At 35.2% G+C, this 72,089-nt stretch overlaps 2 protein-coding genes and 1 pseudogene across 2 annotated transcripts; 1 reads left to right on the top strand and 2 right to left on the bottom strand.

Moving 5' to 3' along the window:
• Positions 1–12,812: 12,812 nt before the first annotated feature.
• LOC120178416 lies at positions 12,813–15,452 on the top strand (annotated as a pseudogene).
• Positions 15,453–37,904: 22,452 nt separating this feature from the next.
• LOC120178435 (plant intracellular Ras-group-related LRR protein 7-like) lies at positions 37,905–68,538 on the bottom strand. Its single transcript, XM_039184279.1, is given in 14 exon segments — positions 37,905–38,064; positions 38,731–38,863; positions 38,998–39,084; positions 39,900–39,949; positions 39,952–39,984; positions 40,461–40,551; positions 40,849–40,934; positions 41,081–41,189; positions 41,529–41,575; positions 41,681–41,750; positions 42,534–42,644; positions 49,302–49,303; positions 55,560–55,567; positions 68,526–68,538. Coding segments are annotated over 10 exon segments (783 nt in total). The 5' UTR covers positions 42,633–42,644; positions 49,302–49,303; positions 55,560–55,567; positions 68,526–68,538; the 3' UTR covers positions 37,905–38,064; positions 38,731–38,752.
• Positions 47,662–54,503, bottom strand: LOC120178436 (the record flags this gene model as incomplete). Its single annotated transcript, XM_039184280.1, is given in 10 exon segments — positions 47,662–48,047; positions 48,567–48,662; positions 48,786–49,033; positions 49,130–49,178; positions 49,353–50,053; positions 50,056–51,106; positions 51,372–51,484; positions 51,616–52,128; positions 52,130–54,219; positions 54,350–54,503. Coding segments are annotated over 10 exon segments (5,247 nt in total), but the record flags the coding sequence as incomplete, so codon positions are not given.
• Positions 68,539–72,089: the final 3,551 nt, after the last annotated feature.

The raw sequence follows: 72,089 nt of genomic DNA, 5'->3' as shown, positions 1-72,089 counted from the left end.
TTGAACTCTAAAATGACTATTATAACCTCAAGTATTGAAATGACATAAATATCCTTATGTTCTAGAAATAAGTGGATGTCATTGGATAAATTCTAGAAACACTGACAAACCTAAGTATTGTACTGCCCCTTAAGGTTTGGAGCATGACGCAGACATGTATGTCATTCTAGATATTGTTACAATATATAAATAAATTAAACACCATCGAAATACATGTTTGTGTTCTAAAGATCTGTTCAATGTTGATTATAAAGAAGTTACGTTCAACTAGTGCAGTCTGTATAAGAACTGCATATATGTAAAGTATTTATATTAGAATGATTGATAAGTATTACAGTGTTGGAATCTGATTAGTTTGACTTGACTCAAAGTCTGATAATTCGATATAAATCTTGAATACTGCAAACCATCACTTGACCCTTATTGGGTTACATTACTAAGAATTCTTCAAGAATCAAAATGTCTAAAATGCCCCGATGACCTGAGTGATGGAATTACACCTGTTACATTTTGTATCTTAAATAACTCTGACGTAAAGATTTCTAAATACCTTCCTCATACACTTGAATCCTAAATGGTCTTGAAGCATCAATTTCTAAACGTTTAATTTGATATGTTAGTAATCAACCCCTACTAATATGGATCCTATTTTTGAAATACGATTAATTTACAAAAGTTTCGTGTTTTCCCTTCCTGATAACTACCAAGTACCATTGAAAAATGATGAAATCCTATAGTGTGTGTCGTGTGCTATATAATTATTTTATCTGCACTGAAATATAAGTTGTTATCTGATTTGATTTATGAACATTTTATCTAATCAATATTCTGATTTCCTGATCTACCCTTTATAAACTATGTTTGTTTGATACATGCTCTTTGATGACTATTTTATTGAGAAATATAAATGTGTCAGATTTACAAAATCTTGATACTGTTGTTTACTATATAAACTGTGTTTGGGTATGATTCTGGAGTACAGAGGTTCAACTCTGATCAAGATAGTAATTCCTTACGGACCTAACCCTTGGGTAGGCCCATAGGCTCCAAGATACTCCCTCAGGTTGGATCTTATACCCAATGGGTATAAGGTAAGTCATTGTGAATACAGTTCTAGGGGACTGCATTTCAATGTACGGGTGGAGGGTAGTTATGTGATTTAAATAAATAATATTGTAATTTCACGATATCTTACTGGCCCAAGATTATGATATTATTGTTTATCACTCAATCTGATTTATATTGAGGTTTTTTTAAGGTAGTATGGAGATCCGCATGTTCAGTTAAGATCAAGCTGGTAACTCCTTATAGACCTAAGGTGACCCTTGGGTAAGCCCATAGGCCTCAAGGTACTCCTTTAGGTTGGCTCCTACGCCTAATAGGCCTAGGGTAACTCCTTATGGATGCAATTCTAGGGAACTACATATCGGTGTTCAGTTTGAGGGTATGACTGTGATTTTAAAATCTTTTTTCCTAAAATAAACCATTACCACTATGTTTAACTATATGTACACTTATTTTTGGTTTTATCATAACACATTAGACACCCTATTTCAATCTCCTAAATTCGTTTTTTAGAATGTTTCCTCTAAATTGTAAGTTTCCTACTATTACATTAAGAATTAATTAAATAAATTTCAACTCATCGTAAGAACCCATATATGCTTGGATCATTAAGAAAATGTTATGCCTTACCAGCATCATCTGATAGTTCTATATTAACGAGCTTTCCTAAAGCTTACTTTGTTACTTACCATTTCAGGTTAAAAGAATTGATCTTGTTCCATTGTTGATATCAGTAATGGGAGTTCATTCGACATTGCTTGCAGAGTACGAAACAGGTGTATTTAGTGGACATGTAGGTCACATTTGTTTTTATATTGAGTCTATATTTTATTTTGACATGTGACATTAATGGATTATGTCTTAATATATGAATGAGTTTTCTAAATTTTTGTTTTATTTATAAATTGTTTTTACGGTTTGAAATGGTTTAACAAAAACTTCAATTTTTCCTGGATTTTTATGGTGGGTCACTCTGGTGGCCTTAATGTGACACCTCAGATCAGAACATGTCACCCATATTGGTATGAGGGGTTACATGAAAATAATAAATTAGCCAATCATAATTAAGAGAATACTTGTAAAGTTATATAATTAATTTTATTTAGGGTAAATTACAAATTCCATCCTTCAATTTTATTTCTACTCTTAATTTAACATGTAATATTCACATTTTCCATATAACTTGATAGAGTATAGATTTTGTTATATTTCAGTTATAACTAATCTTTAGTTGGGTTGCTTGTTATAGTCTATCCCAATATAAAGACTATTGGGCTTGACCTTTAAATTCAGATAGAATTAAAGAAATCAGACTTATTCATTTTACTTTCTCTCTCTTCGTGCTTTTCCTTTCTGTTTCATTCTTGATATGGTTTAGATTCTCGTTTTGTAATCTCCGATCACCGGATTTCTACATGGTACCAGAGCGTGGTTTTCGATCAGATATGCTCCGATTGACAGTCAATCATTGTTTCTTGATAAAGAGGATTGTTTAACATGCGATTGACTAGATCTTGGTGGTTTCTCGTTATGTTGTCTCGTGATATTATGTTCTCCTCTAACATTAAAGCTGAGTGATGCGTTCTTGATCGTCAATTGCCTTGTTTCTATGGTGATATCTCTCATATTTCTCCTTTTTTGTTTGTTCATTCTCTAGTTTGATTTCTCTGTTCTGGTTGTTTGGCTGTGTGATTGTGATTTCTTTGTGTTCCTCTATTTTTTATCTGTTGTGTTGTTCTTGCTTCTTTTTGCTAGGGCAAATACAACTTCTGATCAAAGTCAATTGGATATAGGTACTTCTAATGTCTCTAGTAGGTTATTTTTTACTAAGAAAATCAATGTCACGTTAGATGATCAAAATTATTTGTTATGACATCAAGTATATCTCACAAATAAAACTCATCGTTTGCTTAAGTATATCGATAACACTGTTACTCCCCTATTGCTCATGTGATTCATGAGGGTCAAGTTATTATAAATCCTGAATTTGAGGTTTTTGAGGAGCAATATGGTGTTCTAGCCTCCTGGTTATTTTCTACTGTGAATGAGTCAATTTTACCTCATTTGATTGGTCTTAATACATCATCTGAAATATGGCATACTCTACACATATTGTATAGTGGTAAGACAACATCCAGATTAATGTCCTTTATGCATTGAGGACAATGCCCCCTTCAAGTTTGGGGGAGGTAATGTTCGTAGGTAGACATTTGCATTTGATAGTTGCTAGTAGAACATTTGTTATGGCATTAGTTAACTATTAAGTTGTTTTTTTGGAATGAATTAATGATACCTGATGATGAGAATTTCTTTTTCATGGCTATGATTAACTGAATGTACATGACTGTTGAGCTTAAAAGAACCAACTTTAGGTTTTGATTCTTTGCGAATTATTTGGACACGAGTGTATGCTTTCTATGCTTAAGAAACTTAGAAAGTTTTTAAGAAAGAACTATTGTATGTGACAACATATTCAGATAATTAATAAATTGAATTGTTGAAATTCCCTTATGTTATAAGTTGTGTTGAATTGTGAATAAATGCTTCGACATAACTGTAAAGGGATACTCCTCTATGCTACAACATTGTCTGGATATTGCATTTCAATAAATGGAAGTTGGATGCATATGAGTGAATGAAAGTAGTCACGGGATAACTCTGCCTGATTAACTCGTGGATGGAATGTTTTCTCCAATTCATCTAGAGTGTGGGATGGTAATTGTGATAGGCTAACTCCCCTCGTAGCAGTACCTTAAAAAAGATAAAGAAATTAATTAGATGGTGTTTAAATTTAATGAAATGGGAGTAATGGTGCATTTAATGAGTAAAGAATTGTTGAAGTAGAACAGAGGACTAGCTTAGAATTTTTCTAATTTTGTTAATCATAGATTGGATACACTCACGCACACACATATGCAAAGGATTTTGATCTAAGGAATTGTTCTTGATATCTTGACATGTCTAGCTTGTTGAAGCCAATATAATTCTGAGGGCTGAAGTTTGAATCACACAAACTAACTTTGCTCGAACTTCTGCCATAGCATTTTTTGTTCTATTGATCACTATCCATTGCTTGAGGACAAGAAATAGCTTAAGTTTTGGGGTGTGATAAACCCGTAAAAAGACTATGTTTCGTGCCTTTTTACTTAGGTTATTGGTTGTTTAAAAGTTCATTTTATTGCATATAGTTTCACATAATACATTCATTTTCATTTGGTGGTTTTTCGTTGCCTTAACTTTTATTTTTCTTAAATTGGTGCTGCTTGTGAAAGGTTTGTTTTGTTGTGGTGATGTGCATGTAGCTTAAGGAAAACTAGTGGAGAGGATGATTATACTGCAGTATAAGGGACATCATTTCTGGGCGTACTAGAAGACAAAGGAAGATATTTCATTTTGATAACCCACATGTGACACCTACCAGCTGACCACCACACTTGAAAGGTATATTCCCTTAGGGAAGCAGTAAGAATGAGGGCACAAAACCATAGGAGCCCCCACTATATAAAGCAAAAGGACACCAAATTTAAGAGGAGAGTGCATGAGATAAGATAGAGAGAGAGAAAAGACGCGACCACTCTTCAATCTTCTCTTCTCCATCGAGGTGACCTCTATTATTGAAGCTCCAAGGGGATAAAGCTTGTTGGACTTTAAGAGAAGCAACAATGCTTAGAGTGGTTCACAGTGTCCACTGCAGCTCTCGGCTTGGGTGCCTTCTTCATTCCTTTTGTTGCACTATTTTCTCCACTTGTTTTGAAATAGGTTGTATTAAACGAAGGATTATGGATGCTTGTTACCTAGCCATGAACTAACTTAAGTTGGCTTGGGTTTATTTTGGATGAATATGTTTTTCTTTTGATGAATGTCATAGCATTTTTCAGTTTATCTCTGTTCTTTGTTCACTGTTTTATTGCTTGGATATGTTAGAGCTTTCGATAGATAGCCTTTATCTTTGTTTGATGCTTGGCATCAAGAGAGTTAAGCCTAGATCTACGTGAAGAATGGTGTGGAACTATTAAGTAAAACCCTAACTTTCCTTAGAGATCTATGTCATATGCTTTGTTGTTTTCTGCTAAACCCTTAATAATTCTTTAAAAGATTGTAATATTTCTTTTGTTCATAATAAAGAAAGCTATATTTGTGTTGCATGTCAATTAGCCAAGTCTCACAAATTACCTTTTTATAATTCAGTTACAGTTTATACTAAACCCTTGGAACTTGTGGTTGCTGATGTTTGGGGTGTTGCACATGTTTCTTCAAATGGTTTTAGATACTATTTTTACATATGCTTATTCTCGATATACTTGGATTTATTTTTTGAAACAAAAGTCTGAGATTAAAAAAGTGTTTGTTCAATTTCATAGGCAAGCTGAAAGACAATTAGGAGTGCAATTGAAGAGTTTGCAAACTGATGGTGAAGGAGAGTTTCCTACTCTGCCTCTTTATCTTAAGAGTTAGGGTATTAGTCACAGACTCTCTTTTCCACATACATCTGAGCAGAATGATCTGGTCGAAAGGAAGAATAGGCATATTATAGAAGTAGGCTTGGCTATGTTGGCTCAGGCTTCAATGCCTCTCGCTTTCTAGAATGATACCTTTGTAAATGCAATCTTTCTCATTAATCGACTGCCCACTTTAGTGCTAGGAGGTAAATGTCCCTACACTAAGTTGTTTGGAAAATTCCTGAATTGAGTATGGTAAGAGTCTTTGATTGTTTATGTTTTCCTTTTTCTATACCTTTTGAGCAACATAAATTTCAGTTTAGGTCTTCTCCATGTTTGTGTTTGGGTTTTTCTCCTAGACATAAAGGTTGTAAATGTTTAGATACTACTAGTAGGATATATGTTTCTAGGCATGTTCAGTTTGATAAGTTTATTTTTCCATGTGCTTCTAATAGTTAATCAATTGTTTGGGCGGGGAATTAGTCACCCTTGAGTTTTCAACTTTTTGCTAGTCATCTTCCCAGGAGTAATGTTATTGGCCAAACCAAGCTTGCTCGTTTTCCCTTTTCTTTCAATGTTCGATAACACAAGGCAACTGGTTCTTTTGAACATGATAATGTTTCTTTTACCTCTGCTGCCAATACTCACTCTAGTTTATCTCATAGTCTAGTCAATCACAACTTATAGTTTCACATATTCCTTGTTAACAAAATTCATCATCATCACAAGGTTCTGGCACAAAATTCTACTTTTGTCTTCATTCCTATTCAGCCTCAACCAGTACCACTCCCACTGCAATCACCTCCATTTTTATCTCCACCCACCTCAATTCCATTTTCATCATTACAATTATCTACTTCATCATCTTCACGACATCCATCTCCATCTCTATCAACATCCACCTCCGTTCCATCTACACCATTAGAACTATCTACTTCATCATCTTCACAGCATCCATCTCCATATCTACCAACATCCACCTCCATTCCATCAAATCATGTGGTTACAAATGCTCATCCCATGATTAGCTGTGGCAAATATAGAATTGTTAATCCTAAGGTGTTTAACACTGAAGTCAGAGATGAGGAACCTACATATATCTTTGAGGCTTTACAACATTCATACTGGAAGATTGTTGTGGAAGAAGAATATACTTCTCTTCTTCGGAATGACACTTGGTCTCTTCAACTTCTTCATGCTGGTCATAAGCCAATTGGATGCAAATGGCTTTTTAAGACCAAGAGGAAGCCATATTGCACTATTGACAGACTGAAAGCCCGTTTGATTGCAAAAGAGTACTCCCAGAAGGTGGAACTGATTTCAAAAAAAATATTTAGTCATGTGGTTCGAGCTACTACCATGAGGACTATTCTTACTGTAGTTGTTATGAATAAGTGGGTTATTCGATAGATTCACATCAACAATGATTTTTTGAATGAAGAGCTTACTGAATAGATCTTCATGACACAACCCCTTGGCTTTAAGCAGAATAGTTTATCTGGTGAGAGACTGGTGTGTAGACTTAAAAAGGTATTGTATGGGCTTAAGCAGGCTCCTCGTGCCTGGTTTGATACTTTAAAGGCTTTTTTGGTTGCTCAACTAGGTTTTGTTACCTTTCGAGAAGATTCCTCATTGTTTATAAGGAATACTCCCACTTCAAAGCTACTTCTTATGGTATATGTGGATGATATTATCATCACTAGGAGTAATCAAGCTAATTCTGAATTAGTTTGGGTGGAAAAACTGCTTCTGGAAATTGGAATTTCTCTGATGAGCAAGCCTATTGTTTGGTGTGATAATATGTCCACAGTGTCCACGGCTGCTAATCCAACACATCATACCAAGATAAAGCATGTGGAGATTGATTTTCATTTTGTCCGAGAGAAGGTTCTTGCAGGGAAATTGCTTGTTAATTATGTCCTCTCTGCTTTGCTGAGGAAGTTGCTGATGTGCTCACGAAACCTATTGCTCCCACTTTATTTGAAGTTATGCAAAGAAGGCTTGGTGTTTTTTTCGAAGAATGAAATTAGTCAACAAGAATAACCAGGAGAATGAAATATCACGAGGAGCTTAACTCAACACTGTACCAGAGAATCAAGAGTGGAAACGAAAGTGCTGAAACTCGTAAAATCAAGAGTGAAAACGAAAGTGCTGAAACTCGTAAAATCAAGAGTGAAAACGAAAGTGCTGAAACTCGTAAAATCAAGAGTGGAAACGAAAGTGCTGAAACTCTTACGAGTTGTTTCCTTGTATTTGCTACGAATTTGTCTTTTCTTCCTGTTCTTTGCCTTTTTGCATTAAAATATAAAGGTCAAAATATGTGACTGGTTCGATACGTTTTTCTTGCATTATACATGCTTTATATCATTTTATCAAATAGTTGTATTTTGATGTAATTGAAAAATAAATGTTTATATTAAACATTTTCTTAGTTTAGATATCTAATAATTTCTTATTGGAGTTAATTGCATCACATGTCCCCCAAACTATAACCCTCATCTTAAATTGATCCTTAAACTTTTGAATATTCTAATTTTATTCCCAAACTATATCTCTCATTTTAAATTAATCTGTCCCCCAAACTATAACCCTCATCTTAAATTGGTCCTTAAACTTTTGAATATTCTAATTTTATTCCCAAACTATGTCTCTCATTCTAAATTAATCCTTAAACTTTTGAACATTCCAATTTTATCCCTAAACTATGATTCTCTTTCTAAATTGGTCCTCAAACTTTTGAATACTCTAATTTCAACCCCAAATTCATCCAAACATGTAATTAGTTTCAACCATAATTTAACCTAAATTTTGTTTTTTTCAAACATATAATAATATAACTTGACCTAATGATTTTATTAAAAAGGGACGTGATTAGTATATACGTATAGTTTGGGATGAAATTGAAACTTTGAAAAAGTTTGAGGATTGATTTAGAATGGAGTCATAATTGGGGGATGAAATTGAAACGTAAAAAGTCTGAAGACTAATTTAGAATGATAATCATAGTTTAGGGATGGAATTGAAACATTTAAAAGTTTGAGGACCAATTTAAAATGAGGAACATAGTTTAAGGATATGTGATACAATTAACTCTTTCTTATTGTCTTGGAAGTTTGCCCAACCTTTGAAAAGGTATACTCACCTTAACGATTGAACACCTTTTCTTCTAATAAGATAAATAACAAAGGAAAATCAACTCACTTACTAATTATTCTATGGGTTGGTTCAACTGGTAAGCAGTTTGATACTGCTTAAGCAAGGTCTCACGGTTAAGTCTTTATGTATGCATACTATCCCCGCTGAGAAACTTACCCTCCAAAGTCAGGTGTACGACTCGGGCCGGTCCAAATTAGTTGGGGCCAAACTTTGGAACTGAAGGGCAACCAAAATAAAAAAAAAAATCATCACATTGTTAACACTTAAATTTTAAATGAAAGATTGTTTCCAAAAAAAATTTAAATAAAAGAATTAGTGAATTTATCAAGTGAGTTTAGTTATTAGAGAAAATTATTTTTTTTCAAAGATTCATGATTTGAGCATCTACATCTACATATGTGTATTATCAATAACTAAGAAATATTCTAAATAGATACTTTCTTACAATCATTCATACTATTAAAAAATAAATATATAAATAAAAGATTTACTACTATATGTAGGGATGGGCACGAGTCGGGTTTCGGTTAGCAGACCCAAAAATCTTACAGCCTCTACCCGATCCGACCCGAACCTACCTGAAAATTTTACATCCTCCACCCGAACTGAACCCAATTTGACTTTTTGAGATAAAATCCAAATCTGATATGACCCTACCTAAAATAATATATTTATTAAAAATATTTTTTTATTCAATAAAATAGGGATTTAATTGAAAAATAACATATAGAGGGTATTATTGTAATTATCCCTAAATATATGGTAAAATTATATTTTTTCTTGATCGGGTCTGGTATTTTTCACCCTAAACCCGAACATGATCCGACCCGAACACAACCTCTAAAAAATCATACTCAAACCCAGTTTTTTTTTTAAAAAATGCAACCTGATCGGGTCACCCGTCAAGTTTGGGTCTCATGCCCATCCCTAACTATATGAGATCTCATTGGGGAATAGGTCTAACTTTGCATCTAGTTCTTGTAGTCTTTGGATTTTTGAAATTTAGTCTCTTTGTTTTAAATTTGAAGAATTACACTAAAATATCAGAAATTTAATAATTCATTTATAGTGTTATTAATTGGATTTTAATTTTAGTTTTGATAAAAAAAAAAAGGGGAAAGGGGTTGTTGAGAGATCTAACCTAAGACTGATGTCAACTGAATACTTGATATCAAATCCATTATCACTCTACCCATGATTTGGTGAATTTTGATTTTAGATCACATAATTAGAGAAACTAAATACCCAAACTAAGAGTAGAGGACTAAATTTCAAAAATTCAAATAGTACAAGGACTGAAGGCATAATTAAACCCTAAAGGCAAAATGTTCAACCAAGCTACTACCTCACTTGAAAAAAAAATCAATTCCTTGGTCGCCCGGATCAACCAGATAAGTTCTTCCATTACGCTAACTTCGTCGTCGCTTTAGGGAGCAATGACTTCATTAACAATTACTTGATGCCGGTTTATAGTGATTCCAGAAAATATAATGATCAAACTTTTGTTCAGTACTTGATGGAAACACTTCAAAAACAACTGATTGCTGATCGAACATCGTTTTTCTTCCGTTCATTTTCGACTATAACACTTATCGAATCTCGGCATTTCGGTTTTTCTTTTCCCCAAGGTGTCTCATAGCTTAGGAGAGCGGAAGTTAATGGTGTTCGGACTCGGACCGATGGGCTGCATACCACTGCAGAGGGTGTTAAGTACATCAGGACAATGCAAGGGCAGAGAAAACAAGTTGGCTCTCAGTTTCAACAAAGCTGCAACCCAATTATTAAGCAACATGCAAAGTAGACTTGCCGATGCCAACTTCAAGTTCGGCGATGCTTACCACGTCGTGGATGACGTGATTCGGAATCCGGACAAATACGTTGAGTCCATATCCCCAAAAAACTAACAATTTTAGCATTCATGACTAAGGTAAACATGCATATTTTGATTAGCCTCCTATAGAGAATTCATTGTGATCGAGTTTCGGACATCGACGTTTTGCAGGGTTTAGTGACACCGATTCGCCGTGCTGTTAGTTGGGAAGAATTCGACTGGCTCTCACATGCTTACCGCCATTGTCGTTGTGTTCGGATCGAAGTAAGTACGTGTTTTGGGGCGAGTATCATCCGTCGGATAGTGCTTATCAGCTCATCGCTAATGAACTAATAAAAAATTCGGGTTCCTTGGTGGTCATTCAATGCTCCTGCGGCTGCACCCGCACCAGAATCTGCCGTTGCTCCATCTCCAGATGAAGAATAATAACACATACATACATATGTATGTATGCATGCATGCATGTATGCAAGTATGTATGTATATGCAAATATGCAATGCCCTCACCACGACTGTTTTGTTAACAGACCAGTTTGCTTCAACTTCCTTGATGAGTTGGTGTAACGTAATAATTATTTAAATTGTTTCACAATTTTAACATATTCTAGAATGAATTGCCCCTTTTAGATTGTAATTTATAAATTTTAAAGCATTTTAATTTTAACTTTGAATTTATGTTTTAATTTTAATATAAATATTAAAGTCTTAAGTTGTTAATAGTCGGATGACATGATAATTTGATAACAATGTTGGGTTCATATAAAAATAAAAAATTTAATTTTTTTTATTTCTTTTCAGTATTTTCTTCATTAAAATCATGATTTAAACAAACATTCTTTAATAATCTTTTACGATCACCCTAAATATTGATGCACTTGTTTCATCGTTCTCTATCACTTTGTCAATTTAGGTTTTTGAAAACCTTTTTAAAATTCAATAAATGTACACAAAAAAATCTATAATTTTTTAAAGTTTGAAATTTTTCTCGAACTTGAGAGATTTGGAGTGACATACGACAATTGACCGGTAATGACGGTGCTAAAAATTAACACTTGTCTATTGGGATCAAATGATACATAAATTAAAGTTTAATGTCTAAAAATAAAGTGTCCTAAAGCTTAGTCACAAAAATTGATATACAAATTCAAGTTCATAGGGAAGAAAATAGCCATATCATTATACAATTAATGATTTAACAGTTTAATGCTTGTGTTAAAGTTAAATTAAAATTTAGTGCTATAATTGAATGTTTTAAAATTTAGAAGTGCAACCAATGTAAAATCTAAATGTTAGTAACATTTGGAATAATTTACCCTAAAATTGAAAGCGCAAATAAACGAATTTGAAATCCAGCCTAACAAAACAAACAAGATTTAAAAGAAAAATGGTAATAATTAAGAAGAAACAAGCAAGATTTGGTTTTTTATCGGGTAAACTATGCATTTAGTATCGGGTAAACTATGCATTTAGTATCTAAACTATCAAGTTTAGTCCGTTTTAGTATCTAAACTTTCGATTATTTTAAAATTATATCTAATGTTTAGTTATCATTTTACTTTAGCAACCTATAGTTAAAAACTTAACGTTAAACTAACAATTTTGGCCCATTTTAGTACATAAACTTTCAATTTTTTCAAAACTTGACGTTAAATTTTAAACAATGAACTAAAACAAAACAAAAAATAAAGTTTTTAAAGGTAGGGTACTAAAATGATAAAAAAATTAAACTTTAGATATGATTTTGAAAATATTAAAAGTTTAGGTAATAAAACGGACCAAAATTAATAGTTTAATTAATAAACTTGTAATTTAGCTGTTATCTTTCTGTCGAAAACAGACACTTCATTGTTGTTGCATTGTCAACTGTCAAGAGCTGTTAAGCCTGTCTTTCCGTGCTGTTAAGCCTGTCTTTCCGTGCTGCTAAGCTTTCCAGCCAAAACTAAAAGCTTACTTTGAATGTGAAGTTCTGAACACGAATGACGAATCTTACACAAGAACTTTTAGGCAAAACCCACAGTTTTGCGGAATTGAAATAGAAATTCGTTATTGGAATAGCAGTCGTTATATAGCAATTTTAATACTATCTGAAACTCTTATTATATTATAGTGATTACCACAATAACATGAGTTTTACGATAAACATAACACGACCGAAAACGTAACCGCAACTAAAATTTAAATTCGTTGGTCTCTCCGCATTTCACCGAACACCTTTTTCCTTGTCACGTTCGCGTGACAAGGAGCCTAAGATAATGATTTGACAGCCTGCTTCTTTCTAGAGAAGCTTCCTTGCATTTCCCTGTTTAGGTTATTTCCCCTAAATGGCTGGTTTCAAGCCTTTTCCTTGCATTTCCCTCTTAGAGTGGAACTATACCATAATTCTTGTTTTTTTGTCAAATTGAGGTTAGTTTTCTTCTTCAATGGGTTGCTACTAGTTTTGTCAAATTTTGATACTTTGATTGGTTTATTATAATGTTTACATATTAACTCAAAATTTAATTAGAAAATAAGGATTATGTCAATTAAGTATTCAGCTCTATAAATAAAGAGAATATACTTATCTTTAAAATTATGTGAGAGAATTACTATATAATCCTTATGTAAATTCTGGGATTTATATTGTATAAATTAGTTTTATAGCGATATTAGGGGAATGATTTGGTATAAATATCAGATTTTATGATACATAATATAGTTGTGCCCATCATTATATGATTAGATTATTATTCTTCTCTTATTGAGGTAGGTAATGTTGAATCACATTAAATCTCGTCTCTATTATATCTTTGGTTGTTTTCCGCTTACAAATTACTTACAATAATTGTAGCCAATACTAATCCATATGATATGCATACATACATATATTTAGCTCAATTCCTCTTCATTGTTGGTGTCTCAATGAAGCTATTGACATGCCATTTCCATGACTAATATCTTCTTCAGAAAGGAGGTATCTTCTTCTGAAATTCACTTAGAAAAATGCTGAATTTGTTCATTGTCAAATGCCACAAGAGAGATTTGGTTTCTGATAGAATTTTATATCTTTGTTCACAGTTAATTCAAGGGAATTTGGCCTTATTCTGGCCTTATCTGTGACTTCAATCACTGCAATTTTGGCTGAAGATATTAGTTATGGAACAATTGTTGTTGATGGGACTACTAGTATTGCTTGAACCGACGATAACTTCGTCTGTGCTACACTCGATTGGTGGCCTCCTGATAAGTGTGATTATAACCAGTGTCCATGGCACTATGCATCTGTAATAAATTTGGTAAGGATTCTTAGTAAGATTAGTTTTCTTTGAATGTGTTTTGTTAAGCTATGATACTTGGACTTGAGTGCGACTGTCGGATAATCTCGATTTTGCTAGTTCTTTTTTTCCATGTATTTGGAGAATCATATCATCATACTGAAGCAGTTTAGTAACAGATCAATCTGCTTTTCTGTTTTTGTAACAGAACTTGTCTCATCCTTTGCTTGCCAAAGCTGTCCAAGGTTGGTGTTTATACTATCCGACGATGAGCCTCGTATTCGTGTTCGAAAACATGTTGGACATAGATGTTGGACCGAAAGTACTTGTAGAAAAATATGTCATGTTGTTGAGTTTGAAACCTGACCCTTATATATTTTCTTTGACGTTTAGCTTTCGACCGTTTGAGAATATGAATCGGAGTGTCTTTGCAATATCAAGTATTGTATGATGTCGGAAACTTGCAGTCTCCTTGCTATCCATTCGTAAAGACGAAACATGGGCTGTTTGGATTTTCAAAGGGATGTTTGCAGATGAACAGATGGGATGAACTGAACCGCTTCTTCAATGCTATCAGGTAAGGTTCTAACATTTGCATAGGGCACTTCAGGCCGAACTAAGTTTCAGGTTATTGTATTACCGATAACTATGTTGCTTCGACTCTTCTTTTCGAGAATCGAAGCAGGTTGGATTAAGCTTATGCTGCTAATATGAGTATCAATTACAGGCAAACACTAATTGGTGGTAACTATGGTCCTCTCAATGCCACAACATATGTTCCAAGCCCTGATTATTACAGGCAAGTGAGAGATATTTCGAGTCATTCACTTCGTTTTCGTCTCGGTTTTATATTGTTTCGACTCTTCATTTTGTTTTAACGGTGCTCAACAGTGCACTTCTATGGCATCGTTTAATGGGGAAAGTGATTTTAGCTGTCAATAGGATGCCTCGCCGTTTCTGCAATCTTATGCACATTGTTCTAAGGGAAGGGTATGTCCGATTCTTATGTTCATCACTCCTACATATTGTTAAAAGAAAGATATAGGTTGTCTCGATTTTTCAATTGTCTTCGAAGCATAGTGTGTCGAATACGTATTACAGATTCTTATGTTCCTCATTTTCTGCTTGTTGTCATGTTGTCTCGATTTTTCATTCGTCTTCGAAGCACATTCGTTTTTCGAGTACGTATTCTTTGATTATGATAATGTCATCCTGCAGGCTGAAGTGACTTTACTAGTGATCAACTTGAGCAGTACGACGACATTCGTAATCGATGTTCGAAGCAGCATCAACAACATCAAGCTGGCCACGGAAAAACACAACACCGGCAGGAAGAGTATCTCAAGTAGTCTTAAGAATGCAGTTTCCAGAGTCGGAATCGAAGCTTCTTCCGACGAAGATTTATACAGGGAAGAGTATCATTTAAGTCCGAAAAAACAGGTACCTTCAATCCCAAACAATGGTTCTTAATGGCATTCCTTTGGAAGTAACAGATACCGGAAACATCCCGGGGCTGGACCCTGTTCGTGTTAACAGCAAGTTTCCAATATCCATCGCTCCATTATCGATCGCCTTCATCGTATTCCCTGACTTTGTTGCTCCGGCTTGCGGATGATCTTCTGATTTCCTTTAAGGAATCATGCAATAACGAGGTGTTCCCTATGATGGGTTTATAATAGTAAAATCTGTAGTTTTAGGTGGATAGAGTTTCGATTAAGTAGGGTTGTATATCAATCGAACTTAAATGAAAAATGTTATATTCAATTTGTTTGTTTATTTTTAAAGATGTTCATATATGATTTACATAATAGTGTTTGTGTTTGTTTGTTTGGTTTTTAATGTGTTTGTGTTTAGTTCATTTAACATTCGCGAACATGTTTCTTCAACATTCATGAACACGTTCGTTTGCAAATGTATTCATTTAATATTCGATAATATGTTTATTTTTATGGTTTAGGGTTTCTCATCAACCTAACACTCACTTTTTATCAAGTCAAAGAAATTGGTAAAAGTACATTACTAGTCTTTAAACTTTACAATTTAAACTCTAAAATTCATCATATGTTTAATTTAGTCTCTACCTTTATAAAAATATTAAAAAAGAAGAATTGAATAAATTAGAAGATAAATTATCTTATAAACGAATTTTCAAACGAACTTATTTGTGAACATAAAAAATCAAACATACATATGTTGGAATTCTTTCATTTATTGAATGGAAAAAAAATCATACTCGTTATTTTATCTTAATAAATAAATTTAAACGAACGTTATACTTTATCAAATACTATGTTCATTTACACCCTATTAGTGAGTAGAGAAGATAGGTGGGCTTGAAAGTTTAAAAAAAATGAATTTTGCTCGATCATTATAAGGGATAGGTACGAGACTCGAACTAAATCCTATTGAGTCGTTTTTTTTTCAAATAATTGATTCAAATCGGATCGATTTTTTTAGAAGATATGTTCGGGACAGGTTTAAGTTTAGAATGAAAAATATCTTACCAACCCGAAAAAAATATATAATTATATCTTATATAAATAGGAATAATTACAATAATATTCTTCTCTATATTATTTTTTAAATTAGATCCTTATTTTTATTGAATAAAAATAATATTTTTATAAATAAATTTTGTTTAGATTGGATCGACTTGGCTTAGAGTTTTATCTCAAAAAGACGGATTAGATTCATATCGAGTTTCTAGTGAAAGGTGTATATTTTTCTAATTGAGTCGAATTGGACGAAAATTCGACCCATACTCATCTTCGTCATTACTAAGTTTAGTCAAACATGGATAATCTATGAGGATGATCAAACAACGTTAAATCCATCGCATTAAATACAAACAAAAAAACCTGAGCTCAAACTCTAGACATGGAGTTACCATTGACCCGAGAAAACGTATCACTGACTCGTATGTCACAATCCAAATTTGGGATTAATTAAAATCTTGTAAAAATTGAGGACCAAAATGAATTTTGTGGAGATCCTTAATTTTTTTCTAAACTTTGGGAGGTTTAGGGACTTTTTAGTGATTAGTTCATTCTTTAAACCCGGAATCTAGGTATAAATACCAACTTATAGTCAAAGTGGAAGGCTTTTTCAAAAATATTTCCCATTTCAAGTAGGGATGGCCACTCAACCCGAATCCGACGGGTTCCGATCCGACCCGATCGGGTCAGACTTTTTTTAAAAAAAAAATGGGGTTCAGGTCGGGTCAGGTTTTTTTAAGTGTTATTTTCGGGTCGGGTTTAGGGTGAAAAATATCCGACCCGACCCGAAAAATATATAATTTACCTTATATATTTAGGAATATTTAAAATAATACCCCTCAATATAATTTTTTTTTCAATTAAGTCACTATTTTTATTGAATCAAAATAATTTTTATTATTATTTCGGGTCGGGTCGGTTTCTAAGTCATATATTCATGTTGGGTCGGGCCGGGTCTCGGGTGGAGGTCCCTTGTTCTCGGGTCGGGTCGGGTGAACCAAAAACCCGACCCAACTTGACCTATGGTCATCCCTAATTTCAAGTAAAAGCATCGCAGATTATCACGTTATTAGCCGCCATTGTCGACACCATTGTCGTCCCTATCAAAACCAACTCAACCTCATCATCATTGTCTCGACGTTAGTAGGGGTGGAGAGAGAGAAGTTTAGAGTTTCTTAAATATCATATTTCGTCGCTCACCGTCTTGAACCAACTACGGTAAGTGATTTTCACATCTTAATTTACGATTTTGAAAAATTCGGTAAGAATCCAATGATCATAGTCGTTGCACGGGCCCCATGTGTCGCCCCTAGCACAAAGGCGTTGTCAGTAGTCGGGGGAGAGAATTGAACCGGTTTGTGCCGAATCATTCTGGTCCAGTCGAATTAAACCAGACTCGGTCGTTGACCTTTGATTGTTGACCATTGACTTTTTCAAATACCTCTACTCTGACTTTTTTGACGTCCTAATTTCGTTTTTACAATCCGTTTCACCAAATTATAATCTAAAAACCTTCGTTAACCATTCTCGTTAATTATTTAGAATTTTCTATTACAATTAGTTTTAGAAATATTCTTATATGATTAATTGTTTGCGAAGGTGACCCAATCTCTTTCGAGCGCTCACCAGTAAACCTGAATTTGTCCTCATTCTATACATATAAATCTTCACTGTTCGACTAGAGTTACACGAAAGGTTTTAACTTAGAAATCTTAAATCCTTCTTGTTATTACATGAGTTGTTTTGGTTATTAATATATTGTTTCAACTTCTATACTCTAATGTTTTTGGACCTAGTACTACCAAACGTGGGGAACGTATTCAGAGTTAGTGCTACAGTTTGCTAGAGGTGTGTCCCTTATTTATTGTTACATGCGCTATACTTGAGTGTGCTATGTGTATGATACGTTTGATCATTGATGATGTAATTACATATGTATGACTATAGTTTATATATATTCATCAACTTGTGTTTATACCAAATAATTGAAATATGTTCATAGCAGTGAATAAAGCATGTGGTGGGCACAACTCAATATACTTCCGTAGTTAATGGAATTGTTATTGTTTCTAGAAGTTACGGGTTCGAGCACTAACGACTATAGTTAGGTGATTGAGCGTTCATTGTCAAATGGCTGAGAGTATTTCGAACGGTTACTACTTTGTAATCACTTTAACTTAATTTAAAAAAAAGCATGCGGTGGGTTCTATGTGATGGGTTCTATTATATATAACCTTAAAACTCTGGCGTAAATGGAGCCATTTACTTCTTCTCGGGCACATTTAAATGAACAAACCAACGCATTCATTTCCCGGGAAGCCATCTCCTTCTCGATCTTCGCTTATTGGGAATCGAAGAATACGTGCTTCTGCTTTCCATTCCTCAACTAAAATACACGTCTACTCAACTAATGGACAACATTTTAAATGGTTAACTATATGATTGATCACTTATATTTTTGTTTGGTCTATTTTTTCTTATCGATTTCAAAAAAATATAATATATGGTCATTTTTACTTTTATTTAATTAATATATGATCACTTTCGATTTTATTTGATTAAGATGTGATCACCATAGGTTAATTGTCGTTAACAGTTAACATATTAGATGATGTGACAATTAAATATTATGGTATAATCACACATTTGGTCTCTTTTAAAAAACATTATGATAATATTTTAATTTATTAAATTCATTAATTTGGTGATGTGGCACCAATTACACGTGGTTTCATTTGATTAGAGGATTAAATTTATTTTAATTTATTAAAAGTATGATTAAATTAAGATAATATGTAAATCATATGAACTAAATATGTAATGCCCTCAATCCCAGGTCAGTAGTTTGGGTCAACCCGAGACCTATAATGTGAGCCCAAAGGACCTATTAGAATTGCTTGGACCAAGTTTAGTGATAGTGGGCATGAGTTAGGCACAAGAGTATTAATGAAGGGTGATAAGTGTTTTATGAAAATAAAATAGGAAGAACCAAAAGTGTAATTTACCTATTTCTTAAATCAAAGGTTGAAAGCCCCTTAATTTTTATAAGTTTACGTAAATCACCCCCCAAAAACACTCACCAAACACTCACCCCCTTCTCTTCATCTTTTTTTCTTTCTCTTCCTTTCCCAAGCGAAGATTTCAAGCATTTCAAATCTAGTTTAGTTAAACCAAGGTGAGAATATCAATCATCATTCTTCTAGCTTCAATTTAAATTCCATTTCTCAAGTTTTATCCATAGAAACCAAAAATGGGTTTTAAGGAGGTTTAAGAGAACCATGTGTTTCAAGCTCATTTTTAGTGGATCCAAGTTGTAAAAAGTGTTTTTAACTTCAATCCAAGAACCTAGTTGAGTTAGTAATATCTTTTCTTACCTTTGTTTAGTGAAAGAGGTTGGAGAGAGCTCTAAAGCAAGAGGGAAAGAAAAGTTGACCCTTGATTGATTGAGGAGAGTTTATAGCAGCCAAAGAAGCAAAGTAACACTTTTACAACTTTTTCATGTCATTTGGGGTCATTAGAAATACTTGTAGCTTAAGAGTTAGTTTGAAGTATGTTGAGTGGATTTCATGGTAACCTCTAAAAATGGTTGGGAACCTCGGTAGGGCATTTTGGGTGGTGTAGAGAGTCATACTTGTGCCTAAGTAAGTCATGTCTGGGCAGAAGTATCATTATTGGAAGAAAAATAACGATATTGTTCTTTAGGTGTTAAAAATAAAAGTTGTTTTTGAGCTAGAAGTGTCGAAACTCAAACAATGGGTATCGATATTGTCATAACCGTCTTTCGGTTGGACCCCAAAATTGGGCTTCGACTTAGGAAAATGTGGATTGGAGTCGCCACCGACCACTTTAAAACGAATTTAGGTGGGTCATACACCATTTTACCTGATCTACGTTGTACCAGAAACGTGTCGAGTTCGGGAGTCGGTTACGGTCAATGAAGGATTAGCACCCTTGAACCGCCCTTTCGGTACCACATAATTTTCAGTTGTCTTAAATTAAGAAAATTTTAATTTTAAATAAAAAGGTAAAATTTGATCCTGATTACTTACCTTAGATTGATTTGAAAATATCCTTAAAAAATCGAGAAATGTGTTAGATAAACAAGGTAAAGAAAACAAATAAGATAAAGAGAATAAAATAAAAGGAAAAAATAAAATAAATAAATAAGATAAGGAAAAAAATAGTAAAGTAATAATTATATATAGTAATATTTGAAAAAGGAAAAATATATATATATATATACATCAAAGTATTAATAAAATAAATAAGCTATATATATATACAACAAATATTTAAAAATAGAAAAGCTACCCTCTCACTTCACCGAAAGTGGGGGGTTTTAGTCAGAAATAAGACAAAAAGAGGAAAGTGCGAGAGACTTTAGTTAGAAATAAAACAAAAAAATAGGCCCTCTAAGTTAGTAGTGTATAATATAATGTTTAATAATAATAATGATAAAGACACAAGATTTTTAAAAAAATAATATAATAATGAATAAAAAAATGAAAATAATAAAAAATAATATATATGTATATATATATAAAGTTATAAGATATATTATATAAATAAAGAAATAATCAAATAAAAATAATTAAGAATATATATATATTAATAATATGTATATAAATAAACTATTAAAAGTATAAAAAATACATATAACTAGATAAAGATAATTACAATATATAGTATAATAGACTTATAAGTAAAATATTAAAGAATATATATATATATATAATAATAAAATATAGTAAAAAAATCAAATAAAAATAATTTAATATATATATATATATATATGTATAATAATAACATGAATAATAAAAATAAATGAATAAAATATCCATATAATAAATAAAAGGACTAATATAGATTTTTAAAAAGCTCTTCCCCTCCTTTAACCGAAAATCAAACTGGTTTTTCAAAATAAGCCTCGGGGAAGCGTAGATCTAAGAGAAAAGATCTCGGTTCCCTTGTGTTCGTTGGCCCTTTCAAAGTAAAAACGGAAAAGAAGAAGTGAAACAAGCCACATGCAAGCGAGAATCGAAGCAATATAGGTAAAAATACCACTTTTATTTCTCTGTTGAAAATTACAAGCGAACCTTTGGGGCTTATTGCATATTTTCTTTGGGTATTTTTTTGTGTGCGTAATCCCGTATGATAATCGTGTCCCCTGGTGTGGTAATTACAAGGCTTATTTATAGTACTAAAAAACCCTATTTTAGACTAGTATTTGAGTCCTAATCCAACTCTATTTTAGACTAGTATTTGAGTCCTAATCCAACTCTTCTTTTTGGTTACATGAAGACTCCTCGGTTGGCAGGACAAAATCTGGTGTCTTCAGCTGCCCCTCTTTGCTCATTATCGTGTAACAAAAATGGATCAAAGATTACAAGACACAAATTTTGTCCATATCGAATATCCTCTGTCGTAGAGTTGAAATCATTATGAGGTTGAGTCAAAATTGGAAAATTCGGAGCACGAAATCCTTCGTCGTGAAGTTAAAAACGAGCTCAAAGCTTTTGACAAGTGGCCTCTGAATCATCTTCTGGCTCAAGATACTTCGTCGTGAAGGTGGAACTTGACCTAAATACTTTGGTGTTGTGATGTTACATATGACCCCTTCATCGTGAAGTTGAGTCAATCTATTGGGGTATGATACCATTCGTTGTGAAGTTGTATATGTATATGGCCCATTCATCGTGAAGTTGAGCATGAGAATTGGATATCCTTCATCGTGAAGTTGAAATCCAAGTAGGTTGTATTGTTCCGAGTCCAATATCCTCTGCCGTGAAGTTGAAATTGGCTCTGGAACTGGAAAATTGTTTGTTGACAGCCAACCGCCCCTTCGCTGTGAAGTTGAGCTTGTGCTGTCTTAAGTCTAATATCCTTCGATGTGAAGTTGAAATTGACCCTGAAATTGGGAAATTATTTGTTGACAATCAGCCGCCCCTTCATTATGAAGTTGAACTTGTGTCTTCTCGAGTCCAATATCCTTCGATGTGAAGTTGAAATTGGCTCTAAAATTGGGAAATTATTTGTTGACAACCAGCCGTCCCTTCGTTGTGAAGTTGAACTTGTGGTCTCGAGTCCAATATCCTTCGATGTGAAGTTGAAATTGACCCTGAAATTAGGAAATTGTTTGTTGACAACCAGTCGTCCCTTCGTTGTGAAGTTGAACTTGTGTCGTCTCGAGTCCAATATCCTTCGCTATTGGCTCTGAAATTGGGAGATTGTTTGTTGACAACCAGTCGTCCCTTCGTTGGGAAGTTGAACTTGTGTTGTCTTGAGTCCAATATCATTCGTTGTGAAGTTGAAATTGACTCTAGCTAAAATCTGTCTGGAATCTTGACTCTGGAATCTTGAAGTTTCGATCCCTGGTCTTGAATTCTTCAAATATTCAAATCTAATGTTTTTAATTCTTGATCTGAGAAATACTTCTCGACCAACTCAAGTATGTGCATGAGCCTTGATCGGCTTCCGAGTACCTGTACTTTTCAATGAATCTTTGTACAACAATATACGAATATCTTTTGCATCAGTAAATAAATCATTAAGCTTAAGCTCAATCCAAGATGCTCAAAAGGAATTGGTCTAGAGAAGAAGATTGTCTTTTATTCATGGGAAAAAAGAACAAATAATACATGACAAACATTCTGGAAGGTGAAGATATGACGAGTTGTAAATGAATGTCTTAGATTTCAATAATGTGGGCACTTCCGAGCTGAAAAGCCGTTAGGTGACCTTGAATACAGCCTTTGCCAAAGGATCTTTGAAAATGCGATAATATTCAGGAGAGTGCAACCTTTCTCCGACTTGTTGAGTCTGTGGGAAATTCAGATGCCGGGGAGTTTCAACCGTCTGGATTCCTTGAATTATCCAAATCGCCCTTTTGGGTTTTCAATTTAGACACATCCTTGGTTGCAAGACGCCCTTTGCGGGTTTTCATCTTGAACCCACATTTTTGTTCTTTCTCTTTTTCTTTTGTTCTTTTTTCTCTTTTTCATTTTTTTCAATTTAGGGCGCCCTTTCGGGTTTTCACCCTAAACGTTTTTCCTTTTTTTTTCCGACTTAGGATGCCCTTTCAGGTTTCCATCCTAAGCGAAGTATTTCTTGACTGCATCTGAATTGATAGGATGTGGCAGGTCAGGTCCGTCTATTTCAGCCAGGACAAGTGCTCCTCCGGAAAATGTCTTTTTCACGACATAAGGTCCTTCCCAATTTGGCGTCCATTTCCCTCGGAAATCTTTCTGAACTGGCAAAATTCTCTTTAGTACCAGATCTCCTTCACGGAATATTCTCGGGCATACCTTCTTGTCATGTGCTCGAATCATTCGTTTCTGATAGATCTGACCATGGTAAATGGCTTTCAGTCTCCTTTCATCTATCAGATTAAGCTGATCGTATCTGGATTGCACCCATTTTGCGTTATCCAATTTAACTTCTGTCAAGACCCGTAACGACGGAATTTATACTTCAATTGGCAGTACTGCTTCCATTCCATGAGCTAATGAAAATGGAGTTGCCCCAGTCGAGGTTCGTACTGAGGTTCGGTAAGCGAACAAAGCGAAATGCAACTTCTCATGCCAGTCCTTGTAGGTCTCGATCGTTTTCTCCACTATCTTTTTAATGTTTTTGTTTGCTGCTTCTACTGCGCCGTTCATCTTTGGTCTGTAAGTAGTATAATTGTGATGCTTTATGTTGAATTGCTCATAAGCAGCCTTCATCATTTTATTGTTCAAGTTTGTAGCATTATCACTAATGATTCTTTCAGGTAAATCATACCGATATATGATCTCTTTCTTCAAAAACTTACAGATAACAGATTGAGTGAAACTGACATAGGAACCAGCCTCTACCCACTTAGTGAAATAATCGATAGCTACAAGGATAAAACGATGACCATTCGAAGCCTTCAGATGGATTTGCCCAATTACATCCATGCCCCACATAGAAAAAGGTCATGGTGATGTCATGACATGAAGCGGATGAGGTGGAACATTTATTTTATCACCGTAAATCTGACATTTATGACATTTTCTAGCATATTTGATGCAATCACTTTCTAGTGTGGACCAGAAATATTCGTATCTCATTATTTGTCTCGACATCATATGTCCATTTGCATGTGCTCCAGAAACTCCGTCATGTACTTCTTCCATTATCATCTTTGCCTCTTCAGCATCGACGCACCTTAACAGAACTTGATTATGGCTTTTCTTGTATAAGACTTCCCTGTCAAGGACGTATCCAGCTGCCATCCTTCTGATGGTTCTTTTATCGGTTTCAGTGGCTTCTTCTGGATAACTTCGATGCTTGATATACTGTAAAATGTCGTAGTACCAAGGCTTAGTGTCCTTTACTTCTTCAATCTGGTATCAATGAGTCAGGTACTCATACAAATGCATGTCAATTGGCATCATTTCAGACTTTCCGCCAACTTTGAATGCGGCTGCCAAGGTAGCCAAAGCGTCAGCCATTTGATTTTCTTCTCTTGGCACATAGTGGAAGGTGAATTCGTCGAATTCCTCGAGCATATCCAGTATTAACTTCTGGTATTCCATCAGTTTTGTATCTTTGGTTTCCCATTCTCCACGGAGCTGATAGATTACTAATGTTGAATCTCCATATATCTGCAAGGTCTTTACATTTTGCCCCAGTGCAGCTCGAATTCCCAAGACACAGGCTTCATACTCCGCCATATTGTTGGTGCAATCGAAGTTCAGTCTGCTGGTAAATGGGTAGTGACTCCCATCTGGAGAGATCAGTATTGCCCCGATGCCATGTCCTAGTGCATTCGATGCCCCATCGAAATACATTATCCAGGAACTATCTGTTGAAGTATTTGCTTCTTCTAAGGATAAAGTCATCAAGTCTTCATCCGAGAAATCAAAATTTAAGGGCTCATAACTCTCATCGGTTCTATTTGCCAAGAAATCTGATATGGCACTTCCTTTGATTGCTTTCTGATTCACGTACTCGATGTCGAATTCAGACAATAGCATCTGCCATCGAACTAACCTTCCAGATAGAGCGGGTACACCCATCATGTATTTTAGTGGATCTAGCTTGGAAATCAACCAAGTGGTGTGATACAACATGTATTGTCTAAGTCTTTTCGTAGCCCAGACTAAAGCACAACAAACCTTCTCAATAGGAGGATATCTGACCTCGCAATCGGTGAACTTTTTGCTCAGATAGTAGATGGCTCTTTCCTTTCTTCCAGATTCGTCATGTTGACCCAGGACACACCCCATTGAGTTCTCGAATATGGATAGATACAAGAATAGAGGTTTGTTTGGGATAGGGGACATTAAAATAGGAGAATTAGACAGGTACTCCTTCACCTTCTCGAATGCAATCTGACAGTTTTCATCCCATGCTCCAGGGTTGTTCTTTCGGAGAAGGCGAAAGATTGGATCACATTTATTAGTTAACTGAGATATGAACCGAGCTATGTAATTTAATCTGCCCAGAAAACCTCGGACCTCTTTCTGTGTTCGGGGGAAAGTAGATTCTGGATAGCCTTAACTTTGTCAGGATCAACCTCAATGCCTTTTCTGCTGACCACGAAGCCTAACAATTTCCCGGATGTCACCCCGAAGGTACACTTGCTAGGGTTCATTCAGAGCTGGAACTTTCTCAATCTCTGGAAAAGCTTTCTCAAATGCTCGACATGTTCACTTTCGGTCTGTGCCTTGACAATCATGTCGTCGACATAAACCTCGATTTCTTTGTGCATCATATCGTGAAACAGGGTCACCATGGCTCTCTGATATGTTACCCCAGCATTCTTTAATCCAAAGGGTATCACTTTGTAATAGAAAGTTCCCCACATTGTGACAAAAGTGGTCTTCTCCATGTCTTTAGGATGCATCTTGATCTGATTATACCCCGAAAATCCATCCATGAATGAAAAGTAGTTGTTCCCGACTGTATTATCCACCAGAGTGTCTATGTGTGGCCGAGAAAAGTTATCCTTGGGACTTGCCTTATTAAGATCCCAGTAATCGACACACATGCGTACTTTCCCGTCCTTTTTTGGCACAAGTACTATGTTGGCCACCCACTCCGAGTATTTGGCTACTTGAAGAAAACCGGCATCAAATTGTTTCTTGACTTCTTCCTTGATCTTAAGGAGCATTTATGGTCGTATTCTTCTCAGTTTCTACTGCACTGGTTTGCATTCTGGTTTGATAGGAAGTTTGTGGACTACCATATCTGTGTCTAATCCTGACATATCTTGATACGACCAGGTGAACACCTCTTTGTACTCCTGAAGTAAGACTATCAGGTTATGTCTTGCTTCAGTCGAAAGAGTTGTGCCGATTTTAACCTCATTTCGATCTTCCTCAGTACCCAAATTCAAGATTTCGATTGTCTCTTTATGGGGCAGTATTTGTTTATCTTCTCTTTCTACCATTCTCAACAATTCGGTAGGCAAGTTGCACTCCTCTTTAGTGTCGAATTCATCAAATTCCCTGAGACAAATAGCTGATTCAAAATCCACCTCCAGATCAGGATCATTAGTGCCTACATTATTGTTATTTGGGGATCTGAAAAAAGGGAAAATGTACATGTGTGAGAGGAAAATATCCCACATGAAATTAAATTTGAGAGAAAGGAAACGAAGTATCGAAATGAAGAAAATAAACAATGAATTCAAAAGGAAATAAAGGAAAATTTGTTTGCCATGGGAAAAGAAAAACTGCATCTTTTATTGAACTTAAACATATTGTTTATTAACCCTTACAAAAGATCACCTATTGCCCCGGGTATAGACAAATAGGGATAGTTCGAATATTACTCTGAAAGACTCTTGTAAACCGCAGGTAATTCTTAAACCGACCAACGGCTAGGCACGAACCCAGGTGGCAGAGGGCATATCCCAGATCTAACGACGTCGTCAGCATTTCCAGTGATTACAGCATTGATGCTCAGATCTTCCAAATCTGCTTCTAAATCTGATAATGTGGTCTCAAATACATAACCACCTGACTTGAATGTGTGACAAAGAGGTGGGAATGTCATGTGCTCCCATTGAAGTTCATTTCCAGTCAACCTTGTTATTCTCCTCACCCGGTTCTTCTGAACTTCTTTTCTCCTCTGAATGTAATTGGGCTAAAAGTCGAGCCCAAACCGGTCTGGCTTTGAAATAGGAAGGACCGGATCAATCCTCCCTTGTAAAAACTTCCCAAACCCTTTTCCAGTCTTAGCACCTCGTCTCAATGTTTGCATGATCTCCATTCTGGTACACTTGGAAAGTCGGGGTCCAAGAATCATTCTTCTTCTGCCACAAAGGTGGCATTCACAAATTCTAAATAGCGGAATGAACACTCCACCGTTTCCTCATCCACCTCGATGTATGGGGCCTTCGTGGTCACACTTGCCACAATATCTTCCTCAGCATTGATAATTACTAAGGCCCCGTCAATAACAAATTTAACCTTTTGGTGCAGTGTGGATGGTACTGCACCAGCTTGATGGATCCATGGCCTTCCCAAAAGACAGTTGTAAGAAAGCATAATATCCATCACCAGAAACTCAATGTTGTAAGTGGTTGGTCTGATGGTTAACGGTACCTCGATCTTGCCAATTACCTCTCTCTTTGTTCCGTCAAATACTCGAACCACGTTCTGGCAGGCTCTCATATGAGAGGCATCTATTGGCAGCCTTTTCAAAGTTACTAAAGGCATCATGTTCAGGGCTGATCCGTTATCAATCAATACACTTGGCAGAGCATTCCCCTTGTAGTAGGTAGTGATGTGTAATGCCTTTGTTCGACCCCTTCCTCCGGATGGAATCTCATCATCTGAAAATGAGATGAGATTATCAGCTTGAATATTATTTACCAGTCGATCCATCTTGCTGACTGGTATGTCTTGTGGCACGAATGTTTGATTCAGGACTTTCAACAATGCCTCCCGATGTGCTTCTGCGCTTAATAAAAGTACCAACATTGAAGTGCGTGTTGGCAAGTTGTGGAGCTGTTCTACAACACTGTACTCACTATGCTTCAAAAATTTGAGGAATTCTTTAGCTTCTTCCTCCTTTATAGGCTCATTGATAGCCAATATGTCTTCCTTGAAGGGCTCTAGTTGTCTTTGCCCCACATTGTCGTCACATCCTTTGGAAGTACTCACTTGGCATCCGTACTTCCATGGCACTTGTCGATTGTCTTTGTATTGAAAAGGTCGAGGTGCCGTAATCACCATCTTTGCTTGTGGAGTTGTCGTTGTCGTCTTTGCCTTAGGGGTAATGATCAAAGGACTACCCTTGCCGAGTCTTTTTTCTGATGATTTTTCGGTAGCGCAAATGTCTGTTTCTGGGGAATCCTGAACTTCTTCGTAAAACTCCAGCTCTTTCTGGTCCATCATGAGCTGGACTAATGTCCTGAATTTGGAGCATTCTTGCACTTTATGACCCTCTTCGTTGTGGTAACAACAATAGTTACCACCTTCATTCTTTGCTGCATATGACTGGGGTGCAAGAAGCCCTGCCTTTACCATTGGCTCCATACCCAAGCCAAAGGAGCTTTAACTTCCAAAACACTGGTTTTGATTCTCCTGCTGTTTTCAATAATGACTGCATTGATTTCGGTTTTTGGGTGATTAGGTAAGGGATTCTGGGTGATATTCGGTGTTTCAGAGTCGAAAGTGATCCAATTCTTATTCCGCATTCGTTATACAAGCCTTTTGAATGCGAGACAACCTTCGATCGAATGCCCTTGCACACCACCATGGTATTCGCAGCTCGCGTTCTCGTCATACCATCTCGGATATGGGGGCTTTATCGGATCCATTGGGTAAGGTGACACTGCGTGAGTGTCAAAGAGTTGTTGATATAACTCCTTATATGTCATGGGAATGGGATCGAACTGCTCCCTTTCTCTTTCTTTCCTTGGTTCTCTCTGAGCTTGGTTTGAAATACCAGATGGTATAGATGCAGTGGCTTTTGAGCTTGAGACCGTAACACCCTTGTTGACGTTATAAGTATTGACATTGTTGATTTCTCAGTCTTTGTTCTTTATGGGAGGCTTTTTACTAGAGTCTTCATCGATTTTTCCTTGTTTAATGGCCAACTCGATCATTTCACCAGTCATGACTAAATCTGAGAAACCTCCATATGTAATTGCCACCAGGTGCCCGAAGTAAGGTGCCTTTAAGGTTTGTACAAATAACTTTCTAGTCTCCTTTTCATCCAATGGTGGATGAACCTGCACAGACAAATCCCTCCATCGTTGTGCATATTGTCGGAAACTCTCGTTGTGTTTCTTTTCCAGGCTTTGTAGCATAACCCGATCTGGTCTCATATCATTGATATGCTTATATTGTTCCAGGAAAGACTTGGCTAAGTCTTTCCATGTCTTGATATGAGTTCGGCTGAGCTGGTTGTACCACCGGATAGCTGAACCGGACAGGCTCTCCTGAAAGCAGTGGATCAAGAGTTAGCCATTCCCCCCATATCCTGTCATCTTTCGACAGAACATAGTGATATGGGATGATGGGCAGTTGTTCCCATCGAACTTCTCAAACTCAGGAAGCTTAACCTTTGGTGGAAGCACCAAATCCGGAACCAGGCTCAGCTCCCTTGCGTCTACTCCATAATAATCATGGTCCCCTTGGACCATCTTCATTCGATCTTCTAACATCCTGATCTTCTCTTCCATCTTTCTTGCTTTGTCATCTTCATTGAAATCCGGGATATTATAATCATCCGGATGGTTATCATGATTAGTTGTGGAAGTTTGCACCTTTACAGTAGATGGTGCTTTTCCTTTGACAGCATAAGAGTTTTCTTGTGGTCTAGGTAAGATCTCGGGTGAAATAACCACCTGTAGGGTTGGTGATATGGTTACCCCCTCGGAGGGACTTCCCCCTACTGCACTAGCTTGCTGTAAACCCGATAACTTGGCCACGATTTAGTCGACCAAGGACTCCTGGTTTTTCTTTATGGACTCCAAAGTGCTCTGACTATTTTGAGCCATCTTATCTTCCAGTTCTTTTTGCACTCTTGTCATATTCTCCTCAAGTTTTTCCATTCTGGCCTCCATTTGTCTCTTCTTTGCTCGAGTATTATGTGGATGATGCGAATTTAATGCTGGCGGTAGTAAACTTGGTGTTTTCTCTTTCTCTTTTTGAGACATGTTCTGTTAGTTAATATGAATGTAAAAACATGGAAAATATAAAATGCAAAGTATACAATGCATGATGTATGCAATTTAGAGGCACTGATCCAGAAAAGTGTTCATTATTATAAATAATCTTTATTTTGAAAAAAATGTTTTATCTTGTAAGAGACATAAAAACAATCAAAGGTACATTCAGACTAAATCCTCCAAACCCTGAACAGTTTCTAGTAGGTTGACAAGTCTTCTTCCTTCATTTGTCACTGGTGTATACCTTGTCGAACCACTCCAGCTTCCCTTGCCAGGCCGTGTAGATGGCGAGCTGTCTTCTGTACTTGATCCAGGAAGTCTCGGATGACTGCGTCTATGGCCTTCACTCTTTGTTGTGCTTGCTCCAAACGGAAACGCCACTGTAAACCTCCGTCGAAGGGCACTATCTGAAGCTCGCTTGCTTTCTTCTTGAACCCATCTACAATAGCTTCTAACTCAGCTATTGTTTTGCCATCTCTCTCATGTTGTTTCTCCAGATCAGCCATCTAGATTTTCAAGCGTTGGTTTTGATGCTGGCTGTCTACTAAGCGCCTCTGGGCAGTTTTTATCTGTTCTTTCCAGGCTCTCTCGTCAGGCCCCTCGAACTTTCTTTTCAAGCTGTGAGCTTCATCTTTCCAGTACTCATAAGACACCTTCAACTTGGAGTTATCCTTGACCGTATCTTGATACCCCTTTCTCAAGTCTTCGAGCTCAAAACGAACTCTTTTATGTTCTCTTTCTAGTTGTCTACTCGATCTTTCTGAGAGTCGGCATCTAGCTTCCACTGATAGCGCTCAGCTTCAAGTTCCTTTATCTTCTGCCTCAGCTCATTATTCACATCTTCAAACTCTGTCTTGGCTATCTCGATTTCAGAAGGGACATGCTTGAGATGTTCTTCCATGGTCCGGGTGTCCTTACAGTCTGGCACCGGAATATTGTCATTTTTCCTCAATCTTTGCCACTCCACATAATCCGGAGTAAGCATGTTTCTGGCAGCTACAACATCCATCTGGAATACTTTCTTCCATGAATCGGCTGCTTCTTTGATCATCTTCTTATAGCTATCACCGTGATACCCAAACTCTGCCCTAGCTAGTCCGCAAGTTGCTGGGACAAACTGAAGTGCCCCATACTGTCTAAGTGCTAACAATGGAGCATACCCAACTGCACCCCAAAGTCCAAGTAAGGTCATGGTGTCAGAGTCCCCACATCGAAAAAGAACATCACTGAGGAACAACTAGGGGGCTCTCCAGGCAATATCTCGGTCCTGAAGATGAGTGAACACTTTCATCCACTTCTCTTTTGAAGCGCATTCATGCCATTTCATGGTGATGAACTCTCACAAAGGGGAATATGTAGTACTAAATCGATGGTATGCAACCCCGTTAGTCTTCCAAAAGTGGTTGTGTATCCAGACTTGAAGGAGCTGAACACACCCAATGAATCTTCCTCCACCAGCTCTTCTGCAATGATTAAGAGAACGAAAGGTTTCGGCTAAGATCGCAGGTGCTGGGTTTACTCGCTTCGGAAGTTGCTCAAATAGTTCCACCACAACAGCATCAATGTATCCCAAAGTCTTCGGGAATATAATCAGACCATACAGACCCAGTGCAAACAGGTCTATTGCCTTTCACTCATCGGGATGGTCCTTCATCAGTTGCTTGATATGAAGCCAGGCAATTCCTTCCCCACTGACTTTATATCGAGCTCGGTCTGTTACCCATCTTTCGTCAACCCCGGCAACCTTGGCTAGTGCAATCTTGAAAGACTGACTCTTGATGTGTTTAATATAAGCTCGCTCCAGTCTGATATTTTCACAGTGCAATAGTGTAGTGTACTCTTCAATGGTGGGTACCATGTCATCCTGATTAAAAGTAAAGCAACTGTATCCCGGGTTCCAGAACTGAACCAAGGTTCTGATCAAGGGCTCATCAGTCTTGATATGAAGCAACAATGCAATGTCACCATACTGTTGGTTAAACTTCTGTTTCTGATCATTCTTCCAACTGCCCCAGATGTCCCAAAGCTCTTGCACGTCATTCTGCTTTAGGCTAATAGAGGCGTAGCTAACCAGTTCTGACACATAGCTTCCTTGAAGACTGTCTCCCTTTTCCTTCTGAGTCTTCTCGGACCATAGTCGTACCTCGGGTTTTTAATATCTTGTATTACAACACCTTTATCCATTGATTCAGATTATTATGTGTAATAAACACCTTTTAGGGATCAATGACCTCTTGTTATGATAAAAATGTTAAAAAACAAATACAAAGGCAAACAGTTAGTAAAATAAAAACAAATAGAAATGAATAAAAATAAAAAAATAGCAAGAAAAAAACATAAGGAAAAAAACATGGTTAGGAAAGAAATGTCCTAGGTCTTGGAATGTGGTTTTGGGGTAGGCTTTATTTCTTTAAAGTCTCCCAGTTTAGGTTCTAAAAACGGTACCCGAGTTCTCCTTGCTGGCGCCCCCTTGGGCTTACCAGACCCTTAGTCCTAAACCCATCACAGGCTTGTGTGGACTAAGTTAAACTCGAGAGGACACATTCCCTTATGTCTATGCAGAGAATAAATTCACACGAAAACATAAGGTATATGAATCCCGAAGGCTACTTGCTAGGCATATGCGGTGAATAAATTCACACGAATGCGTCGCTTTCACCCCCATTTAAAAAGGGTTCGGAGCTCGGGTATAGAGCCTTTAGATGAAAAAAGTTTGGGAAGCTGAAATCATTAGAAAACGGTCAGTCAACTATTTACTCAGAAAAATATAATCAAAAGTAAGCAATAAGGATCGAAATGTTACCTTAAAATTTAAACTTACCCTTTTCATTAAAAAGACAACTGAAAATTACCTTAGCCTGACTCGCTTACCTGTCCCCAACGGAGTCGCCAAGCTGTCGTAACCGTCTTTCGGTTGGGCCCCGGAATTGGGCTTCGACTTAGAAAAATGTGGATTGGAGTCGCCACCGACCACTTTAAAACGAATTTAGGTGGGTTGGACACCATTTTACCTGATCTGCGTTATACCAGAAATGTGTCGAGTTTGGGAGTCGGTTACGGTCAAGGAAAGATTAGCACCCTTGAACCGCCCTTTCGGTACCATATAATTTTCAGTTGTCTTAAATTAAAAAAATTGTAATTTTAAATAAAAAGGTAAAATTTGATCATGATTACTTACCTTAGATTGATTTGAAAATATCCTTAAAAAATCGAGAAATGTGTTAGATAAACAAGGTAAAGAAAACAAATAAGATAAACAGAATAAAATAAAAGGAAAAAAATAAAATAAATAAAATAAATAAATAAGATAAGGAAAAAAATAGTAAAGTAATAATTATATATAGTAATATTTGAAAAAGGGAATATATATATATATATATACATCAAAGTATTAATAAAATAAATAAGATATATATATATACAACAAATATTTAAAAATAGAAAATCTACCCTCTCACTTCACCGAAAGTGGGGGGCTTTAGTTAGAAATAAGACAAAAAGATGAAAGTGGGAGAGACTTTAGTTAGAAATAAAACAAAAAAATGGGCCCTCTAAGTTAGTAGTATATAATATAATGTTTAATAATAATAATGATAAAGACACAAGATTTTTTTTAAAAAATAATATAATAATGAATAAAAAACGAAAATAATAAAAAATAATATATATGTATATATATATAAAGTTATAAAATATATTACGTAAATAAAGAAATAATCAAATAAAAATAATTAAGAATATATATATATTAATAATAGGTATATAAATAAACTATTAAAAGTATAAAAAATATAACTAGATAAAGATAATTACAATATATAGTAATAATAGACTTATAAGTAAAATATTAAAGAAATATATATATATATATATATATATATATAATAAAAAATCAAATGAAAATAATTTAAAATATATATATATATATATATATATACGTATAATAATAACATGAATAATAAAAATAAATGAATAAAATATCCATATAATAAATAAAGGGACTAATATAGATTTTTAAAAAGCTATTCCCCTCCTTTAACCGAAAATCAAACCGGTTTTTCAAAATAAGCCTCGGGGAAGCGTAGATCTAAGAGAAAAGATCTCGGTTCACTTGTGTTCATCGGCCCTTTCAAAGTAAAAACGGAAAAGAAGAAGTGAAACAAGCCCCATGCAAGCGAGAATCGAAGCAATATAGGTAAAAATACTCTTTTATTTCTCTGTTGAAAATTACAAGCGAATCTTTTGGGCTTATTGCATATTTGCTTTGGGTATTTTTTTGTGTGCGTAATCCCGTATGATAATCGTGTCCCCTGGTGTGGTAATTATAGTACTAAAAACCCTATTTTAGACTTGTATTTGAGTCCTAATCCAACTCTATTTTAGACTAGTATTTGAGTCCTAATCCAACTCTTCTTTTTTGGTTACATGAAGACTCCTCGGTTGGCATGACAAAATCTGGTGTCTTCAGATACTATAGGTGAGGTATCAATACTCTCAAATGGTATCGATAGTGAGGCAACTCAGCAGATTCCAGTAGCCATTTTTTGTACCAATTCTCATGGGAGTATCGATACCAGTATCGTTACTCTCAACAGGGTATCGATAATAGAGTTTTATGAACCAAATTTTAGTATATATACCTCAAATGGTATTGGTACCCTAGTTCATGAGTATTGATACTGTTGGATCAGTATCGAAACTAATCACCAATTTCCAACTTGATTTAACGTTAAGGTATCGATACCCAAAGGTGAGTATTGATACCCTCATTCATCTTTGGGCAAGAAACCCAAGAGATTTTAAGAGGCAAATGTGGTTTCCCAAAGGCTTTAATTACTCTCAAATGAGACTTCAAGTGGTAACAATAATATTTCTTAATCACATTAGAAACGAGATCAATTAAGATGACATAGAACTAGCCTTGTTTGAATACTCGGGAAACGATCAAGACACCCGGGTTACTTTAGAAATGATACTAGTATCGAGAAAGCAGTTTCAGTCCGGATATCCTTAGGTAGTACGTGAGACACTTTAAATTGACTAACTAGGGCGGGAGACCCGATACTCGCGAGGGGTGGGTTAGTTTAGTATGTTGTGTTCGGTGTAGAGATTTCGAGCACATCCTCGATAGACTAGAGGGGTATGTAAGCTCCGACATGCAGAAGCCTCAATCGCACCATGATGTCTACCATAGAGTAAAGAGTGCAGTATACGAGTACACTTACTGATGCATTATACTTTATAGCTTGAGCATTCAATTGAATATTTTTAGTATAATTTAGTTGTTACTGTGGCACTATATATTAGTTAGCTCTGTGTTTGAAATTTGTTTCCTTATGCAGGTTAGTAGAGGAGCAGTCGAGGAGCCTTTTGAGCAGTTAAAATACAGGCCAAGTAGCAAAGTACGTCTCGAGTTCTTCTTTAGAGGGCATGTATACTTGTGGACACTTGTACTTGTTGAGTCATAACTTTATTTAAAAAGTTGGTCTATATATTTTGAATTATTATTTTTGGAAACTCTTTATGTAAGCTATTTTTATAAATGTGGTCGCTTTATTTTACTATGAGCACTTTTAAAAAAAAAATTCAATTAAGAAATTAAAGAAAATTTTTGGTCAACCACTCTGATGGTTTCGTGTAGTATTCTAGTCGATTGATTGTGTGTCGTATTGGTTTAAGGTGTTACAAAATATGTGATTATACCAAAATATTTAGCTGTCACATCACCTAATCTGTTAAATGTTAACTATTAACGATACTTAACTCGTGATGACCACATATTAATTAAAATGAAAGTGACAATATATTATGTTTTTTGAAATATGTGAGTAAAAGTTGACAAAACACAAACATAAGTAATCAATCATATGTAGTTAACCTTGTTATGTAATATTCATTTTAATTTAAGTTTAATTATAAAATAAGTGCCCAAATTATATCGCTTTTCCCAAATAGGTGCCTGAACTTTTATTTTTTGAATTATCCAAGCGCCTAACGTTACAAATATTACCATTTTAGGTGATCGTGACGTAACAACCATTTTTTTAAGTGACACGTATCACGCTTTGGTAATTCTTGTTTTTTTAAAAAAAATTATTATATTTATAAAAAAATCCTATTTTTTTAAAAATTACAAAAAAAATCCATATCCCTAACCCTAACCTTAACCTCCCTTGCTGACCATGACTGCTGATCTCGCCCTTGCCATCTCCCTTGTTGGTTGTTATCTCCCTTGCCATCGTGCGCATCGTTGGATCATTTAGGTGTCACAAATTTAGGACATGGTTCTAAGTCGCGATTTTATTGTTTCCTTTGTCAGAAACGCAACGTTTATGATCAGGTTTAGCTTGTCGTAGGGTGGAACAAACGACTACGACAGATGTGGGTTAAGGGATTAAAATTTGGAGTTTCAAAACTCTAAGATTTTTTTGAAATTTTTGAGGTTTTTAAAATATATATAATTTTATTTTTTAAAAATAAAATTTTTAAAATTATCATAAGGTATACATGTCACTTAACAGTAGAATTCAACAGCCATTATGACTCGAGCACCTAAAATAGTAACATTTGTAACGTTAGCACCTGAATGATTTAAAAAAAAGTTTGGCACCAATTTTGAAAAAATGGTATAGTTTAGACACTTATTTTATAATTAAGCCTTCAATTTATTTCTTTAACATTTTGGGTAAACTACACATTTAGTACCTTAACTATCAATTTTGGTCCATTTTAGTACCTAAGCTTTCAAATTTTTCAAAATCATACTTTTCAAAATTATGCCTAATGTTTAATTTTTGTTTCATTTTAATAACCCCGTTAAGAACTTAATGTTAATTTCAAAAAAATTAAAAGTTTAAGTACTAAGACGAATCAACACTAATAGTTTAGATACTAAATGCGTTAAATTTTTAATGGAGGTATTCAATGAAACAAAAAATAAACATTAGATATGATTTTGAAAATTTAAGTACTAAAACAGATCAAAATTGATAATTTAGATACTAAATGCGTAATTCTCCCTAACATTTCTTTCGAAAGATTATTTTTGTCTGGTAGGTTTTCCAAATAGTTTTTTCCACGTTAATATTATCTAGAGTGAAAATAAAAACAAATGAAGAATACTAGATTAAAAACTATATAAATTTTATATAAAAATATCATGACCAAGTATTTGCACAAGTGAACCAGGAACAGACAAGTTCATGTATTCAATCTCTTAATGAATGTTTATATATATATATATAATGAAAATTAAAACGGACCAAAACTGATAATTTAGGTACTAAACATGTAATTTACCCAAAAAAAATTAGACCAAAATCATCAATAATTGTCAGCCAATAGCAGCAGCTACCAATTCCAACAGCATCTTAAAGCATAATAGAAGGAAGCTGAGACTTAATTCAGTTGATTCAAATAATCAGTTTCGGTTACTCCAAAAGATAGCATCTTAATTTTAGCATCTACGATCCCTTGATCCCCAAGTTACATCCGCATTACAGAAGGAAAATGAAGTAAAATAATATCAAACTATAAATAAAAGAAAAGCTAATAGTATCAATTACTTACAGAGAAAATCCAACCCAATTCTGTAACTATACATCTTTTTTGTAAACTATCAATATAATCTGTCCCAATCCTCATGTTGTTCAACATATGCAACCATTTGTCCACTCTGTTCACGAGGGAAAAATGGTTGAGTGAAAGCACATATTAAATTTTGAAACATACAAGAAACAAAATATGGACCTCGACCCCCGATTCGAATTTTATGTATTTATAACTTCACCTGCCCAAACAACTTCATTTTCTTTTGATATTTTAGCCCCATCCTCGAAAGAAAAGATTCCTACAACCTCGACCCATGCCGAAATTTTACTTGATGCCTTACTAGGTCTTACCAAGTACATGTTACAAAAATATTAAGAAATCTTAATTAAAGCCAATAAGCTCTATGTCATACATATCAGCAACAACTGATTTCGCCAATTTTTCCAGTTCGTAATAATGCATTCTCTCGTCTTAAATTTCAAAAGGTTCAAAAAAAATTATGGTTAAGCCATAAAAAAACGAGACTCGAACATCAAGCAAGTTGTTTCATCCAATAACTTCATTTTATATCTGATTGTAGGGTTAATAGCGAGAAATGTTAAACTAGATACTTCACAAAGCCCTCTAAACTTAGCCACAAAACAGAGAGCATCATATCGAGTACCATCATAACAACATTAAAATTAATAACACATGCTTCATTTCAGGAAAAAAAAAACACTTTGCTAGTTCTTCAATATATGTTTCCATATACGTGCTATAACCTTAATGCTGTAAGATTCGATCTTACCAGAACAGTGAATGCAGCAGAGTTATAGATCAACACCCTCATCGAGGCCTTTCGAATCAATCATCACATTTGAATCAATTTGCTTGTCAAACTTCTTCTTCCTTCTTGCTTCAAATTCTTGGAACCCTTCCATCTGATGATGTATTTTTTTGGTTGGTTAGAACATGTGGAGCTTTAGTATTCCCCCCCCCCCCTCCCCAACTCCAGACCACACATACACACAGGAAAATTGAAACATATCTAGCACTGAATCATGGAAATACTTACTTGCTGAAACTGATCCATTGAAATAGGATTGTCGTGCAGCGAAATATTCTGAAGAGCTTTGCAGTCTTTCAATAAATTAGGAGGAATCTGTCAACCAAGAGATATCCGTGTATATATCGTAAGCAAACTAAAAAACGTTGACCTCAAACAATGTTTATTAAACAAAATCTAAAGAGCTTAACATTTGGAAATTTTTTCCCATTCAGTAACCTGAATTTAGAATAATGCTACTTCATATTTGTATAAGCTGGCAATCACAGAGGGAGTTCCATGCTATTGTACTCAAACTTGGATGTGAGTGTTGGATACTAGTATGTTTATTTTTTGAGGTTTTTCTAGGTATTGGGAGGATCTTTGGAAGATCATATCTCTATACCCATATTCGAAAATTTGTCAGACACACAAATATAGATAATACTAGAGAACTATAAAGTGTTGGAGCAACCAAGGTTCTACGCAGCCAATACACGAGAACTATAGCTCTCCACCAGATAAGATATGCCTGCTTTATTTTTTTAGTATGATTGAATGATATAAAGTATACATTCTTTGGGTTAAGAACTATGTTGCTCTAACTCTTCATTTTTGCCTTAGTACAAATGTTCGGCATTTATGTCCTATACATTTCCATAAGTAAGGGGATATGACACCCCAAATGCAAAACAAATGCGTTCAAAACTCATGTCCAATACATGGGTACAAAATATGACCTCCAAGCATCCTCTGAATACTTCTAATCATACTTCTATAGAACACGTATTCGACATTCCACCCAAATCTGAGTAATGTACGTAACCAGCACAACTTGTGCAAGGGATATAAAAAGAATATAATATATATACTACTACCTAGTGTTGCGCAGCAGGGGAAGTTAGAAATGGTGTGAACAGTCTATTAACTACCTGGCTGATTTTGTTATTGTTTAAGCAAAGTGACTTCAAGTGAACAAGATACAAACAGATGCAGGAAGTTCTTCGATAAGATTATCTGCAAATTTACACAAAGTTATGAATCCATAAGTTATAGAAATATGATGGAAATCATGAAAGTGTACCCCACAACTATTGTAGTCGTTAATTATAAATCTGTGAAATACAGAGTTCATACTCGGCCACGCACCCTTTCATCTCCTATCAACTAAATGACAACCACAAAACCTCACAGTATAATTTTATTTTACCCAGGTTATGCTGTATGCATCCCAACTCTGGAGGACCAAGGCCAGATATTATGTAGCTCATAAAAATATCGCAACTACAGTATGAAGCATTTCCAAATAAACACACCAGAAGATTTTCAAAACCAACCATGATGCTACTAAACCAAAGACAAATCATCGTCAAAGAAGACAGAATCCTGAACCAACACTTGAAAAAAACATATTTAACAGATGATCTTTTAAAAGCAGACAAGCAGTTTTAGTAAAAAAGTGAGAACCGTTAAATATGCATGCATAAACATACCATTTGCTTGCAGCTCTTCCAAAGAAAAGCAGCTCCCAACTGATTCAGGAAGATACTTTAACTTGTTGTTAGACACGTTAAGCAATGACAACTGCATTAAAAAAAATTAGATCCATACACTATCTAAAACATTCTAAACATATGATATACCACAATCATTTATAGTTGGTTTATTTGGCACTTTAATAAATGTCTAATCCCTCTTAGCATTCTTTTTCTCCATTAACGTATAACAATAAAATTACACATAAAAGTCAAAATAAGATTAATTTGGCTGATCTTGAGGTTATTACTAGTGCTTAAACCAAATAAAGATGTAAATATTTGTGAAACCAAGTATCAAGAACAGTTCCCCAAGGTTAAATAATCAATAAGTAGAGTCACTTACATTGCGCAAGCTGCCAATAGTCTCGGGCAAGGACATTAACATATTTCCAGAGATCGATAACTTCTCAAGTCTTACCAGCTGGCCCACTGGACAGAAGAATGGAGTTAGAAGCCATTGAGACAGTACACTTACCCCGTGAAGTTTGCAGACATTGCCGTGAAGCAAATATGCAAACGATGGAGGCAAGAAATGGGTATATAATAGACTTTTCTTATTTAGAAAAGGGTATTACATTCATCAGGCAAGGAAGTAATATGATTCTCATCAAGTATCATAACTTTTAGAGCCTGAAGCTTCCCAAGATTAATTGGTAGTCGCTCGATAAGATTAGAGGCTAAAATCTGTAAGAGGAAAAAAGAAAGAAATACTTTAAAAGGTAGCTCAGCTTTCACAATCTTGATTTTAGGAAAAGAAACTAAATCTTTTCATCATCACAATAAGCCAATATGCTATCAAGTACATACAGCTGCTTGATAAAATATTTTAATTGAACGCATTTCTTAAATATAAGAGAACATTTAGTTTCCTAACAGTTACCAACATGTGAAAGTGGCAGAAAAAGAAAGAATGAAGAAAGTTGTTATATCACTTTTTCACCTTTGATTCATCATTAATTCAACATCCGAACAGCATTATTCGGCGTCTATAAATATTGCATTCAACAATTGCGTAATTCTTACCAGGCGCTGCATGTTGACTAAGTTGCTGATATCCATAGGAATTTCAACTGCGTGGCAGGACAAGATTGATTAATAACAGTAAAAACCAAGGTTTCACTAGGCTGTTTAAGAGTTTTCTTTAGTGAAAGTTCTTAAGCTGGGAGAGCCCATACCTAATTTATTGTGCGTTAAATCAAGAGTTCGCACAGATCTATCCAGATCAAGAACCTCATCGGGAAATGTCTGTTCAAGTCAAAGCATTCACAAGAAAACACACAATTGAACAAATGCCTTAGAATGCATTTGAACTTCCATGTTTTCTCAATCAATACAGAATAAAATTTGAATAATAAATTAACATGAACCCTGCTCAAATTAATTGTAATTGATCCCCACACAAAGGTGAACATGTAGATTAAGGCTTTCTTTGTTTGCCATTTAAACCGAATTCAATCATTTCAGATTGATTTGATTCATCGGTTTTAAATAAAAATCCAGCTCAGTTGGAACATGGGATAATAGCGGTTTTTAACTAACAAACCGTAAACCGATTAACCGAACCAGAAAAAATATAATTAATTATTACCACCTGAGCTGAAACAGGCCAAATTCAATAAAAACCACACCAAATGCTAGGGATCAATGTCTGATTTTCAAGGTTTTTTTTCCTCAGCCCTAATTGTAATTGATCAAAAATAAACTAATGACTAAAACAATAGCAATTTTGGCCTAGTAGACTAAAGGCAAACTCAGGCCTTCCATTCTTCAAGAAGAAAGCCTTTCTAATTTGTAATTCTCCAAAACATTTAAAATTATTTAAAACTAATTGTGTAAAGGAATCGATCTATCATATAACAAATACAAGCACTCTTAAAAACTATGAAACAACACCGAATCAAACAAATTAAGATAAATCCAGAAATCGTCATAATCTAAAACACCAATATACTTCCACAAAAACACTTGAATTCTGAATTATGTAAAAGAATAACAAAAATTGAAGAACCCAAGAAAAAAAATTCTTGCCTTCAATTTGGCGTCACGTAAAGCAACAATGCCGGTTGATCGCCATCGAGCAATCCTATTAGCTTTGGAATCAGCGCCTCTACTTTGACAACATCCCATATTTCAAATTTTCTGAAAGTTTCCTTCCCCCCCCCCCGGAACACTTTCCTCTAAGATTTAATCCCCAAAAATAAGATTGAAGAAATGGGGAAATGGAAGAGACTAAACAGATGTGTCAACAAAGTCGCGGTCTTTGAACAGTCTTCGTATGATCCTTCGGTGGTTTTACTGACGAAAAACCGCATTGGTTTTCAGGTGGCTTCTGACGTTTGCTGTTTATATAGAACTGGGTAATTTTACTTTGGGTAATTTGCATTTTAAGTCACTTCAATTTAGTCTGAATATTTAGGGTAAAGCATCGTTTGGTCGTTGAACTTTGGGTAATTTAGTATTGAAATCTGTTTTGCCCCTAGAATTTTAGTTCTCCTGTAATTTTAGTTCATCCCTCTTAAGTTTAAGTTCGCCCCCTTAACATAAAATCATACGTCCGTCCATGTGGGCAACACTTCCCAAATAGGCCCTAAACATGAACTTTTAGGTTCTTTTTATGATGTTTAATCTAAGGTATTTTCACAACGAACGCTCAAATACCATACATTCTCTTGGTGCTCGAATCTGAGACTTTTAAGGATAGCAATCATTCTTTAATCACTATTGCGGTAGCTTGGTTCGTGCTATGATGTTGAGTCCTTAAACTTGGCAACACTTCCCAAAAAGGTCCCTAAACTCGAATATTTAAGTTTCTTTTATGGTGTATGTCGCAACGGTCCTTCGAGTGGTCCCAAAATTGTGTTTCGACTTGATATGATGGAGTCGCCACCGATGATTTTGAATTAGATTGATCGGACACCTAAAACTTACATTTTATCTGATCTGCACCTTACCAGAAATTAGTCGGATTCAAGAGTCAATTGCAGTCAAAGAATGATGAGCACCCTTATACTGCCCTTTTGGTACCAACATGATTACCCAGTTGTCTTAATTGCGAAAATTAAAATTTTAATTAAAATTTAAATGTTCGATCCAAATTACTTACTTTTGATGAATTTTGATAATTAAAAGATCCTACAAAAGTAATGTTTAAAAAATAAAAAAAAATACTGCAAAACACAAAAAAATGGATCACGGTACCAATTTGTAAAAATATGAAAAATATAAATAAAAATGATTAAATTGAAATAATTTAAAATTCAGGGGTTAAATTAATGCTAGATGAAAGCTGTAAAATAAAAAAAATGGTCAAGGTACAATTTATAAAAATATAAAAGTAACATTAAAGGACTAAATTGAATTAATTCAGAAGTAAAAGGTAAAATTAGAAAGGGTGACCAAAATGAATTACGCAACAAAAGTACAAGGACTGTGAAAATAATTTAAAATTTTCTAATCACAACCTAGTCCCCTATAAATAGCCCAAAATTTTCATTTTATTTTATTTCTCACATCTCATTTCAAAAATAAAACCCAAAACTCTCTCAACCTGCTCTCCCCCAACCTAAACCGGACACCCTACCGGCGCCTAGTCACCACCGCCGACCGACACTCCGGCCACCACCACCAGTGCCCGAAGGCCTATAAACTAATTGAAAATTCTATTCTCTATCTTCTAAACCTAAATCCGAGCCCTTAATGTCAAATGAACGCCCCCATCTACAAAAATCGAAGCATGAAAGGCTCGGGTTTTACTTTTTTTTTCGATGACTGTTCGCTTCTCCGACGAAACAAAAGCTAAGCTTTCTCTTCTCGTTTTTGATTTTTTTTGTGACTTTCTTTGGATGGGTTTCGAATACTTCGCTCTTGTCACGTTCGATTTGTAGAGGGTTTTTTATAGCCATAGTGGGTTCTTCTTTCCTTTCTTCGGTGGTCTCATGATCATGAAACTATTGGGATCTGATAAGGATTATTTCCTCCTTTTTTTGTCCAATTTCAATTGCATGATAAGGGGATATTTTCTTTTTTTCGTTGAAGATTCGGTTGACTTTGGTTGATTTTGATTCTGTTGCCATCTTTGGTTTGATTTGTATGCCACCGAAAAATGTTTCCCCTTTGTGTCGATCTGCTCCGATTTGGTTACCAAAATATTGCCCTTTCGATACCAAAATGATTATCCGATTGTCTTAATTGTGAAAATTGAAATTTTAATTAAAATTTTAAATGTTTGATCCAAATTACTTACCTTTGACTAATTTTGATAATTAAAAGATCCTACAAAAAATGTTTAAAAATTTACTGCAAAATATAAAAAATGGATTAGGGTATCAATTTGTAAAAATATGAAAAGCATAAATAAAAAGGATTAAATTGAAATAAGTTAAAATTCAGTCGTTAAATTAAGGTTAGATGAAAGCCGCAAAACAATAAAAAAAATGGGTCAATGCACCAATTTATAAAAATATAAAACTAACATTAAATGATTAAATTGAATTAATTCAAAATTCAAAGGTAAAGTTACAAATAGTGACCAAAATGAATTACACATCAAACATACAGTGACTTCACAAATAATTTTAAAAATTACTAATTATAACCTAGTCCCCTATAAATAGCCAAAAAATTTCTTTTTATTTCATTTCTCACATCTCACTTCAAAAACAAAACCCAAAACTCTCTCAACTTGCTCTCCCCTAACCTAAACCAACCACCCCACCGACGCCTAGCCACCATCTCCGACCGTCGCTCCAGCAACCATCATCTGTGGTCGGGGCCTATAAACTAGCCAAAAACATTATTGTCTCTCTTCTAAACCTAAATTTGAGCCCCTAATGTCAAAAAAAACGCCCCCATCGACGCAATTGAAGCATGCAAGGCTCGGTTTTACCTTTTTTTTTCAGACAACCGTTCGCTTCTCCGATGAAACAAAAAGTAAGTTTTCTCTTCTCCTTTCTTTTGAATTTCTTTGGATAGGTTTCGAATACTTCGCTCTTGTCTCGTTCGATTTGCAGATTATAGCCATGGTGTGTTCTTCTTTCCTTTTTTCGGTGATCTCATGATCCTAAAACTATTGGAATCTGATAAGGATTATTTTCTCCTTTTTTGTCCGATTTCGATTTGCATGCTAAGAGGATTTTTTCCTTTTTTCGTTGAGGATTCAGTTGACTTTTGTTGATTTTGATTCTGTTGCCATCTTCGGTTTAATTCACATGCCACCGAGAAATGTTTCCCCTTTGCTTCGATCTGTTCGGATTTGGTTACCAAAAATGCCTTCAGATGTTTCGATTTAGCTCGTATCAGCGCATATTGCTTCTTTCGATATCGCGTAGTCTTCACGCGCCATATCAGTCGGTTGGTGACCCATGGTGCGTTTTGGACCGTTAGATCAAAAGGCGGATCTAATGGTCATAGTGTAGTTGCGCATGCACTGTGATATTATTTTTTTAGGGTTAAATCCATAATTGCCTTTGATGCGGGCCGTTGATTAATCCTTCAATCTAACGGCTCTGATATTGCGACGTTTGTACTAAAAATACTGGAAACTCTAACTGACTTGGGCTAGAACATGCCTGAATCTTAACTGGGCTTGCTTGTTGGGTCAGGCTCGCATGCTCAATTGGGCCACTGTTGGACTGGACAGTCTCCTGAACCCTTAAATTTTTCGAATTGGGTTGGACCTAAAAATATATATACTATATATAATATATTATTATATAATATATACTATATAATATAATAATATATAATACATAACTATAATATATACTATAATATATATACATATATATTATATATATATATATATATATATTATATTATATTATACTATAATATATATCACGCTACTATAATGGAAAGGTCCAAGACAAAAATAGATGTTTACAGTGTCGATTCCTTAAACTTGACGACACTCAAATAGGTTCCTGAACTTGAATGTTTAAGTTTCTTTTATGATGATGAGTCCTTGAATTTGTAACACTTCCCGAATAGGTCTCTAAACTTGAATATTTAAGTTTCTTTTATGATATTGAGTCCTTGAACTCGGCAACACTTCCCAAATAGATCCTTAAACGTGATTTTAGGTCTTTTGATGACGTTGAGTCCTTGATCGTGGAGACAATTCTCAAATAGGTCCATGAACATAATTTTGTAGGTTTTTTATGGTATCGAGTCCTTGAACTTGGAACCACTTCTCAAATAGGTCCATGAAGATGAACATGCTTTTTTAGGTTTGTCTTATGATGTTGACTCCTCAAACGTGGAAGCACTTTCCAAATAAGTTCCTGAACATGAATTTTTAGGGGTCTTAATGATGTTGAGTCCTTAAACTTGGTAATACTTTCCAAAAAGGTCCTTAAACATGAATTTTAGGGTTCTTAGTGATGCTATGTACTTGAACTTTGCAACACTTTACAAATAAGTTTGAGAAGTGTCGTGCTATTACCTAAAAACTTTCAAATATATAAGATTAAGTCAACATATCGTATTAAATATCATAAGTATTGTTCTATTTACCTATCTAATATTAAGTTCATGTTACCAGTCAATCAGACAACAACTTAATTATAAAAGCAATAAATAAGCGAGAATTTCAAAATTAAATAGTATATTTGTAAGATTGTATAACTAATTTTGTTTATCAAAGTCATTTTTATATATTTTAAATTTTCTTCATTAATTAAGAGACATGTTATAGAGGAGCTGGAAGACCAAAGTACTGACCGCAATGAAAGTGTTGATTTTGAGATTTACAGATTCCAACCTAATTAAGGTTGGCAGCAACAAATTCGAAAGCGATTACAGATCTAAAACTTCGAATATCCATTATTCGAACATGGTTTACTTCATTCACACAATTAACCGAGTACCTTTCATCAAATGACAATAATAATCAACAACCATTCAAGAGCGAGACACGGATAGATAAAGCAATCCACATCACCGTCCTACTCCGTTGTCATCCTTATTTTTCGAGCAAACAAAATAATATTTTCTTTCAGCCTAAGAGAGAATAACAGAGAGGATGAGAAATGCATGAACCCTTTTCTTATGAATGAAAGGCATCCAAAAGGTTCAATAATAAATACAATATTTTTTTTACCTCAAGACTGAGCTTTTTTTTTGTTCCCCATTTACCAAAAATCATGGGGCTTTACCCTAAACTCTCTCGACATTTCCAGACAAGTATTCAGAAGTAATATATATATATATATATATATATATATATTCAGAAACTAACACGAATGGCCCCCGATGGAAAGATCCCATCATTGATTTTAAATTTGGAAGGAAAAAAATCATTCAAGCAATGATCAAAGGGAAAGACATTGTACTCTGTCAGGGAGATTACGGGGCATTGGTAGAGCAACTACGTATCTCTGGGAGAAGAATTTGTGAGAATTAGCAATCGCATAGGAGGATGAAGTTTCAGCCCCGTCAGCTTGCCCACGACCATGGAACCTGGCAAAACGATTGATGACGGAAACCTTCTCTTGATCCTGGCATTCCAATCTTAGGTCCAAGATTGAGGCTCTCTTATCCAGACTGCATAAAAAAGTGGAAACATTTGGAGATAAGATAATTGGCACTGGCACGGCCATCAAATGGGCCTAGTGAACTTTTGTTTCGAACATATGCAAATCGTAGCAAAAAATAATATTGTGGTTAAACACCTAAGCAAAATAACCAAGAAACATACACGGCAGCATACTTTCAAAAGGCATAATGCACCTCAAGAGCCAAACGATTATCAAGCCTATGTTGGGCAAATACTAAGATCGGTAAAGGGAAACCAACAGAACTGACAAAGAAGCCCCTTCTGCATAATTTTGCTTGTTTAAGAGCGCACCTTACTGATAAATTCACCTATGACACATCGGCAAACCCATGACGACAACAAAAAAATCAAATTTAATGGGTGGTCTGTGAGGGGAAATTCTTACCACAAACATTGAACTTCATAATTAAAAATAAGGTGTTCACCCATTAATAACAATGTTGCAAACGACCAACAAAAGAAATAACATGCATAAAAGAAATTTGCGAGAACTAGATGTGAGTTACCTCTGTAAATAATTTTCAAGCTTTTTTGCTCTGCTGATAAAATCTTCTGTCGCGTTTAAGGTGGACTGGTTTCTCTCCTTAAGCTTTTCCAAGAAGCTAAAAGCAAATCAAAAGAAAAAAAATCCGTCAGATAGTATCAGTTAATAGCAACAATGATCAGCAGATAAGATCAGTAAAAACAGGATTCAAGGATTCCAAACAATATTAACATGTTCTTACGTGCTTTCACTCTCAGAACAAACAGCAGTATCACTTTCCGGTACAAATGCTGTGCTGCATGCATCTCCTAAGACTGATCTGGCAACAAAATAGACCAAAGCCTCATAATTTTTGCTAGCACCGGCAGAAAGAAATACTCTTGGAGGAGCACGAAGTAGTTGCTGCATAAGTTGCCCTGTCAAGATTAACCTTCTTCTTGATCTAACCACTGGAGTCCAATCTTCAATCATTTCAGGTTCATCTTCAACCTGTGATAAGATCAATGTCCTTGAGCTAAAAACTGTCCCAGTTCTAGGAAAGAACAAGATTACAGCAAAGTAAAACGGTTAAAACACCGAACAAACCTTCTCAATAAATCGATTTGCTACACGCGCCCATTCCACCTCTGCCGAACTGTGGTCAACAGAAAACTTCAATATAATTACAAAATTAAGAAAAACATAAACATGGTAAGAGGGGAGCAAATGATTTTTGCAGACAATATCGGGAAATACTTTAGTGCTTTTGGTCACTGACATCTATACTGCTAAAAGTAACTGCAGAAAATGGGTTATTTATTCCAATCACCTGATGTTATGAGATTTTTTAGAAACTTGTGTTACTTCTCTATGCCATGGTAGAAGCTCAAATGCCATACTTTTACGCTTTTTTGCTTTCACCACAACCGAATCCTGATTTGTGATATCAGGAGGCAGTGATTGAGAGGAGATCTGCTTACTCGATATCGGCTTCGAGTTTCTACAGGCATTATCTAGCTGACTAACATCAGCAGCAGCAATAACCTGCTCACTTGAATGAAGAGCATGTGAACTTTCAGAAGGCGTAGCAACAATGACTGATTTTTCAGCAGCCTTCATGGCAATTTTTCGAGCATCAAATGGGGAGGACATTTGCTCATTCTTGAATGTTCCATGCCGATCAAACCAGGATAGAGCCATCTGGGGACTTATTTCAGAGAGTCTGCCCTTGAGATTACCAGATGAATTATCAGCACTAGAGATATGCTGGGAATCATTCTGAGTGAATGCCAGGATATCATTAGAAGGAGCTGACAGACAATTGACCTGAGCATCTTTCATCATAGTATCAGATCCATAAGATAACTGCTCCGCACTTTCAGAACTTACCTGATGAGTATTCAAAGCAGAGTCTAGACTTGGGCCTTTAAATCTTTTGACGTTCCTATTACTTGGTTCAATCTCTATATCTTTCATGGACTGCACCTGACGCAACAATGAATGATTTTGATTTACAGTATTATTTGGACTCAAAGAGTGGCCAAGAGCATTGATCTTTCGGGGGATAGTTGCAGGATGTGGCTGGGACCATTCTCTGCCAATAACTGCTGATCTTTTGCTGGTGGCTCCTCTCCAACAAAGCTCTGTGGCTTAGCAGAGCCTGCAGGCAACTCAGATTGATTACAATCTCCTGCCTCAGCAATTTGATTGTCTAGCTTCTTTGTTCCAGGAAGAGTTGTTTCAGAGTTAATGTTTGATTGATGATTAAACAAATTTTGGGAGGCCTGAGATGACTGTGCTAATAGTAGATGTGGGGCGGAAACACTGGTCCACCCAACGGGCATTTTGGTAAAAGAACCTGGCTTTGGAGTTTCGGATGTAACAGATGGTTGGGAAGCTGGAAGAGCTTCCAAAACTGGATATTGCTGGCCTGGATCCCCTGCGTGGATTTGGACGCTACTACTTGGCCGAGAAGTCTCTGAGGAAGCAAGATTGTTATCTGCAGCAGTTTTAGGTATGCGAGGTGCTGGTTTCCTGCGCAATTGACTAGTTTGAGCTCTCTCAGAAGAGTCATCAGTTTGCTTGGGCAGAGATGCCAACCTGCCAAAAGGTGCATTCATAGATGCACTTGAAGTTGCCTGACTACTCACACTAGGAACATGCTGGCTTTGAAGACCTTTTAAATAGAAATCAGAACCACTTGAAATGTTATTCCTAAAGTCTCCAGAGGATGTTCCATAAGTTGAGGACTGAACAGAAGTTTTTGGATCCAACCATGCATGACCCTTCCTTTCTACCTCAGAAGTGACATGAACTGAATTTAAAGAATTAACTACTTGGGGAGAACTCTGAGATGAGATTGCACGATCAGGAATGATAAACCTTTGAGATGGAAGACCCAACTGTAAACCAAAACCTTGGGAAGTAGAAGGCCTATTATGCTGAAACTGGCCCACAGATCCATCAGAAGTTTCTGTATCTGGCATTTCAGATGATAGATTGTGTTCAGAAGAGCTTACGAGTGTTGCAGTACCATGTTCTCTTGGCTGATCAAACTTAGGAAGAAGCTCCAGCATGCTTTGACTGTGAAATATTGAAATATTAAGAGCAAAATAGAAAGTAAATAAGAAAACCAACACAAGAAAAATAATAATAATGAAAGCTAAAGTGCCAGCTTTACCAAAAAGAAAATCAGATAGCAAATATATATGCTGAATATGTTTTTACTATTGTAGTTTTAACAACCAAAGAGAACATTATTTGTAGCTAAATTATCACAAACAATAAAAATTTCAAAAAGCATGAAGTTCAACTCAAGCTAAAAAAATAAGTACAAATATTCAACTACCTCACTGGAGTTGTATTGTTTGGCACAGAACCAACAAAATATCTGTCAGAAGCAGAACCCTGATTCAATCTTTTTGAAGGTACCTCATTTGCGTGAATGCTAGGAAAACACCCCTAAGTAGGAGAAAATTAATAAAAATTGTTTAGCCTTCCAAGAATTTCGTTACTCTTAAAAATAAAGCAAATTTCAGCAGTTGTACAGGGAACAGAAAAAAAAAAGTTGGCAATTCCACGCCAAAAATTACCTTCTCAGATTCTATAGGCTCTCTAGCACTATAACTAGTAAATTTTGACTGCCCAAAGTATCCTTGGTTGTGACCTTTCAATCCTTGCGAAACATGTTGGGATGTTTCCTGTGAATGTGCAACACTTTTAGTTCCATATGACGGTTCAGCCTCCATATCTAGATCCCCCATAGGATGATACTGAAATTTACGGATTCCAGAAGGCTTATGACTGATACGAACAGGTGACTTCTGTTTTCCTCCACGTGAATCATTTACATCCATCCAGACATTGTCTCTCATGCCACCAATAGAAGAATGGTGGAATGAGTTTGGGTGAAAACTGTCATTGCTAGTTTCTTTGACATTGTGATTGTCCAACATATTTGCTTCATCGTCATATGCTCCCTTCTCCAAGCAATCATTTCCAGATGAATCAAAAGCTTTGGGATTCTTATCCTGATTGTGCTGATATTTTGCTTGAACATTGCTTTGGACACAGTTTAATTTAGAATCAGTATTTTTCCTGAGATCAACCATTATGATTGTTTGGAAGTTGCTGGCAGCTTTCAGTGACCTTTTTGGTTCTTGAATCTGCTACTGCAGCAACATTATCCAAGTCAGAACATTCTCTATTCACATGTAGGCTTCTCAAGCTGGAATTTAAATTTCCCCGTTCAATATTTGCATCAGAAATGGAATGATCGATTGCAGAACCATGGCCTTTTTCCTCATAAATTGCACTTCTATGATCATTATTCTGAGAACCAATATCCTGACTTCTTGATATAGCATCACCTCTATGTGATGTAGAGTCAATGAAGTTCCAACCGTTTGGCTTATTATGTGGCTGAACACACATGTTATGTACAGCTATGTCTTGTTGGTGACCTGAAATGTTCTTGGCGCTTACTTGCACATTAGGAGAGTGAGCAACATTTCCAAAGAATTGCACACTTTCAGCTACAGGCTTTTGTAGCGGACTGCAACCTAACCTTTTGCCTCTTTCTTCTGTTAACTGTTGAACAAATTTCTGAGATGAGTAATTATGCATTTTCTCAGTCTGTTCATTTGCAATCTGGACTCCTGATTGCTGAACCCCAGGGATGCTAAAAAAGTCAAGATTGATATTGGCATCACTAGACATTGGAAAAGGTTTAGAGTTTGATGTCGACGCAAGCTGCAATTTGTTATCATCCCAAGCCAACTGATTTTTGCTGCCATCATTGACAATTTGTGATGGAATATTCCCATTTGGAGATCCACTATTCTGCACACCTAAACCACCCCACTCTTCCTGTACCCCTAAATCATTACTAGATGTTTCTGCTACAGCAGACTGCATAAGTGCACTCCAACTGCCACTTTGCAAAGAAGGCAGTCCCCCGAATGAGTCCGTACCATCCAACAATGAGCCCATGTTGGTGCTCCTTCCAAAGATATCCCACACACTATCATCTGAACCAAATAAGATCTTTTCTTCTGTTTCATCTAGTGTAGCCACACTCTGTGAGGGAGCAGCCTGAATCTCTGACTTATCCAGGAATATTTCCGATGGACCACGAAGTTCTTGCCTTCCACAAGACTCCTGCATCACCTCGTTTTTTGGCTGGATAGTCATTTCCTGCAAATTTTCTGAATGAAATCCAATATTTAAGCCTTGTCCTGCTGCAGCCCCAAACACATTTCCACCCTGATCATCCTGTCTAGAAACCAAAGTTTCATCTAGCAAGCCAACTTGATCTATAGTTACGGCATACTGATTAACTGGAAAAGAATTACTGCTGGCTGGCACCTGCTGCATTGAAGGCTTATCCGCTTGGACAGGAGAATGGTGATATGGGTTTCTTCTTGCACCACCAGTTGAGATCCCATAAAAGGATTGATCAACCTGTTGAGGAACCGAACCCATCAAAGACACTTGCCCTTGCTCAGGGGGAAACGTAAATCCTCCAGAGGATACATGCATGGCTGGAGATGCACCATGCTGCAGCCAATTTGCATTTGGTGTCATGTGCTCAGGCTGCCAAGAATAATTTGAAGCATCATGGAGAGGAAGGCCATTGATTGGAGCTGGAGAAAGGCTACAAAATCCCTGTTTTACAGTAGAGGAAACCTGATTTGCGGAGCTCAACGGCCTTGTTTCCGGTAACTGAAACTGTGACTTCAGGAGTTGTTGCCTCTGTAATTCATGCATTTGTTTAAGCATAGCATGTTGCTGTTGCTGCAATAGCTGCATGTCATTCATCCCTGATTGCTGCCTAGACAAAGGCTGGATCATGCCAGAATGCTGTGCAGTAATTTGCTGTTGCCCTCCAAAAAAATCATAATTTACAGGAGATTGAGTAGTTTCCAACCTCAGGGAATTTTTCTTCTGAAGATTAGGACCATTTCCTATCTGTGAATCAAGAGGTGATAAGCATCTAGATACTGCATCCATTCCCAAAAAGTTTGTTTCATTCTGCCTTGTCTGAAGAGCCTGATGCCCTAGAAAATAGCCATTTGCATTTGGTGATTGGGTTTGTAATTGACTTCTAGCTATCTCAGGCTTCAAACCAGATTGAGTGAAGTTCATGTCATGAGGCTGGTTTGAAGACTGACCACCATATCCTCCATCAGAATCAACTAATTCCAAAAGAGTATAACGAAGTCAATTGAACAGTGGTCAGGAAGCATGCTACAACCATGCTCTAAAATCGAAATTGCAGTAACAAAAGAGAGCAGAAACTTAACAATCAAGATGCCTGCATATTACCTAATTGATGTGCACTAAAATTCTTCAAACTGGAAACAAGAGGTCCACCAACTTGTCTCTGGCCTCCAACCCATAGATTGTTACTTAAGCCATGCCAGGAAGTGTCAAGGTACGGCGAATGATGCTGGCCTTGGGAACCCTCTGACCAAGGAAATTATGGATCCTGTCCCCAACTTCGTTGCCAGGCATAGAGATAATCCAAGCCAAAAATACTCAGCAGCTAATGGTTTGAGAGAAAAATCACTTCCTAAAATAATTAGAACTAAGTTAAATTCTTAACATGCTTTCAGTTCCGTTATATGCCACGCAACCATAAGAATCCTTCTTTAAATCCAAGAAAAATTGGAAACAAACCTCATCTGTACATTTAAACATTCACCCTGGTTGTGATGTTTCCTGCATGGATAAAGTCTAACATATCATCTCTTCATGGAAACAAAAGATGCTTCAAGTTAAGGCAACTATCTACTCATGCAAATTGTTCCACCTTTCTTTTCTTCAGTTGGTATAACAATCTAATGGCACAGTTCGTATTTGTTATATTGCCAATTTAGGTGCCACGCTCAATAATGAGCATGAAACACAAGCTTCATATTAATGAAAATTAATGAAAGGTGGTTTACTTAAATCAATAAATTCAGATGCGCTTATTTGAAGTTAGCAGTCTGACAAATCAGGTACATACAGATACGGATAACAGAACGCCAGTAATAAAACCAATGTCAAAGAACTCATCAGCCAGAGGAAAAGGAAACCTCCCTATTAACAAAAAACAAAACATCAAAGGCTACCATATCAATGTCAAAGAACTCCAAAAAAAAAAAACTCGAGAAGCAACAAAGTAGGATACTACAGGTGAAGTACGGACATAAATTCACTAGTAATGACAAATTCTTGAAACTAGATTGTTTAAAAAGAGAAAACATTAACCTTTCGTATAGAAGAAAGAAAAGAATCACTACAACCTCAGCTCAATTTAAAATTTGCAATTCCCCACGATGAAGATCCCAGTCATCCCTCCCTCCCTTTTCCCGGCAAACAAACAGATACTAAACTCAAAATTTCCGTAAAAATCGAACATTTCTAACCTAACATACAAAAGAGGATCCAAAAGGCAGCAAGCAATCCTCGTCACTAGAACGAAACACAAACAACACAACTGACCAGCCCTAATCTATCAAATCCGGACCATCGATTCAACATCTCATACAAAAAAAACTTGGCAAAAAAATACATTAGGGCTATAGAGAGAGAGAGAGAGAGAGAGGATAAATAAACTTACAATGGAGTGGCGAGGCCATTGAAATGGAGCTCGAAAAAACGATCCCTGAAAGAGTATCAAAATCGTGAGAAAATTTGTTAGGGTTTGGAAATTGGGCGTTTTTGTTTTAGCTCGAAGATAAAGATGGAGAGAGAGAGAGCGATAAAGTGATCAAAATAGAGTGCAAAATTTTCAACGAACAGAGGGGCAAAATTGAGGTTCGGATTCGAAGGTAAGGTTAGGAGGGAGGTTTGGAGTCGCAGCTGAACGAGGGGAAGGTTGACGGAAGGAGGGTTGAGAGGGCAATGTTTGGGTGCGCAAGCAAAACCAATAATTTTGGTGGTCCTGCGAGTATAATTTTGACACGTAACAATACGATGGCTCCCACGCTTTATAAGAGTTTGTGATTCAAAATTCGATTAAGTTAAAAATATTAGTTTTTTTTTGTATTTCATAATTTGCAGATCTCTTACGAAAGTTATTCTTAATTTGGTGTTGGGGGTAGTCTACTATCTTACCTCCCCTTATCTATATATATAGAAAAAGAGACAGCCATTTTTTTTCTACTTGACTTGACGTTTAAAAATTCAATTCGACTTGATTTGACTTGTAATTTTATAAATTTGATTAAAAAAATTAAATAAAAATTAAATTTAAAAAATAGACTCAAATATTTGTATAATTCAAATTGTTTAGTAATTAGTAAATTGGTTTTTAAATTTGACTCGAGTCTATGTATATCGCATATACAAAAATATGAAGAGAGAGAGATATATATATATAGTTATAGTTATATTTATAGTTATAGTTATAGTTATAGAAAGTCATTTAAATTAGAATCAATTATTATTATAACATAATAAATATTTGCAATTAAATTTAAGGTATAAACAATTATCGAACTTTTATGTTTTCAGTAAGATCACTGTCGTTACCTCTTGTTAGTTTTAGCTGACGTGGTACTTAACTCCCGTTAACTCTCCCCTTCTTCTTCTTCTTCTTCTTCTTATTCTTTCTTCTTCTTCTTAAGCAAAACAAATAAAAAAACATTTTTCTATTAAGTTTCAAAGCTCACATATGTCAATCTGTTCAACAGAAGAATGACGAGCAAATTCATTTAGAAGTCCACCATCACTGGCGCTAATAACCAAAACTTGGTGAAAAAAATCAACTCAGTGGGAATTAAAGAAGAGAACAAGTGTATGTCAAATAATGTGGCCTTAGGTACAGTACCGGCAAGCAAGGTTCAAAGAGAAGCCAAACTAAATGAAAACGCATATTATATTTAAAGCATGTACAACTTCTATAAAAAAAATATTGAACAAAAACAAATATTGCCCGAAAATAGTTCCTTCAGACGATAGAAATCCCTCAAAAAAAAGTGAAAAGAAAAAAGAACAACAGGGATCCCTCAAAGAAAAAGTGAAAAGAAAAAAGAACACGTAAAACTTTTATAGGCTTAAAAGCAAATAGGAAAATATAAAATTCATATCAAGTCAAAACAATATAGGATATCATTTCCAATGGATCTCGACAATATTATACAGCCCCTACATTATACTTATGGCTAGGAATTCACCGTAAATGTTTACTGGGACATGCAAATAGGATATAAAACAACTTTTAAATATTCAAACCAGATAAATGTCGACTTTGATATATAAGGTTGTTAGTTCCACAAAATATTACAGTAATATACTAGATAAAATACCTTATTTGGGTTTGGAATGCAGCAAAGCTGAAGGTGAGTGATCATTTCTTGCTATGCACATTCATCACTCTATGTTAGTGAATCACACCATCCAAAACAAGAATCTTGTCGTACGTTGATGATTGTTGATCATGTGTAAATATATAGTGTTGTAGCACGTAAATATGTGCAAGTATACACAATCGATGTAAATAATATAATATTGAGTGAGTATCATCTCCACAGGAATTAGAGGTATTTTAAAAGCAAGTTATAGCAAAAAGGTGGCACTAATTAAATCTAAATATATATGTATAATGGTATGAACAAATGAAATTGATGTTTTTGTAGATGGTATGTATAAAGGTTGATGGAATACTGTGACAAGTATGGTGTAAAGTGGAGTGAAATTGTTGTGGTGAAAGTTTGAAAAAATATAAAAATGTGTTGAGGCAAGAATTTTAAGTAAATTGTAAAAAGTTGTGAAGCAGTAAAATAAATTTAACCTTGAAAGTTGAGATAAAACTGACAACCTCGCACAGTCAAGCTCCTCTAGGGGTAATTGGCATGGATTTGATATGACAATAATATTTGTGATATGACCGGATGATCTATGCTCCTATGAGTATGCTACCCGATAAGATTTGCTGAAAATACTCCTAAATTCTCTCTAGAAAGGAATCTGATAAAACTAATGCTACGGTAATACCTCTCACCGTAAACTGCAACACTAGCTTATCAACTAAATCTTATCTCTTTTAATCGAATGAAACTTTCTTCTTATCTCTAAGGCAGGTTAAAATGTCCCTATCCCGATTTGGCTCACTTGCTCACGTAGATCTAACCTAGCTCTATCGTTACTAGGTATTTGTACTTAGAAAATATCAATCTCTCAAAAGCTCTTACAAGACTAATCATATTACGCTATAGCAAACAACAATCTCTTAAAAGCTCTTACAATGCTACAACGCATAAAGTTAACAACAATGAGCAAAACAAATTTTAAACATAAAAACATCAAATCATCCATTAACAGAAAATAAAATCATCCAATATAATTCCAACGCCAAATAATTTAGCTCATGGCGTGGCTAAGTTCATCCAAGATCATTCGAGTTAAGTACAAGCCCAAAATAAGATAAAAAATAAATAAAAGCACAAAGAGAATAACACTCCCAATGAGCTGCTACCGTGACACTTAGCTCCACCACCATATACCATCTTAACATGCTAGCATTTCTCAAGGTCCTAGCTGCTACCCCTTCAAAGCTCGGTTATAGAGGACACCACAAAAAAAGTTGAAGAAGGCAAAAAATGAAAGATAACGGAGTTCTTTGTTTGTCTCTTGTTGCCTCCTTTTTCTCCTCTTCTCTTATATCTTATTTAAACTAAAAAACAAAAGACTTTCTAACTTTCAAGAAGTTCTTAATTTCACAATAAAGTCTAACTCTCAAGTTATTTCTCTTAAATTCCCAAGAACTCTCCAACTCCCCTCGTAATTGTTTATCTTTATCCTTATCTCTTAAAAATTGACTATTCCCTTCACATGTGTGGGTTGGACGGGCTAGCGGGTGAGATTCACGTATGGGTTGGATAACACCATAAAATATCTTCAATTTCTGTCTTTTTTATGCCCAGGAATTTTCATACAAAATTGTTGTAGCATTTTGTTGTCTCCGTTAGCTTCAATAGTTCTCCATATCTCTTTATCCGTCATGCTACGGCAAAATTTTCCTTTAGCTTTCCTTACCTGCACATAATCAACAAAACACGACCTTTCCATTAAGCATCATCAGTTTTGTCAATAAAAAAAATGTCGCAACAAAACATTACCACCAAATACAACTAAATGATCCTAAATGCAATGAAATGGGCTTTTAAGCAATCAATAACCTAAGTAAAAAGACATCAAATATGGCTTTTTACGGGGTTATCAACTACAGAAAATACCATGTTTAAAATATAAAGGGGGTGTTTGGCAAACATCTTATAGCTGATAGTTGGATGTTGATTCCATTAGCTGGTTTGACCAACTAATTTGATTAACTATTTATATAGATCTGTTCGGTAAAATTTAGTTGAAAGCAAAGGTTTAGGGTTCCTTGGGTTTGCCTTCTAGTATTTTGGTTTCTTCAGATGTGACAATGGCTGCAGCGGATGAAGAGAATCCCTTTGTTAAATCGGACACTGCAAAACAATAAAGGAATAACCCCAAGGATTGAGCATACAAATGGAGGATGTTTCGGTCAATTCCAACTCAACGATATCGGTAGGCCTGAAGGATTAGGTCATCCGGAAACAATGAAACTTCTCAGATGGAACGTCTAAGGTTTGGGGAAATATCAGACAGTTCGTCGTCTCCGACACACACTGGGAGAGTTTAACCACTCTATAGTTTTTTTTTTGGTGGAAACTAAGCTAAAGAAATCTAGGATAGAAAGGGTTCGCTTATCCTGTGGTTTTGCTAACAGTATTGAGGTAGATGCATTTGGTACTGGAGCTTTTTGTCTCCCATGGAAAGCTTCGTGTGAGGTGACTTTGCATTCTTATTGCAGTTCCCATATAGATGTATTATTTGTGATAGTTCTGACAATTCTGTTTAGAGATGCACTGGTTTTTATGGAGCCCCGGAGAAAGTTAGACGTCATAAATCCTGGAACCTGCTTAGGCAGCTGAACGATGCTTAATCTTCCCTGGCTGGTTATAGGAGACTTCAACAAAATTCTTTATTCTTATGAGAAGGAAGGGGGTCTATTATGTAATGAGAGACAAATTGAGGCTTTTCATCATGTTTTGACGGACTATGAGTTGATCGATGTAGGTTACTATGGTTCGTGGTATACTTGGGAATGAAGAATACATGCTGACATGAACATTCGTGAAGGTTGGACAGAGGTTTAATTAATAATAAGTGGAGCCTTCTTTTTTTGAACTATCGTTTGACCCATCTTTACATTCAATATCGGATCATTGTCCATTGCTAATAGAGACAAATAGCATTGCCCAGGTTACTAGACATTGGCATTTTTGAGGCATCTTGGTTACTCGAGGAGTCTAGTGACGGTGAAGTTCTTTGTTTATGGGAAGAAGCGATGGGTTCAACAATAAAAAAGTTAAACCATGTGTGTCATGGCCTCGATCGGTGGTTCAAAGGGATGGAGAGGGTGGCCCGCAAATATTTTGAATATCTTTTACATCTTCTTCTGTTGTGGACTCGAGAGTTCTTGAAGCTGTACAACCACGGGTTACTCAAAAAATGAATGATGGATTTTTGTGGGAATTTATGAGAGATGAAGTTACTAAAGTGGTTAAATCAATAAGCCCCTAAGGGGCGTTTGGTGGCAGAATATTAGATTACCGAGAGAATGGAATGTCATTCCCCGTTTGGTTGATAAACATTTTCAACGCTTAGTAATCTTTTATTTCTAACAATGGTATTTTGATATATTATCGGGAATGTGAACCCCTTAATTTTTGAGTCTTCTCTTAAGTATTGTTGGATTACCGGTGTTTTAGACTAAAATACCCTTAATTTTTTTTCAAAAATATCCTTATTTTACCGTTGAATAAAAAAATTATACGAAGTTAAATTATAAATTTATCCTTAAACTATTTTAGATTTACAAGAAAATTACATAATTAGAATTTTATATGAAGTTCACATGTTAAAATAAAATTTTAGCATTTCATTAAACCTATTTATTTTTTTAATTTTGTAAAAAAATATATATAAATTTTATTAATTTAAAATTTTTAAAGAAAATATGTAAATTAATTATAGTAATATTATAGTAGAATTCAACTTGTTAAAAAGCAAATATATAATAAGGACATTTGGTAAAATATACATTTCAATAATCTTTTATTCCTTAACCAAACACTTAATCTTATATTTTTGTTAAACAAACTAAACACAAAATATAACATTCTCAGTAATCCTATTCATGCCGATAATCCTATTCTTACTAATAATCTTATATTCCATGAATCGAACCAAACATACCCTAAAAGCTTACTGTGAAGATGGTTTAGGAGTTGTGTTTTATCAACAATTTTTGCACTTTATTGGCGATAAAGTTACCGACTACTGTATTGGTCTTATCCAAGGTCGGTTTTCATTAGAAGAGATAAATCATTTACTTACTGTACTTATTCCCAAGGTTTAAAATTATCTAAAAAATGTTTGTCTTTCGTCTTTAAGGATTGCTTGATACTTGTACTGACGAAGAGCAGAGTACACTTGTACCATGTCCCACCCAGATATTGGGGTATCCGGAGTATTTGGATGTTGTGTACCTGTAATTCGGATAATTGAGTACCTGTTTTTTTATCATTTTTAAATTATTAAATTTTTAAAAAAATAAAACTTATATTATTAAAAATATTATATTAATTATTAAACATACAACTATTTGGTGGGTTTTTTTACTTTTATTAGTTTAATTTAATATATAAAATTATTGATAGTTAAATATGTAATATTATAATATATAAAAAAGTAAATGTAACCATGCATTCGGGTAATCGGGTACCAAAAATGTAATTTTTTTATTCGAGCCCGACCTAAAAAATGTCGAGTCGGGTACCCGGGCCAAACATTTTTTAGAAAAATACATGGTTTTTTAATTCTGGTCGATGGGTTAAGTCAACCTGATCAGATATTTTTGAACACCCTTATTAGAGTAGTGAGCTATAAATGTAAGTGTAATAAAGGAGAGTAGTGAACTATTTCAATAACAGAATGCCTTTCTTGAATCTTGTTTAGTCTCTTTGCTGCAAGTTCTTCATAGCTTAACATTACTCACCCTCTCTTTGTAGACAATAATTTAATATTTGGAGAAGCTACTCATTGGTGTCGTCAACTCTGAAGAACTTATTGTTTGTATACGGGGAAAGTTCAGGGCAAGCCATTAATTTTGACAAGTTCAAACTGTTCTTCAGCTCGAATGTGACAGATAGTAACAGAAGTGATGTTAAACGATCCTTAAGGTCGATAGCATCTCCAATCTAGAAAAATATTTGGGGTTACCTTAGATAGTGAGAAAAAAATAAATAAAAGAGGGGCCTTCATGCATCCAGCATACACAGTTGGTGTGTTTGATCTTTATCACGAGGCAGGAAGAAGGTCTTTATTAAATCAGTGTTGCAGGCCATTCCCTTGTTTGCGATCATGACCTGTTTGCTTCTTCTTAGGTCTTTGTGTTCAGAGCTAGATGGCATTATGACAAGATTTTTGTGGCAGAAATCAGAGAGGAAATGGGCCATACACTAGTGTACTTGGAAGTCATTGTGTTATCTGAAAGATTCGGGCAGCCTATGTTTTCGTGACTTGGCAAAGTTTAACATTGCTTTGCTGGCAAAGCAGGGTTGACGACTATTTACAAATCTGACTACTTTGGTTAGTAAGTTTATCCGAGTAAAGTATTACCCTAATGGAAATTTCTCGAGTTCCAATCTTGGCTCACACTAATCCTACATCTGGAGGAGCAATTGGTGTTCGAAAGGACTATTGGAGAAAGGGTTATTTTGAAAAGTAGGTTCAGAGACTTCGATCTTCATTTGGAATGATTTCTAGCTCCAAAAAAGTGTATCGCGTCATATTAACTCCCCTCAAACGAACTTGGTTTAACTGAGTTTTGGACCTGATTGATAGGGAATCAAAGAGATAGAATGAGAGTCCCATATCTTCTTGTAATACCCTAAACCCGATTGGGCCTAAAATATCACACTAGGCTGTCGAGGCAACCCCTAAATTTCAAATGATGTTCATTTTCTTTTAAACGTACTGAATGATATCATAATTAAAACATAAATAACTGTTATAAAAATCATTTTACAAAATCAGGGCTCCGTGACACATAATTTAAAACAAAATAATACATTTTGAATATTACAAATCAAATACATAAGTAAGGTCCTATGAATACATATGCCCACTAAAGCTACAGTATAGTACTCCGATAGAGATGATGGAAGTCCTGTTACGACGACGCTCCACGAACTGCCAAGCTACTGAGTTGCCAACGAAAATCATCCGAAGGCTGAGCTTACAAAGCCGAGCAGTATAATCACTAATCTAGAGCAACATAAGAATTTCATAAACATAAGCATGCTGAAGACGTGATATTAAGTAGTAAGTGCATGCATGACCTAGATCAAGTACTACCTAGTTAAGGCTTTACTGCTTTATTCCCTTAATCCCCTCCTAAGGGCCTCGCCATGAGTATACCTCTAAAGGGTCTCTAACCCTAATGAGTGAACATGCTACACATTATCTAAATGCCACACTAATACTCCTGTGCATTATCTGAATGCAAACCTGACATATTGTACATTATTTGAATGCAAATTTGACTAATATTTGGTCTCACATAGCTCTCAGACACTAGTTATTGAGGGAACCCGGTGTCACATATCATCGACGTAATTCTCACAAACATATTGAATGATCTCTTGGTCCTCATATAGCCATCAAGTAGATCACTGAGGGAAACCCAGTGTCACATAGCATCGATATAATTCCTGTACAAACTGAAGCATTGACTCGATCTCACATAACCTTCAAGCTAAGCTTTAACATATTTGAAGTACTGACTGATGAGACTAGACATGCATAACTGAAACAACAAACATGAGGTAGTTCTAGTAGTGAGGTGGAAGGAATGTACGTGTATCTCAGATCAACACCCCAACCTACCTTGGATACGGAAAAGCCTAGGGGTAAAAACCAAAATTTACATGCATCGAAAACTGACCCCAATCTAACATAATCATCGTACAACTTATCGAATGTCTCCTATAATGATACTTTGGCATATTATGCTTAATATGGTTATTCTTGATGTAACCTACTCTTGCGAGTGCTTCTAGGTATACTTGGTCGTTTACATCCTTCACGGACTAAGTCTTACTATTATGGATTATCCTTAGCTCTTACGAACCTTAAACGGGTCAAATTTGATAATCCAAAGCGAGTAGTATCGATACTCTACTTGTAGTACTGATACCCAAGTGTCATGTATCGATACCTCTATGAGTGTCGGTACCAAAAATGCACTTTGTCGCAAAATTAGGGCCTTAGTATCGATACTGACACCTGAATATTGATACTACGGGGACAGTATGGATACTCCCCTTGCCAGTATCAATACTCTAGTCAAAATCCCTAATTTTTTCCCCAATTCATACATCATCGATATTGTTCATCCCAATATCGATACTTGAACTTTGAAAGGCTTATTTTAGGTTCGAAAAACACTTAAAAAACATCCTGAAGTCCATAGTTTGATTTTAAATCATGCACTAAAGTTTTAGGGAGTTAACTAAGGTCCTTAGGTGTCATAAAACACATTAGTAACTGTAACATCCTCAATACCGGGTTAGTGACCAAATTGTAAAGTTTTAGAAATTGGTGATTAAAGTAGGATAATGGAATAGTTCAATGATTTATTGGAAATATGATGAAGGTTATTTAGTAATTATTGAATGAATTAAAGGGTAAAATGGCCAATTGACAAGTAAGATTTTTATATTCCTTTTATAAGATAAGGAACCACGTGGGAAAAGAGAATTATCTAGAGTTTTCTTCCTTCTTCTTCCTCCTCTCGTATCTCCAAGCTCAAAGGTGAGTTTCTTTGTTTATGAATTAATTGTTGATTTTAAGGTTGGGTTTTGATTATTAGATGATAACTAAGCTTAAGGAAAGCTTAAGTTATCTTAAAATCAAAGTATGATGGAGTTAGGAGGGATTAAAGATTTGAGGTTCTTGGGTAAAATCTTGAAATAGAGTTTATAACTAGAGTTGGAAGTTAAATTTGACTTGTCAATGGTCTAATTAAGAAGTTAGAAGCCATATAATTGGAATTAAAACATATTGCAAAGTTGGTTTAATTCTTGAGTTACATATGAGGAAAAGAATTTTGAAGCTAAAGATGGTTTATATGGATATAAATTGGTTTAAGCATGTGTATATGAGTTAAGAACATGTAAGGGGTTGAAAGATGAAGTATTTGAGTTGATTTGAGTAGATTTTGGGTTTAAAAATGAATTCTGGGATATGTGCATCGATGCACGTTCAATGTGCACCGATGCATCAAGGGTAAATTTCTAGAAATTGTTCAGTATGTATCGATGCACAGGAAGTGCATCGATGCACATTCAATGTGCACCGGTGCATCAAGGGTAAATTTCCAGAAATTGTTCAGTGTGTATCGATGCACAGGAAGTGCATCGATGCACCCTTAAAAATGGAAACATCGAATGCAATTAATGCATCAATGCATAAGGAGTGCATCGATGCACATGTTAAGGGATGCATCGATACACTGTAGAATGCATCGATGCACTTCAAGGGAAATAGAATTATACCTTTCTTTTGGTCTAAGAAATGATAGATTAGTGTATATCAATTGGATACTAATATGTATCAATGTATGATTATATAGATATCGAGCACAAACAAGTCCCGAAGCAACTATCAAGTTATGATTCGATCACAAGAGAGGAAATTATAAAAATGGATTGGAACTTAGTGAGGCCAAGGTGAGTGCGTATTATTTTATATATGATGTTTAATGGGAAATAAGACTTGTGACAAGTCTAATTTCTATAGTATTGTGCATGAAGAATGAACATGAACATGTGTTTGTTATGAGTGTCTGAGTTATATGTTATGGTATGTGTTGACATGTTATTGTATATGTATTTCATGGTTGATATGAATATATGCTATGTTATGATGATATGCTATGTTATGATGATATGATAAGAAATTATATGAATATAAAAGAGAAGTTATGTGATAAGATCTTTGAGATATATAGCAATGGAATATAAGATTACGCGAATACATGATATGAGATAAATTAGGTAATAATATGGGAATATGGTAAAAAGCGAGTTTAGAAGAAATGATAGTAATGAAGTACTCAAGTGTAAAGGTTATATAAACAATAAGAATGTGAGTTGGGTAAGTGAATAGTAGTATGAACATTTATGTGAAATAGTAAATAGAATTATATCATTGAATGAGAATTGAAACAAGATAGATAATATTGACCTATATGATGATATGAGACTTGAACATAAGTGATAATAGGAACATATAAGATGAGTTAGATGGAAAAGATACATATGCTTAAATAAAATTATGATATATGGGTTGTATGATGGAAATCTATGTAGTCATATTAGAAAGTTATAGGTACTATATGAATTGAATTAGGTAAATAAATTAGTATATAAATGAAATAATAGAAGTGACATATGTTTATGAGTGTCACAGATGTGATATGATCTAGGTGAATATCATAGAATGAGGTATAAGCTATATGACATGAGATAAGTTATTTTATACATATATGATATAAGCTATTAATCAGGACATATGAGATTATGATAAGGAGAATATAAATGATGTGAATACAAGTATAGGAAAAATGATATATATATATATAGGAAGATGAATTATATGAACACACATTTAGATGATGAAATGATAGATTATATGAACATGTGAATATATATATATATATATATGATAAGACATAAAAGTAAGATACAAGCAATGTGACAAGAAATGTGAAATAGTATAAAAAGTGAATATGAGCTACGTGATATGTGAAAGTGATTTACGTGTTTATACGTATATGTGATTCAACTTATGTGACATAATCTACGCGCTATGTGAAAGTGAACTACGTGTTTATGTGAAAATGTGAAATGACATAAATGATGATGCTCATGTTATGTGTCATGAGAGCTAGGGTATAGTTGGCATGCCAAGAGTCGAGGGTCTACGCGGTCCTTCGGGACATATATGTATTCTTTGGAACATGTGTGAGGTCTTTTGAGACACATACTTGATCCTTGGCATATGTATATGATTCTTAAGGAATGATATGTGGTCCTTAGGGACAATATTATATGGCACTTCGGTGCATTTCTACGCGGCACTACGGTGCAATTCTACGTGGCACTTCGGTGTATTTATATGAGCTATGGTGACAAAATTAGTGCACAATCTCTATAGACTCATATATATATAGTTTTCACATGTGTACATGGGCTAATAAGAAAAAACAACAAATATATTACATGTGATTTGTATGCTTTTGTGATATGGATAGTATTATATGATTTATATGATGATATGTGGATTGTATGATTAAATGAGGCAAATGTTGGTTAAAATGCTAGGTATAAGAGGATATGTATTAAGTGATATAAACGATAATAATATTGATAATGAAATAAGGCTAATGATGGAACTGATGAGTGATGAATATATGTGTGTATATGTTTTTGTATGTAATGATATATATTGCATATGTGTTATAGGGATTTGTTACATGAATAAGGGTATGAGTGATAGTAGTAATTGTTCATGTATGATTACAAGCTATAGTTATATTTTATGTTTATTGTCTCACTAAATCATCGACTTAGCATGTGATTATTTCACACGTAGGTTACTGAAGTGAGAAGAGTAAAGAGCAATTTGGAGCAAGACAGGTCAGTTCTCCTTACCAAAGGTCAGATCAGAAGAAAGGTGAATAATATGTATTTTAATACATAAAGTTCTAGTTGGCATGTATTCAAAATAATATATTGTATAAGCTCTGAATAGTTCGATAAAGGTTTTGAATAAGTTATATGTAATAATAAATTTTAATTACTCACTATTTTATACAAGTAAAGGTTTTTGAAATGTCAATGTGATACTTCGGACTCGGATCCGGGTCGGATACGGGTTGGGGGTGTTACAGTAACACCTAAAAAAATTTGATCTTGAAATTATATTTGAACCCTAATATGCTCAACTACGTAAATATTGGCAAATACTTGAAATTTATGAAATCTTAATACTTCAAAGGATTAGAAATACACTACCTTGAATTTAGAAAGCCCAAATGAACCTTTTTTTAGCTTAGAATCACCCTCATAATGTTTGGATGATGAAAACCCATCTTTTTCTTGTAAAATAAAACCCAAATCTTGAATCTTCAAAAAAGATGTTGTTGGGGGCATTTAGGACAAAAATGAAACAAGATTATACCTTGGAGCTATGGCAACTTGGAGAAAATGAAGGAAGAAGAAATAAAAAGGATAGAGAATAAATGGGAAGATCACTTGAAAGCTTGATATAAAACCCTAAAGTTTAGTTTTAATTTATATCAATGGTCTAATTACACTTCTAGTCCTTGGTCTTTTATCTCATATTTAACAATCTCCTTTTTATGGCTAATTAGGCCCAAATCCAACTGAATTAAACCCAACAACTTAAATTATGAAATCTATGGGGTCTACTTACCTCTCGGGTAAATCTGAAACTATTAGCCCAGAATTGGGGGTGTTACACTTCCATTTTTAACGGGGATGAAGTTGTTTATATTACATATAAGAGTTTTAGTTTTACTAGAATTTTATTCTTTTTAATTATAGTTTTTTATTATAGATAAAGATAACTTCTAACTTAGTTAGGACTCTTACCTTAGTCAGGACTCTTAGTAATATCTTGTATAAAATATCTATTGTAACTATTGATTGAGGTATGAAATTAAAAATAATTTAATTTTTAAGTAAATTATCGTTCTACATGGTATCAATTTCGGGTAAATTCTTACTTGTTTTCTCTCACTACCGATGGTTCATCATAACACATATGAATCTTCATTAAGATCAGCGATGCAAAAAGAAGATTTTAGTGAAACCCTAATCCCTATTATTAATCACGAACCATCACAAACCTATATGACCACTTTTTATCGACTACCGCAAACATCAGTGCTCGATCTCACTGTCGTCTCCGCCAAGCATCAACCTTCAGCTTCCTATGGATCAAAGTCCATGCCTTGATACACAACCATATTTTTCACCCTCGAGATTTTCCACTATGAGCCATCAAAAATGTTGAAGCCTTTAGTAGGCACTCTCCGGGTCGAACTCAAAGAATTAACCGAACCAACTCAGTTATCTTCTGAACCCAAACACGTAAGTGTTGTGCGTGAATGTTGCCCTAACTTTGCTCAGTTATCTCCGATTTTTGTTTCATGGATTGTTGATTCAGGAGCTAGTGATCACATGAAGGGCAATTTCACATTCTTTCAAAATTTTACAAAAGCAGTTTCTTGTTGTAGCGTTCGAACGGCTGATAGTTCACTTTCATCTATTGCGGATAATGGTTCTGTTCAGCTTAATCATCATATGTCTATATAATGTTCTTTATGTTTTGAATTTGGCTTGCAATCTTCTTTTGGTTAGTAAATTATTTGCGGATTTGGGTTTCACTTCCCGATTTAACTCAGATATTTGTGAATTTCAATATTTGAGCTCGGGAATGATGATTGGCAATACTAAGCGTCGAGGTGGACTTTACATCCTTGAAACCTCTCCTTCACCCATATATCCTCTACTGTTGTATCCTTGTTTGTTTTAATATCTCCATCTCCTATAGATATATCCACTGAAATTGTTTTATGGCATTTTCGGTTAGGTCATCCTAGTTTTCCTTAACTTGCCAAGTTGTTTCCCAAACTATTTGTTAACAAAAATCCTGCATCATTTTCTTGTGATATTTTTCATCTTTCCAAACACATTCGTAGTACATATCCTTCTTCTCCACCTCGTTCTCCAAATCCTTTTTCAAAGATACATAACGATATTTAGGGTCATTCTTGTGTCAAAGGCTTATTTTTAAGTGTTTCCAAACACATTCGCAGTACATATCTTTCCAAACACATTCGCAGTACATATCTTTCCAAACACATTCACAATACATAACTATCAGTTTATTTCTTTTATTGATGATTCTTCTCGTACTACATGGACTTTTCTCATGCGAGATAAACCTGAGGCTGAGGATATTTTTAAGTGGTTCCACAAATTGAGTGAAAACCAATTTCAGAGTTCTATTGGAATTTTTAAGTCGGATAATTGTAATGAATATTTTTCTCACTCTTTATGATCTTTCTTTAAAGAAAATAGTATTGTCCATCTCACTCTTTGGGATCTTTCAACCTTTGAGGACAATGTGTATCCTTACAACTCCCTCAAGAATTATACCCCAAATTCTTGAGAACATTTTCTCAAAGAGAAAATTACAAATTTTTACACTTAGAAAACCTCACTAAGAATGTGTTTGCACAATTCAAGAACAAATAAGAACACTCGAATAAAATAAATGAGTACAATAGTGTTCTTTGAAAGCAAAAAGAATATTGAAGAATGTTGACTTTGATTTTGGATCAATTTGATTGCTTTGGCTTTCTTTTTGGTTTCTTGTCTTCACATACGGCTTGAAATCTTGGTTTTATACCTCCTCATTCAATTCTAGTTGTTTGGTTCTTGTGGGGGGTCAATAGAGTCGTTGGGATGAAGTTTCTCGTTGTAAATGCTGCCCAGACGCCTTGAGTATCGATACTTGGGATTAGAGTATCGATACTGACTGCATTAATTACAAAAATTTTGACAGTTGGAAAATGGGAGTATAAGTACTCTAGTAAGAGAATCGATATTGGTATCGATACATGCACAATATCTGTATCAAAAATGGCTACTGGAATTTGTCTTTGTCAAAATTATAAAGGGAGTATCGGTACTCCCATCCAAAGTATCGGTACTCCCATCCAGAGTATCGGTATTACTGCCTGTTTTTCACAATAATATCGATATTGGTATCAGTACTACATAAATATAATCAATATTGCAGAGTTTAAAATCAATTCTTGACTCGATTAAAGTCTGAACCCCTTTGTAAAATTGTTTTAAAATTATTCCCGTATATAACTTTAATTTTCAAGAAGAGTAAGGAGTAATGATAGAGTTTTTTTACCTTAAAAAGAATTTCAATATTCAAGTGATTTTATCGAATATAAATTTAAAAATTGAATATAAAATAATCTTAAAATTTCTTTAAAATAATATTCATTTTTGTTATATCAAAATACAAATCATGGTTCAACAGTAGCTGAACATAAAAACCGCTATCTACTTGAGGTAACCCGAGCACTTCTTTTTTCTACTTATGTTCCTAAATATCTTTGGGTTAAGGCCCACTTAACTGCAACATATCTCATTAATTGCATGCCCAGTAAAATTCTTGGTTTTAAATGTCCTTGGGATGTTTTTTCCCAGTTTCCCCTCACTTTAAACCAACTACTAGTGTTCCTCTTCGTGTATTTGGTTGTACCGCTTTTGTTTATGATCAAAATCATACCAAGTCTAAACTTGATCCCCGGGAAATTAGGTGTGTCTTTGTTGGGTACTACTCTCTTCAAAAGGGTTATCGGTGTTATTGTCCCTCTACCAAGAAATTGTTTACCTCTATGGATGTCACATTCCTTGAACATAAACCTTTCTTCTGTAAGTCTGAAATCCAAGGGAGAGTGAGTGTGAATTCCAGTTTTTATGTTAATATCGAACTTCCCATCAACCTCTCGTCCACTAAACCTATCGAAACACAAACACCACCTAACACCACTACTACACCTGATACTAAAAACATACATCAAACCATTAACCTAGTGGACACTCCTAAAACACCAAATCTATATGTGTCCCCCTTTATTTCCCAAATCGATATTCTTATCTATAAATGACGACCCAAACACACCCTTGTTCTCACACGACCTGCGCATTGCCAAGAGCCATAACTAAGCTCCAATTGTTTGGAAAACGAAGGTGATGAAAGTAATTTGAAACTTTTGGTTGATACTAGTGAGTTATGATTGCTCAAAGAAAGGGAGTACGAAGGTGCACAATTCATCATATTGATAAATTTGTTGCTTATG

Source organism: Hibiscus syriacus, unplaced genomic scaffold (assembly GCF_006381635.1).
Source record: "Hibiscus syriacus cultivar Baekdansim isolate YM2019G1 unplaced genomic scaffold, ASM638163v2 tig00112349_pilon, whole genome shotgun sequence".
NCBI classification, from domain to species: Eukaryota; Viridiplantae; Streptophyta; class Magnoliopsida; order Malvales; family Malvaceae; genus Hibiscus; species Hibiscus syriacus.
The sequence above is the reverse complement of the archived record's forward strand: the minus strand, read 5'-3'. Positions and strand labels throughout refer to the sequence as shown.